We start from the raw sequence: 72089 nt of genomic DNA on the forward strand, positions 1-72089 counted from the left end.
CTTCATCAGGATAGGACTCTATGTGATTCATTAACCTTTGAACTTCAGACTTCTCCTCAGCTGCTCCAATTCCAACACTGTATTTGCTGACCTTAGACTGCCAGCAGTTTGGCTTTGTTCAGGAATTAGGAAAGTCTTTGACAAATTCTCTGTGCTAAAGTTCAAATTTCTTATCTGGTAAATATACCTTCAATCTAGGCATTGCTTTATTTAATGTGTTTACAAAGGATATGTAGCATTTAGAAGACTAAAACCAGACTTTAATTGAACAGGGGAAGGATAAATTTCTTTCAAAATTACATTGTCCTAAATTACTGGCACTCTGATTTTGAAAAGCATTCTTCTCAATTCAGTGATCTTTACTTTTATAAAGACTACTCGGTTACCAATTGCTTTATTTCTCCAAATCTATTGCAAAACATTTATTTCAGCTCTTGTTTTTATGTACCACTAATGTTAAAATCTCATATCCAAACAGTTTTTGCCCACCATGGATAGTGTTGATTGGAGTGATATTCTTGTGATGATAGTATGAGTAGATAAATGTGCAGAGGTAATTCTCAATCGTTGATCAATAACCCTAAACCATTTGATGGAGGGGGGAAAAAGAATGAGACAGCCACAATAGTAGATATAATTGATTAGTGTGCAAAACTAACCGGAACTTGGTTCCGGTTCCGGTGAGCACGAGAGCAGCTGATAAAGAGGGAAGCTCCTCTGAGACCTATTGTCAAATGACATCTTTTGCTTAAATATCCCTCGCTACCAGGATAAACAGGTATCCCCAATTAAACGAGGTCCTGAGGATCCCTACGATATATTTCAAGAGTGATAATTTTAGCTTACCGCTCCTCCAAAACCACCGGCAACTACCACTCAACTGCCGTTACCACTTCCATCTTGTAACGGCTGCTCTCAGAAATCTAACCTAAATCTGAGTGATCAAATAACCGCTTAAATAATTGACCGAGTGGATTCAGGAGACCTGATCTGTGCGGCTGCCACTGCCGCCGCCCCCCTCACCGCTACCAGGACTCAGGCGACCTTAGTGGATTCAGTAGATCCTGATTTGGCGTCTGCCGCCCCATCCTCACTGCTGCCGGGATACGGACGACCGTTGGTCAACCGCCGGCCCGCTGTTTCACCTCTGGTGGCCCGGTGAACTCAGAAGATCCGGTTTGAGGGCTGCTGCAGCCGCCTCCGCTGCCGGTGGGCACTCGACCGCCAAACAGCTGATTCAAACAACCGCCGCCGCCACCGCTGACCCACGCCGCATCCGCATTCTGACAGCCGTCGGACCACCGCCTGGCCCGCTGATTCTTCTCTGGTGGCCCGGTGAACTCAGAAGATCTGGATTTGAGGGCTGCTGCTGCAGCCGCCCCTCCGCTGCCGGTGGGCACACGACCGCCAAACAGCTGATTCAAACAGCCGCTGCCGCCGCCCGCCGCTGACCCACGCCGCATCCGCATTCTGACAGCCGTCAGACCACCCCTGGCCCCACTGATTCTTCTCTGGTGGCCCAGTGGACTCAGGAGATCCGGATTAGTGAGGCTGCTGCTGCCGCCGCCTCAGCTGCCGGTGTACACGACCGGCAAACAGCTATTCAAGCAGCGATTCTAACAGCCGCCACCGCCCACTCTACTTCCTCCTCCATACCCAAAGGTCTTTTAAATCTCCCACCAATCTCCACCATAAACATAGTGGATCACAGCATCCACAATTGCTATCCTGCTTACTCCATTTTCACATCACTTCCTTCTCTGCACCTCCAGTATCCCTACTCCAAATTTATTCCAGTGTAAGTGAAAGAGAGTGAAATAGTAATTGAGAAAGATTGTTTTAGAAAAGATACTTCCTCAATTATCGAATAATTATAAAATTATTCAATAATTAAAATAATTATAAAATTATTCAATAATTAAAATAGAAATAATAAGAAAGATACTTCTTCATTACTTATCACATAATTTATTTAAAATAATAATATTAAATATATCTATCTATCTATCACTATGCCAGCCAAAAAATCCAACTCTGATAAAAACTTAGAAGCAAGAATAATAGCTACAATTGAACTAAACTTGGAAAAAAGAATACTTGCTATTGAACAAAACCTAGAAAAAAGAATACTAGCCATTGAAAAAAACTTAGAAAAAAATCCTATCAGTTATAGAACAAAGCTTCACCAATCTGATAAAACAAATTACAACACAAAAAAATGATTTCTCGACTGATCTAAATCTCTTCCCAACTCATCTACCTTTACATAATACTGATCCTTCAACCCTACCTAAACAACAATTTACTACTGACCAACTAATTAGAGATGGCTTAGAGAGGCCAAAAAATAAATAATGCAATATTATTTGGTCTAGATAACACAAATGAATCCGATATCACCAAAATTCAAAACTTAATTGGAAATTATAATTCATCATCCATCTCCCCAAATGAAATTATTTCAGTCTCCAGAGATGGTCCTGAATATAAAAACAGTGACGGATCAATAGCACCAAGATTCTGCAGAGTCATCTGCATAAACGAGAACAGCAAACGTAAGTTCATATATACCATCAACTCTATTGCTAAATCTAATCCTGCCTACAGTAAACTTAGATCACGCCCTGATCTATCTTTCCTGCAGCGGATACGTTCTCGTGAACTCCGCACTGAGCTTAAACGAAGACAAGATAATGGTGAATCAAACCTATATATTGATTACCGTGCCAATTGCATTAAAATTAAATCCTTCAATCAAAATTCACCACCAAACCCCCATCACCCATAACATCCAACCAGCCATCCAACAACCAATCAAGTACCCATCAGCCAACCATCCATCGAAACTGTCATCCAATCAGCCATCGAACAAACCATTCAACCAGCCATCCGTACAGCTATCCAACAAACTATTCAACCAGCCATCCGTTCATCCATCCAACCAACCTTCCAACCAGCCTTTCAACCATCCATCCAACAAACCTTATCAACAAACAGTCTAGTACCCAACATCCAAGCACTCACTACCCAAAACTTCCATCCACCCATCCAACCTCCACAACCACCACCCGTTATACATATCCTCAACCAACTAACATTCAAAACTAGGTATGCACGCCTCTTACCTCTTTAACACCTCTTTCTACAGATTTTAAATGTAAATTGATGAATGCAAGAAGTATTCTTAACAAATTACCTGAATTTATCCTCCTGCTAAACAGTGGTACATTTGACATTATATTTATTTGCGAAACATGGCTAATCTCTTCCATCCCTGATTCCATCATTTTAAACAAAGAATATCAAGTTCACCGTTCAGATCGTGAAAACCGAAGAGGTGGTGGAGTGGCTATTTTCTATAAAAGTCACTTAATCTAAAAACATACAAGTTGCCCACAAACTTTCTCTTCCTGAAACTATTGTATGTGATCTATCATCTAATACCGCACTTGATTCATTCTATGCTACAGAGCCCCCGACTACGATATTACTCATGCTAATATTTTAACCTCATTACTAACTTGGGCTGCCTCTTGCCCATATCCACTCATCTTCCTGGGTGACCTAAATTTACCTCTCATCAACTGGATAACTAACGAAAGTACAACTGATCCAATCCACACAACAATATACAACGCTGTTACTAACCTAGGTCTTGAACAACTTGTAACCAATAATACAAGACTAAACAACTGCCTTGACCTCATCTTCTGCAACAATAACAATACCATTTATGGACTACAAATAAGAGAACCCTTTTCCAACAGTGATCATTGCATGATTGACTTCCATCTTAATATACGTTGTGACTTTAACCATCATATCAATAGCATTCCCATTTACAACTTCAAAAAAGCCAATTATGACTCTATAAACAATGATCTTTCATTTCTAGACTGGCAAAATCTGTTCTCAACCTGTATAACTGCTGAAGACCACTATAGAGTTTTCTACTCGAAATCAACAGAGTCATCGAACTATATGTACCACTAACTACCATCAAGATTAGGAAAAGCAAACTACCCATATCAATAAAAAGCTTCAATCTAAAAGATCCTCTGGAAAAGAAACAAAAGGGCTATGTAGCTAATTTTAAAAACGCTACAGAACTATATGCAACCAAATAAAACTGAATGCACAAATTACCACACCAAGCAAGAAGAGGATCTTCTGCGCACAAATTCAATCGTGCCTTCTATAATTTTGTCAACAACAAGCTTAAAAACTCTAGACGCATGCCACCTCTAAAAGATCCTGATGGCAATGAATACAATGCTGAAGAATCTAGAGCAAACCTCTTTAATAAATTCTTTGCATCAGTTTTTGTCAACAGTGATGGCACTCATCCAACATTCCAAATTTGTACAATCAATGAGCATGACAACTTAACAATTGTTGATTTTACAGAAGAAAATGTTGGTAAAGCTCTAAGTAAATTGAAGCCATCTCTATCCATTGGACCTGATGGTCTTTGTGCTTACTTTTAAAAACTCTCTAGTAATCTAGCAGAACCCAAAGTATATTCTTTAATATACCCTTAAGACCCAGTTCCCTCCCCAGTCTCTGGTCGCTAGCCACAGTCATCCCAGTTTACAAAAAAGGCGACCCCAGCTTAGTTGATAATTATAGACCTATCTCCCTATGTTGCGTCGCCTGCAAGGTTATGGAATCCATCATCAACCAATCCATTACCTTACACTTAGAAATGCACAACCTTCTCTCAAATAAACAATTTGGCTTCAGGAAAAAATTATCATGCAATCTACAACTTCTCTACTGTAAAACCTATGGACTACTAATCTTGATCTAGGTAAATCAATAGATGCAATATACATAGACTTCTGCAAAGCTTTTGACTCAGTAGTACATGATAAACTTCTCCTAAAATTAAAATCCTATGGCATTTCAGGACCCTTACACCACTGGATATCTGCTTTTTTGTCAAACAGACAACAAATAGTTAAAATTGGTAATGCTCTTTCAAATCCTGTTCCTGTCAAGAGTGGTGTTCCTCAAGGCAGCGTTCTTGGACCTACTCTCTTTATAATATATATAAATGATCTTTGTATTGATATTTCAAGTAACTGTGTTCTCTTTGCTGATGATGTCAAACTTTTCAACACCACTGACAATGCATCCACAATTCAAAAGGACCTTGATCATCTATCTGCCTGGTCTAAAATTTGGCAACTACAAATTTCAACCAGTAAATGCTCAGTCTTGCACATTGGAAGAAAGAACCCAATCACAAAGTACATGCTTGATGGACAATGCCTCGCAGATGACCCCACCCTGTCAAAGACCTTGGAGTTTTTACATCTAACGATTTAAGTTCCAAAGCCCACTGCAACTACATAGCTAAGAAGGCTCTAAGAGTTGTCAACTTAATTTTCGTAGCTTCTTTTCAAAAAACACCATGCTACTGACCAGAGCATATAAAACATTTGTTAGGCCAATTCTTGATTACTGCTCTCCTGTCTGGAACCCTTACCATATATCTGACATCAACACAGTTGAGCGTGTCCAAAGGTATTTTACGAGAAGAATTCTCCATTCCTCTGAAACTAATAAAATACCTTATTCCACCAGACTTGATATCTTGGGTCTAGAAAACTTGGAACTTCGTCGCCTTGACTGGATCTGGGTTTAGCATATAAAATCATCCGTTGTAATGTCCTTCCTGTCAATGACTTTTTTAGTTTCAATAACAATATCACAAGAGCTACAAACAGATTCAAACTCAATGTCAACCGTTCCAGTTTAGATTGCAGAAAACACGATTTCTGTAACAGAATTGTATATACTTGGAATGCATTACCTGACTCTGTGGTTTCTTCTCATAACCCCAAAGGTTTCACTCAAAAACTGTCCACGGTTGACCTCACCACTTTCCTAAGAGGACTCTAAAGGGGCGTGCATAAGAGCACAAACGTGCCTACCGTTCCTGTCCTACTGTTTCTTTCCCTATGTATATACACGTTTTTAGTACCTCATTTCTCCTCATATATACGTTCATATATTTATAACCTTTTATGTAACGCTTGTATATATTGTTATGACAAATAAATAAATAAATAAAATAAAATAAAATAAAAATAAATAAATAAATAAAACTCAGTGGGGGGAAAAGGAACAAGAGCTTTTATTTCTTTACTTCTTAACCTAGGGCTATCTTATATAGCTGGCAAAAACCCAGAACCAAGCTGGCAAAAAATATCTACAGTCTTTCCCCATTCTAGAAGTCATCTAGATTTCTACAATCTAGATAGGGCAGCCTGTCTAAGCAATGAAAATACTTGTCTGAGCTTGCCATTAAAGCTAAGTATATTACAACATCATTTGCAAGCATTGACTGTAACTTTGTTGCTTGTATCCTTACGATTGATATTGATATTGTTTCCTGATTGCTTATTTGTACCCTATGACTATCATTAAGTGTTGTACCTTATGATTCTTGACGTATGTGTCTTTTATGTACACCGAGAGCATATGCACCAAGATAAATTCCTTGTGTGTCCAATCCACTTGGCCAATAAAAATTCTATTCTATTCTATTTTTCGTTCAAAGGAAATGAAGAAACAAAGGAAATGAAGAAACAAAGGTTCTGAAGGAACTGGCAGACGTGATCTCAGAACCACTGAACTATATCTTTCAAAGATCCTGGAGCACAGGGGAGCTGCCAGAGGACTGGAAAAGAGCTGATGTAGTTCCCATCTTCAAAAAAGGAAAAAAAACAGATCCAGGAAACTACAGACCTATCAGTCTGACCTCAATACCGGGGAAGATTCTGGAAAAGATAATCAAGCAACGAATCACCGAAAACTAGAAGCAAACAAAGTAATAACCAAAAGCCAACATGGGTTTGTCAAAAACAGATCATGCCAGACTAATCTTATCGCATTCTTTGACAAAATGACAAAATTAGTAGACCAGAGGAATGCTGTTGATATAATTTACTTGGACTTCAGTAAAGCATTTGATAAAGTAGACCATAACCTACTACTAGATAAAGTAGAAAAATGTGGGTTAGACAGCACCACCACCAGATGGATTCGTAACTGGCTGACCAACCGCACTCAACGTGTAGTCCTCAACGGAACTACATCCACATGGAGGGAAGTATGCAGTGGAGTACCCCAAGGCTCTGTTTTAGGCCCAGTACTCTTCAACATCTTCATCAATGACTTGGACGAGGGGATAGATGGGGAACTCATCAAATTTGCAGATGACACCAAGCTGGCAGGAATAGCCAACACTCCAGAAGATAGGCTCAAGTTACAGAAAGATCTTGACAGACTTGAACATTGGGCGCTATCTAACAAAATGAAATTCAACAGTGAAAAAGTAAGGTTCTACATTTAGGCCAAAAACAAAATGCACCAGTACCGTATATGTGGTACCTTGCTCAATAGTAGTACCTGTGAGAGGGATCTTGGAGTCCTAGTGGATAACCATTTAGATATGAGCCAGCAGTGTGCAGCAGCTGTTAAAAAGCCAACACAGTTCTGGGCTGCATAAACAGAGGATAGAATCAAGATCACGTGAAGTGCTAGTACCACTTTATAATGCCTTGGTAAGGCCACACTTGGAATATTGCATCCAGTTTTGGTCGCCACGATGTAAAAAGATGTTGAGACTCTAGAAAGAGTGCAGAGAAGAGCAACAAAGATGATTAGGGGACTGGAGGATAAAACATATGAAGAACGGTTGCAGGAACTGGGTATGTCTAGTTTAACAAAAAGAAGGACTAGGGGAGACATGATAGCAGTGTTCCAATATCTCAGGGGCTGCCACAGAGAAGTGGGAGTTGGGCTGTTCTCCAGAGCACCTGAGGGTAGAACAAGAAGCAATGGGTGGAAACTGATCAAGGAAAGAAGCAACTTAGAACTAAGGAGAAATTTCCTGACAGTTAGAACAATTAATCAGTGGAACGACTTGCCTGCAGAAGTTGTGAATGCTCCAACACTGGAAATTTTTAAGAAAATGTTGGATAACCATCTGACTGAGATGGTGTAGGGTTTCCTGCCTGGGCAGGGGGTTGGACTAAAAGGCCTCCAAGGTCCCTTCCAACTCTGATGTTATGAAAGCAGAAACTTCTTTTAAAACTTCAGCTCCTAAAGAATTATGGAAAACAATATTTTGTTGAAATTTCAATAGGTGACTCAGCAAAATTAGCATATTTAACAAACCAATTCTATTAACAGTAGGACTACTGTAAACTACATGCTAGGTTAATTACTCCAACAGTAAACATATGGGATAGAATGGTTAAATCCTTCAGTTGATCAGTTCTTCCTTTAAAAGTTGCTCCCACAAAAAAAAAAGGTAATCTTAATTAGTGTCAATTGAGATTTTGAGAGGATTCACGAAGGAGATAATTAGAGAAAAAAAGGATTAAGCTTTGCTCTCTGCGAGTGCAGGGTCTTAATTATACTTACTTTAGAGAAAATGAAAAGAAGAAATGCATGATTAACATACTATCCCACAGCACTTTTATGTTCAGAATCACATAGGATCAAGATGTAGTGTAGATATTTCAAAGGTAGCCGATGAAACTTAAAGCTACTTTTTAAATTAAGGCATAGCAATTTACAGGGTTGTTGTTGACATGTAAGGCAATTTTGTCACTGCACAAAAGATTTGGCATGCGTCGTATTTATTAACTTCCTGGAACTGAAACATTATGCATACTGGAAGATGTTAGCACCATTGATAGTTTCAGATTGCGCAATATATATGGATTTTTTTGAATTGATATACAGCAGTCATTTTGGAACAAGTGAAATCTGACATAAGTGAGCAGAGACAGTTGGTGTTCAGAATGGAGAATTGATTGTTAAAACTTAATTTGGCTCTCCCTGTGTCATAGTGCCTCTCTGCCTGGCACAATCTGCACACCTGCTTGCAAGTAGCCCTGGCAACATAAAATTACTACTAAAATTGGAATACCTGGAAACAATACTTAAGATTGGAAATCAAAAATGCCAAGAACTGTCCCAATATTTTTATTGTATCATCACAGATTTCAATGGTGCTTTCCTTCCATTCATTGCCAAATGGCAGTTCCATCATCTTTGCTTAAATGAAGATGGGATAAGGCAAAAAAACAACAACAAACCAAACAAACCCAAAAACATATTCCTCTCCAGAGCCCCATTCTGGATTATAGGAAGTACCTTAATCAGTCCCTTTACAAAAGGTCATCACAGCCACAGCTCTCCCAATGTCTACATTAATGGCACTGATGATGTCTTTGACAAATCCAGGTCTACAAGTCATTTGAAATCAGTCATAGAACTGAAGAGTCCTCTAGATGCATGGAGTGAGGGGAGGCAGAGAAAGCTGGAGTGAGACAGGGGGAGATACAGAAAGAAGCAGAGAGCCTATGGATTTAGATGAATGTATGTGAAGGGAAAAATGTAAAAAGAAGAAAAAAATCCCCTGCCTTTTTTTGCCTGTTTTCTCCATGGGGATTTCCTTAGAGGCTCAGATTTGTAAAGAAATAAAACCGATCTGGTTCTCAAATACCACATCAACTCAATCAGCTAGCAACTCTGGCAACAGTCAACCGGTCTTGTGGAACACATCACTGTACTGTGGTTTCATCACCAGTATTTTGGTTTTAGCAATAATCCCCGATTAACCTCACTGACTTCAATGGAAAGAAAATTCATCCACAGGATGCTGCAAACTCATGCCTCTTGATGAGTTACCCTGGGAACTTTCTTGCATGTTTTGTGGGTTATCCAACTACTTTACATCCTGATTCTCAGCAATCACACCAAGAATCACATGGCTTTCAAAACATGGTCTGATTCGGCCTACAAATTCTAAGCTTCTAGCTCTGCACAGGAAAATGCTTTAGATCCCGTCAGACAAATCATCCTGTTAAGCCACAATTGCCTCTCTGTGGTCTGAAATAAAGACATCTAATATTGAGATTTGAACCCAGGATGCTCTAAATACAAATCTGTGGGTCCTTCAACGACACAAGTTCTTCCATACTATCCAGCTTCTTGCAGAGTTCACCATCAGGTCCAGTGTCATCTTAGCTATTTCCTTGCTTATTGCTTCTGGGAATTTCCAAGAGAAAGCCTGCCAAAAGAGAAGTATTTTCATGGTTGCCTTTGTCTCCACCCTGAATGACTCCTTCAGTCTGAATAATGTTAAGACTTGCATCACAAGCCAGGTGCAGCCAATTTGATCTGTCTGCTGGACCCAGACCATTGCTCCTACTAACTGCAATCATTAAATACTTGATCACGCAGCAAACAATAATCTACTGAGATAAGCAACCATAAGTGATTGGGTAGAAAGAAGCAACTCATATCAGGTCTACAAAGGATATTGATAGCCTGGACACCATAGTAATAGGAGTAACATCCCATTATGATTGATATTTAGCAAAGGAATCATATATTTGGTGCTCTCTGAGCTTATTTGGTTCAACCATGAGCAACAAATGTTCTCCTTTATCGGAATCGTACCATTGCTGTTTGTTGTTTAATCTAACCCGTGACACAATCAAGACAGGATTTGGGACAGACGTCCAGGTCACTCTCACAGAGGGAGGTGCAATCATGGCAAATATGTGACTTGATGTTGAAATAACAAAAGTAAATCATATTACTACCTTTAGAAAACTAGGATCCCACAAGACCAGAGTTTAAAATGTATCAAGCTGTTCCACTGACCCTAATGTGGTTTATTTTTTTCCTCCTTCTCATAATAGCTCTGAAGTATTATTATTAGCTTTATTTTTAAAGTGAGATGTGAAGCAATACCATTCAATCCAATGTATGTTGACTCAGTTCCACGAAGTTTGATGGGGCTTTCTCATTCCCGATCAGGGTTTTATTTTGCAATTACCATGACCCATTCAGAGAATTCTACAGGACGGGGAAACGAGTGAGGACAACATCCTTCCACTTCTAATCTTCTTACTTCTTCCCCATTATTTCTTCTGCTTTTTTTTTCTTAGCGGCAAAACATCCACTAAGAGTGTGGTGCCAGGAGTTGTCAGACAGTGACCAAAGTATGCTTAGCATCATACTTACTAAATAGTCTGAACCCAAACTTCTTAGGTTCCTCAGATATGGTACTCCTTCTCCTATTTTTTCCAAAATAACCATGAGGTGAGGTGAGGTGACTGAGAGAAAGCGACTGGCCCAACGTCCCTCAACTTACTTTCATGCCTAAAGAGATACTAGAACTCACAGTCTCCTTGTTTCTAGTCTGGGACCTTTAACCACTACATCAAATATAGCTTAATAAGTTTTTGAAAGTGAATGCTAGGGCTGGGTGTAATTTCCGTACTTGGAATAATTGATAATTTTTGGAATAATTTTCACTTGAAATAAATAATGACCCTGTGGGGTCATTAGTGGAAACGTACTAACTGTAACCCACTTTACAAGGACGTGTTGATATACTTTTTATCAGTTGATAGAAAATGTGTAACATAACATTTTGATGCTTCACTCCGGCCAATTTTGAGAGTGACCTCAACTATCACGTCTCCCTCAAATGTCAAACTATCTTGCAGCCATCTTTGACTTGGAATGATTATTTAATTTTGAACAGATTTAACTACAAATTGTTCTTATAATCACTATAAGAACACTGTAAGATTATGGAGTCCAAATGAGCCCCTCTCCCTGGTCATTTAACGCCAAGTAAGATTTTTCATCAGTTAGCTCATCTTCCCATTTCTGTGGAAAAGACGTCCTCATTCAAATGCAAATACAAATACGCTGCTGGGAATGCCTGATTCAACCAGGGCTTCCCTGAAACAGCCTTCTGGAGGCTGGAAACCCAGAATTCCCAGATGATAAGGCTGAAGGCCATGGAGGCTGGAAAGGGGGGCTGCATTCTCAGACAAACAGACAGAGGGTGAGGCTTTTAGCTCTTCCCTCCGTGTAATTTTTCTTGCTAGAAACAAGCGAGGCAACACTTATCCACTTTTGACCCTTGAGTTCCTGCAAGTCCCATTTGTCACAATAAAGAAAGGAGTTACTTTGGGATCTGACTCAACCCGGGGAAGATATTTGCACTGCCTGCTGGGCTATAGGATACCTGGCGCCTCTGGAGCCAGATAAGCAGGCCTCGCCTTGCTCTTCACTCCTAGAGAGCTTTGTGGCACAGCAAATCAACCCGCCGTCCCTTGCTATCAAACCAGCAGTCCTGCAGACTTTCGTTGCACGGATACCGCGTGTCCCCTTGCTATAGAAAAACGTGCAGCTTCCAGACGAGAGGCGGGTGGGGGGGGGGAAAGCACGTCCACCTTTCCCCCCACCCCCGCTTGGTGTACCTGAAAAACTGCCCGCGTCTCCCGGGAAAAAGGGCGGCTGCTTAAAAAAAATTTTCTTCCTCCCTTGGAGAAGGGGGATGTGGGGAGTGGGGGCAGGCCTTCTTCGTTTACCGTCCCGAGGGGTGCGGGGTTCATTATGGCAGGGGAGACACCTCGGCCCAAGCAGCAGCACATGCAACCTGCTTCTTCGCGGCAGCAGGCTGATGCCCGTGCTGAAGTTAAGGCTTGCGGGGCCGAGGACAAAGTCGTCGTCGTCGTCGCCGCCGCCGCGGGCAGATGGAGTCCCAGAGGGAAACCCACGCGGCGGCTCCCTCCTTTCCCTCTTTGCCTGCCTCCGGACCACGCACATTGCACAGGCGGCGACCCGGGTAGCGGGCGTGGCGGGGGGAAGAGAGCGAGAGAGAAAGAACGAGGGATCGCCCCATCACGTTTCGACAGCAGGAGCAGCAGCACCCGCTCCCCCCCACCCCCCTTCCGCCGCCGCTGCCTGCTTGTGTGGCCTGGAGCGGAGAGGCTGGAGCGTTGGCCAACACGTGAGGCTCATGTGATGAGGCGGGGAGGGAGGGAGGGAGAGGCGAGGCTCGTCCCTCCCTCCGGTAGCAGCGAGACGTGCCTGGAGTCACAGGGTAAAAACGCGTCGCTCGCCTCCGCCCCCTCGCTCACATTTAACCCAGCCTTGCAGCCTTCCAATTACTCCTCTCAGCTCGCCGGCGCAAGGGCGCCCCTTTCCAGCCCGACGCTCCAGGTAGCCGGGGAGGACATGAGCAGCCGCCGACGCCGCTAACTTGACTTCGCTCAGGCTCAGCCTTCGCTATCCCTTGCTTGCTGCTCCCGTGCGGCGGCTTCCTTTGAGGCGGGAGGCGAACCCGGGTTGTTTCATTGGCTATTCCGGCCGGCCAGGTGCCAAAGCGAGCTTTCGGAGAAGCCGAAACCCCAATGGAGAGGATCCCCAGCGCTCAGCCTCCTCCCCCCGCTTGTCTGGGCAAACTCGCTGCGCTCGACGGCGGCGACATGTCCGGGTAAGAAGCGCGCGTCGAAAGGCTGGCTGTGACTTTGCTTTCCCCGGCAAAAATCACCCGGTTCGGCTGCCCGGCGTTGGCCCCGAAGACCTTTTCCTTCGGGAGGAAAACGACGCCTGCGCTAGCCGTCTGGTTGGGGAAGGGGGGGTGGAAGGGAAAGTTCGCCTTCTTACCGGCGACTTAAAATATTGTTTTTTGTTGTTTTTTTAAAAAAACATATTTTCTTCTTGTTGTCATCAACAGGTTGGACTTCGCTCACATGTATCAAGTTTACAAGCCGAGAAGAGGCTTAAAAAGAGGGGACGACACTAAGGTAAATACACATTGCACGTTTGGCTTCAGTTTCTTCCCAGCTGTGGTGAATGAGAGTTGCCCCCCCTTTTTTTAGTACAGAATTGGGGTTCTGCTTTTAAAAGAGATTGCCGGTTTAGAAGAAAACCTCCCTCGCTTGTGGAGGAGAATGCATAAATTTGGGGAGCGAGGTTACAGGATTAGAGGTAGTTAGAGGATAAAATTATTGTAGTAGCCTCATACTATGAAAATCTATTTGGTTACAAATGTTGCCTAAAATTAGTTTCCTAGACATATCCCTGGTAAATTCTCTCCCAGAAAAGTATCTTGGTTCAGGAGGTTTTCCTGTTTGCAAAGAAAGTGTTTCTATCTTCTTCCATTTAATTTCAGTTTTTTTTTTATCTAAATCAGTCTTGCTCTAAGTGATGATGTTCCCCTCCCCCCCTCATTTTTCCTTTCAGGAGACTTACAAATTGCCTCACAGGCTGATTGAGAAGAAAAGGCGTGATAGGATTAATGAATGCATTGCCCAGCTGAAAGATCTTTTACCAGAACATCTCAAACTTACAGTAAGTAAAAAGCTGGCCACTGTCCAGACTTGTCTTCCTTTTCAGAGAAGTTAGGCTGAATGGATTTTTGTATGGATAAAAGCGCCATCTAGAGGATTCCTTGGTCACCGCAGATGAAAGTGAAAAGGGCTGTGTCTGGATAGCATTGCAGTTTTGTCCTTCCTATGAGTGCTTGGTCTTGTAATTCTGAAGAACTTGCATGTGAGGTTCAGCGTATACAATACCTTAAATCTGACAGGAGACCACAGTTTATATTGGAATGATTAGGTAGCTTTGATTGCACCCTTTTAATGTTACTGTATTACTTCAAATTCCATGTTCTAATTTATCAGAAAACTCCAGAGCTTTCAAACTTAAACATTTCCTGTTAGGTATATGTAATAAGAGAGGCCTGCAGTCAATGCCTGCACACTTAAAAAAATAAGGAAAATGTTACTTAAATGATCCAGTTTCCATTTGAAAAATGAGTCCTGATTTGGGCTTTGTATCTGCAATATATGCCGATACATTCAAAGTGACAAAGTTATTCTATTTTGTAACTCTTTTTTTAAAAAAAATACTTTCTCTTTAGTTATGTAAAAGTATTGTTTTATTTCTTCCAGGTGTTTTTTAACCTGAAATAGTTATATAAATATAACTAATTCCTGTTACTGTATTTATTCATAGGGTAGATTTAAGTAGCTTTTCATCAGAATAAAAGTGGATTTCATTAGGAACATTATGCTGTGTTTAATTCAGTCCCTGCCCATTTCCTCCCATATTTTTCCAGGACATACTGCTCCTGCATTCTGTTTCCTTCAGCTAACCAACTCGCTCCTTTCCTGTTTTCAGACTTTAGGACACTTAGAAAAAGCGGTGGTTCTTGAACTTACCTTGAAGCATGTCAAAGCATTAACTGGTCTTATTGAACAACAGCAACAGCAGATCATAGCCCTCCAAAAAGGTTTACATGCTGGTGAGTGCTTGTCTTTAACACCTTTCCTAGATGCCTTTCACATTAGAATTCTCTATTAAAAAATAGCGCTGCTCATTACAACAAACTTCTCATGGTAAAGGAACTTTAATTTATCCTTGCCTCATTTTTTTAAAGAAAGAAATATGAAACTTGGCAGCCTTTGCCCTTTCATTTTGAACTTATGTCCTTTTCATTCAGGGTGAATTCTTTATTTAAGTTCTGAACACTTTTTAAAAAAAAGATTGGGCTACTGAGCCATGTATCATCTGTAGATCAAAAGAACTGTTTCTATTATATTCCAGCAGCCTAGACATCTGGATAGTTATTGCAGTTCTAAATTGTCAAGAAGTTCCTCTCTTATTTCTTTAAGTCTGCTTCTTCAAGCTATATTGTGTTATCCTTTAAAGCAGTCCTCTGAATGTATTGGGGTGGTAGTTCCCAGAGTTTTATGTACATTGGAAGTTGCAGTCCAAATTAATTGAGAGAACATCAAGTTGAGTACAATTGCTTTCAAGTTTAAATTATTTTATATTTTGACCCAGTATTTTCCTCTATAACTGAGGAAGCCCTTTGCTTGGATGCTACTACCAGTAGCATAAAAATACTGTCCACATTAGCAGTGATAATCCTCATGTGAGATGTTCTAGATGTAACAACAAGGTAGACAGAGTAGGAATTGTGGAAAGGGGGATAGTCTGAAGAATTGACTTCCTGGACCAAGAGCTGTCGCTCACATTTAGGGTTGCTTACTGCATGGATGACTAGCAATATGTGGATAACCCTTTCTTATGTTATTGTGAATGAGCTCCAGGAATGTGGAGGAAAGGCCATATGGAGGGGTGGATCCATCTAGTGAAATCTAAATATTTAAACATTAAGCAAAATGTGCAATTACACAGGGTTAATAAGAAGCTCTTTTGCGTGTAGTTAAGTTGATTTGTATGTGCTCTCATTGAAGTCTATAGTACTTTGATGTTTTGGTTTCCCATTCACTAAAAAGATCTGACAAGATAGTATCCTATAAAGGATTCTTTTTTTCATACCACTTTATTTTCATCCTGTTCTTATCTGTTAATTGGAGACTTACCCTGATAAAGAACCAGTTTCATTCAGCTGCTTCTCCCCTACTCCAAACCTGGATTTTAACATTCCATTGAAGTGATGATTTTTTTCATGAAGTACAATAAAATGTCGATTTCACCCTTAGACACTCAGATAAATTAACCCATTATAGCCAAGTTTCTTTCTGAAACAGTTACCATGTGCATACTTACCTGGAAGGAAGCTGGGGTGACTTTATGGTTTTTCAGTAAATATACTTTCTTAGGGATGCATGACACTCACATGTTCACTAAACCTTTTTGGTATGACAGGTTAATTTGTGACTGATGTCTTTTCAGATGAGTTGCCCCCACGGAGTCTTGAATCTAGCCAAGAGATATTTCGCTCTGGGTTCCAGATGTGTGCCAAAGAAGTGTTACAATACCTGGCCAAGCACGAAAATGCCAAGGATCTGAAATCATCTCAGTTCATGACCCACCTACACAGAATGGCAGAAGCTCTGCAGAGTGGAATCAGCCGAAAGACTGGAGATGCCACCCCAAAGCTTACAGATCTGAAGGATAAATCTCCATGTCTGACCAAAGCTGCTGAGGCACATGGGAAAAACTGTGTGCCTGTGATTCAGAGGACTTTTGCCCACTCCAGCGGAGAGCAGAGTGGCAGCGACACAGACACAGACAGTGGATATGGGGGCGAGCTAGAAAAAAGTGACTCTAAATCTGATCCACAGTATTTTAAAAAGGACACGGAGCTGAAGTACACTGCCCAAGAGAGAATCACTTCTATTAAACAAGAAAACGAGGATCCACCAGCAAAACGGACCAGGATGGACATGTCAGAGGATGAAGACCATTTTAGTAGTAGTGTGCTTGGCTCTTCCTCCAGCAACAGCTTCTTAGGTCCTCATCCCCACCAACCTCCCCTCTGTTTGCCTTTTTATGTTTTCCCTCCCTCAGCGACAGCCTACCTGCCCATGTTGGAGAAGTGTTGGTATCCGGCCTCTGTGCCTATCTTGTATCCAAGCCTCCCAACGTCCACTGCAGCACTTACAGGGTTAATGAACCCAGAGAAAATGTCTTCTCCTTTGCTATTGCCACAGCGACTCCCTTCTCCTATACCGTCCCATTCCCCCATGGACTCTACAGCTCTTCTTCAAGCTTTGAAGCAGATGTCTCCTTTGGATCTGGAAACCAAAGACTAAACAAGGAGAGCCTCTCTCGTTCTATTTGGTTGAGTTCTGAAATTATTTTGGATTTCTCCCCCCCATTCTAAACAGTGTGTGTGTGGGGGGGCTATGTGCCCAAGTCCTAGGAAAGATTTCAAAGATGCATCCCAGTTAGCAAAAAAGAGGAGAGGTGTGTGTTTTATTGCTACATTAATATAAAGTTCGGATATGCTTTTACCTTTCAGCTATCTGAAAAACCTTAAATCAGCTAGGATTATACTTTGAAGCTGTGAAAGAAAACAAAAAGATTAAACAGATTTAGAGAGTGTGCAGAAAGAAAAATCTGGTGTGTCTGATGAGGACTTTTCAGGTAATGATCTCGAGAAGCAAAAATTCAGAATTGGATACAATGGCTTCAGTAGCCTTCTGGCACCACCAATATCTGAGATCTTAACATCCATATACATAACATTTTTTATAGCATTGCTATGAATCTTTCCCGTAACGGCCATTGGCTAGTAAAGTATAGTAAATAATTCAGGGAGATTTTGAATCTAGTTTCATGCCTATTTCAGCTCAACAAAATCTCCCTCTGCCCCAAATACTGCTTGAAAGTTTTGTTTAGTTTGAGCTGCTAGATAGGTACTACTCTGAGGAGGCCATTTTGAAGAAGAAAAAAAAAACAGACCATAGCCCTTCTTTTCCTTACTGCAGACATTGTTTCTCCTAATTTCTGGACAAAAGCCTCTGGGATATTCTCTAGGAAAGGACATTGGCTACCATAATAATTAGTTACTGGTCCACCTCTGACCAACATAAAGTGTCATTAGGTTGCTGCTTTGATATGGGAATGGCTGTTACTCTGGATCCAAGTCTGTTGTGACGTATTAGTAGAATCCTATTGTCTGCTCAGTTCTCAGTGTTGTATTACCTGAAAATAATCAAATATATTTTCTATTCTAAAGTGGTTTCATATCTGTAGTTGAACATATATAGCTTCATTCTTCCGAATGCTAATATAAACTGGTATTTTAATCAACACCATAAAACACATTATAATTTGACACAACAGAGGCCTTACTTTGGAATATTTTGAGATAACTGGTAGTAGCCCTTAACATGACCATATTATGCAAATCCAGAGCCATTTCAAACATATCCTTTCAGCATCATCTTCCTAGACCTGCAGGGATCTGAGTGTAGCATTTTATATTAGAACCAGAGACAGTTTTCTTGGTTGTAGCAAAAACTGGAGAAGTGGGAGCTGATGAGAGAGAGAGAGTGTGTATGTGTGTACACCATATTTCCCTACCCACACTCATCCATTCAGGGCAGTACAGAAATTCTCTTACAAAACTAAAGATTCTAGTTAGGGCAGAAAAATTTAAGTTCCTTCTGCATAAGTTGAGCGAAACATTTTTGAAAAGACAATTTTCTGCCAAGGTGGGTTATTGAAATTGGATTAGAGATTGTAAGAAGCAGATGAGCAACAATCTCTTGGTAAGGAGGAAGCCACCTCTTCCTTATGTGGTTAAAAAAAGAGCATGGTATGATTTTTAGGATAAAGACCAGATGTGATATTCTGGGGCTCCATTTTGCAGGCTTAAGAACCGCAGCCACTCCCAGGGATGAATTGCAAGTCGTGGATTGTGGTCTTTGCCTCCTGCTTGTCATCTTGGTTGCTGGAGCATGACAGTGCAAGGGAGATGCCTGCCATTTTCCTGGAAGATGGACAGCAGAGCAATCCGGCACAATAGAAAAACTGCCAACCTGTAAATTGACCCTAGATGGAACACATCCTGCAGGAAAGAACAATCCACCATGATTCTGAATATTGAAGTTTTGAAAGATCAGGTGAAATGGCGGTATTAGTAGTTTGTTTTGAGAAAGGCCGTACTGTCTTTTGATTTTCACTTATATTATTGCACCAACTGCTAGAATGCACTATGCTCAGTTACAGGTTGTGTTTGACCATTTATATTTTATTGTTGGTTTGAAGAGAAAAAACCCACAGTTTTTGTACACAGTTGTTGCCTTTCTTTGCAAAAAAAAAAAATCTATTATAAATGTGTACATATGCATATTCTATGTTTCAGAAGTCTATTATTTGTAAAACTACTTGAGTTCAAAGAAAGTGGGAAATATGAATGTATTCCTGTTTTGTTTTGTTTTCTTTTTAGGAGGGGAATATCTTGTTCTTCCTCTCGGGAGAAATAGAGTGTTTATATTTTTGGAACCTTCTTGAAGGTGGGTAGAGTGTAAATATTTTTATCAGAGTAAAAGTTAAGTAGTTGTTTAAAAAAATACTTAATAAAATTATTTTCCTGTGGAACTTGAGTTCTTGTTCCTCTTTTTGTCTGAAGAACCTGTTGATTATAGTAAGAGGGAAGTGTCTAAGGTGGACTTACTTGTAGAGGAATAGAAAAACAATCTAACTTAAGTTTAATCTAACTTAAAGTCCACTTAACTGGACTTTACTGGAACAAGAGGCCAGTTGAAGTGATAAGATGGGCATTGGTGTTCCCATACCATCAAAGGACTACATGTTAGTTTCCCATGTGGCTCCACTTGCACTATTGTAAGAATGTAATCATGTGCCTCTCTGCTCCCTTTTTTTTAATGAAAGACACAGGGTTATAGTGGCCTCATGTTCTATGCATTGTTTTGTTTCTATTTCATGTGGTAACCAATGTTCTTGGGCCAATTACAAAGCTATGTAAAATGGGAAAAGCAATTTAAAAAAAAGATTAACAAGTAATAGAAACTACAAGTATATTCTGGTATAATGAGAGATTATTTTAGATGTCTCCAACATTTCCCTGGAAAAAAAAGATGATCTTAGGATAATGTCAATCAGTGGTGGGTTGCTACCAGTTCTCCCTGGTTTGGAAAAGTGGAAATCTTGATATGAGAGCGAACCAGTTCGCTCCTAACGTCAGCTGGGCCCTCCCGCCTGCCCCCGCACTATGCCTACCTTTATTCCTTTGTTTTTTGCTTGGTAAGGTGCGGCGGAGTGGATTGCCATGCCTCAGCTGTTTTTTTACTCAATGCACTTGCACGAAATGCAAGTTTGGCGCAAAGCGCGTGCGCGATGCAATCCAGTGGTAAAACTAGTTAGAACCCACCACTGATGTCAATGGGTTAATATGGTCACCTGGCCATGTCTTGTTGAAGAGGTAATTTCATAAGCTGAGCCCTCAGGATCCTCACTCTTGTTACCATTTATCTAACTTTAGTTGTTAAAGGATCCCAAAGGATGATCTTCAAGGATGAATGAAATATTTGACCAGCTACATATCAGACACAGTATCATCCCTTCCCTTTAAAAAAAAGCAAAAAAAACCCCAAGGAACACTGTAAAGGGAGCTGCAAACTAAGTCTGGTCAAAACACAAGTGGCATAAGAAATTGCTCGTGAAATTTTGGCACCTGAAAGACAGATTTATTTTATTTATTAATTTTATTTATTTGATTTTTATACCGCCCTTCTCCCGAAGGCAAATAAAAACAGATTGAGCATTTGCTTGGATTACTTTTTTTCACTTATTATATTTCTATTTAAATTATTATTTTTAAATTTCACGTGTATCCATGAATGTTACCTACCTCTTGACTATCTTTTCTGCATTGCTACTGTCCTGTATATCATTTTTGCCTTAAAGGCATGTCCTTGCCTCTAAATGTGAAGGAAAGGCAAAGGCGTTTCAGAAGGAACAAAAGGCAGAGCCCATCCCCCTTGGTGGCAAATAGTGGCGCCACTGAACTATAGCAGGACAAGCTACTGCCTGCAGAGCAATCACATCAGCAGATCTTTCTAGCTTACCTCAATGGCAAGCCAATTTTTCCATTGGCTCACCTCTAAATACTTCACCATTCACTCAAATTGCATTCAGAATTGAAATCCTTACATGGTAACTCCAGACACTTGTCTATGGGGATTCTCAGTCATTCAGGTCATGGTTGTCCCAAAGGTGCTTTTTTTCAAGAGACAACTGGACTTTGGTTTTTCTTTGAAGACGATTCGCATCTCATCCAAGAAGTTTCTTCAGCTCTGACTAGATCAGTGGTTCTCAACCTTTATAGTGCTGCGATCCTTTTAATACAATTTCCCACGATGTGGCGACCCCAACCATAAAATTATTTTTTTTAGGCAGCAATCTCAGTGCACCTCAGCAGCCACAGAAGGGGGGGAAAAGCGGCAAACTGTTTTTTTGAATTTATCGCGCCTGAAGCCGTATTGGCTAGCGATCTGAACTGCTTGTGATTGCCTTGAGGACGGAGGCATTAAAGCAGAGACTCCTCCCCTATTAAGTTTATTGCGCCTGAAGCCAGATTAGGCTAGCGATTGGGAGTGATTGCAGCTGGCTTGAGAGGGAGACATCAGAGCAAAGATTTTTCTCTTTTTTAATTCATTGCGCCTGAAGCCGAATTCGCGATTCTTCGACTCGCAAGTATACTTTCCATATTTCCGATGGTCTTAGGCGACCCCTGGCAAATCGTCATTCGACCCCCAACGGGTTGAGAACCGCTGGACTAGATGGTGGGGAATGAAAGGATTTAATGGAATTAATAAATTAATAAAACCTTCTATTCCCCACCATCTAGTCAGAGCTGAAGAAGCTTCTTGGATGAGAAGAGAAATGTCTTCAAAGAAAAACCAGAAAGTCCAGTTGCCTCTTGGGGGAAAAAACACATTTGGTCCAAACACTTTTATATTTTCTCTTTTTTTTATATTCTATCAATAGAGAATTTGCTGTTGAGTTTCAGGTGCCAGATTAGAGATGTAATTCCACTTTAGACACAAAGCCAGCTGGGTGATCTTGGACCAGTCACTCTTTCTCAATCCTAAGAAGGAGTACCACTTCTGAAACCATGCCAAAAAAAATAAAAGCACAAATCCAGGCAGTTACAATAGCAGGAGTCAATACTGACTTGAAGGCATCAAAAAATAGAATAAAAATCTTGATATGACAAGATTTGGCCTATGAGCTCATATGAGTAAGTGTAACCTAAACTAACTCACTGTTTGAGTCTTGGGCTCCTGGAATTCAGAAGCAAAAAGTCAGCTTTTTGGTCCAAAAACAAAAAAAATCTGATGAAATTGAAGGACCTGCCTGTCCATTGCTGTTACAAGGTAAGCAGCTGCTTTCTATGCAGCTGAAGGTTTCAAATCACACCTGTCCCATTAAAAGGAATCAAAGTTGGAAGTTACCAGGCATACAGATCAACGTGGCAAGTTCCAACCTATCTAAAATAAATTTATAAAATAAATATACTTCATAGCAAACATGCATGATTAAAAAGACATCTCTCTAATACCAATCCAGCATGCTTTCTCGGTCCATCAGGCTGAGCTAAGTAGGATAGAGTTTAATCCATAATTTCATTCCAGTTCAAAAGCAGATAACAATTCCAAATAAAGGGCGATATTTTCAAAGAGGCTGCCACAGTTTGAACTAAGATACCAAGCACACAAAGTTGAGTTATAGGCTCAGCTAGACCTTGAAATGCACAAAACTTTCAGTTTCCATCTGAGTACATCTAGACTTGGTCAGCTCTGAAGATCAGAAAGACTCCTAGGAGACCACTAAATGTCTATGGAGATTCTCAGTCATCCAGGTCAGGATTGTCCCAAAGGTGCTTTTTACAAGAGGCAACCTTAAAGCAAAATGGAGTGCTTATTTCAAAATCCACCTCTGGCGCTTACCCCTCTTTTGTTATTTAAACCTCTAAGCTTCTGAAATCAGAGAGAGAGAGAGATCACAATTTAAATCAGTGTTTTTTTTAACTTGGCAATTTTAAGATTTATAGACTTCAGAGTTTAAAACATATTCAAAAATTGCCAACTTTGAAAAACACATTAAAAAAAAATTGTGTTGTGTTTACCATAATATAGATGGGAGGCATGTGCTGCCTCAGGAATAGCCATTCTGGTTTCAGAGATCATTGCCAGAGGTGGGTTTCAGCAGGTTCTGAAGGTAGCGGAAATTTTGAGTAGTTTGGAGAACCAGTAAATACCACCTCTGACTGGCCTCGTCCCCATCTATTCTCTGCCTCCTGAGTCCCAGTTGATCGGGAAGAAATGGGGATTTTGCAGTAACCTCCTGGAGTGGGGAGGGAATGGAGATTTTACGGTATCCTTCCCCTGCCACGCCCACCAAGCCAAACCATGGCCACCAAGCCACGCCCACAGAACCGGTAGTAAAAAATTTTTGAATCCTACCACTGATCATTGTTATAATTTTTAGAACACGCTTTCATTATTTGGATGTAACGAATGTACTGCTTTCTCTGTAAAGGAAATGGTTCTGTGCAGCTGCACCACGTTCAATTTGTTATGAGGTTCCTATATTACTTTGTTCACCCTAGATAACTCTGAATCGATTTTATAACTTTAGTTTCGAATCCTAGTCTCTCACACACAAGATGTTTATTTTTAAGCCCCCTGTTGCTCTGTTGGCATTGGCGCTTTTCTTTGCAGGCATACATTCATTCACTTTATTAATAACCATTTCTTTTGACTCAAAAGATTCTGAAATACAATACTAGTATTTGATATTCTGGAGAGCGAGAAGTTTCCTGAGGATGGGGTCTAGCATGAGCCTGAAAGCTTGGAAAAATAAACCTTTGGCCCTAGTGAACAACCTAGACTGGATCCCACCAGCATTTCCATTGCTGGTTCTAGCAAAATACCAGCCACTATGATGTAGCAATAAAACTGTTGGAATAAGTTTTATTCAGATTTAAGTTCCCACCAATACAGATCTCACTGGTATATCTGGGACAGCTGTTCTCTTCCTCAGCCCAACTTACTGAATCGTGATGGTGGGTACAGAAATCAAGAGAGCGCCTTGTGTCTCAGAAAATAGACGGGATATAATTGTAACAAATAATTCAGAAAACTGTAATGACATACCCAGTTCTGGTAATCCCTGTAACTTGTTACTGGAAGAGGAGTTTCTAATAACATACTTAGCTTCTTTTGAAATTTGAATGGGAAATAACTTGTAATTTACTACAGGTGATGCTGGAAGCACTGTGCATGTAAAATTGCTTTTCTAGGAAGGAAAAGTCAAAGACAATGCTGACAATATATGCCATTGCATGCGTCTAATTAACTCTTAGCAATGTTGCCAGCATATTAACTCTTCCAATATTGAAAACCACAAGCAATCCTTAGGACTCAACTATGCATAATGCTGTTCCATTTAATGTTATCTAGCCGTAAGCTTTCTTTAACAAAATATATCCTTGTGCTACTAATACAAGAGAATATTTGTAATTCAAGGTTGAACAGTGATATGTGGGGTCCTTGGTGCTTGGCTGTTTTCTTGCAGGTGTTTCATTACCCAATCAGGTAATACCATTAGTGTAGTCTGCAAGAAAACAGCCAAGAACCCATATATCACTGTACTTTACTTAGTTACCCTCTCTCTCTCTCTCTCTCTCTCTCTCTCTATATATATATATATATATATATATATATATATATATATATATGTATATGTATATGTATATGTATATGTATATATATATATATATATATATGTATATATTCTGAGGTTTTCGCGGGTGTTTGTATGTAGGTCTTTGGTTATTCGGGTTTTCTCCTGCATGAAATTGGAAGTGTCTTGGCGACGTTTCGACAAAGTCTCATTCGTCATCTTCAGGCTTCAGCTTCGTGCTTCTGGGAGCAATGTGTGATTGCAGCTGTTTCTTCCTCTGGAACCTTCTTATTTCTCTGGAATCCTCTGGAATGGATTCCAGAGAAATAAGATTACCAAACTAATCCAAAAAGAACCCCCCACTAAAACCCAAGACAGAGAACAAGAAAACAGCACAGCCCTCCTCCCATATATAAAAGGCACCACAGACAGAATCAGCAAGATCCTCCACAAACATAACATCAAGACAGCATTCTGCACAAACCAAAAAATATCCACCATCCTAAGAAACCCCAAAGACAAAATTGAGTTAGAAAATCAAGGAGTATATGAAATCCCATGCACCGCCTGCCCCACCACATACATCGGACAAACCAACAGAAGAATAAGTGCACGCATTGAAGAACACAAGAACTCAGTCAAAAAAGAGGAACCAACTTCTTCCCTGGTCCAACACCTTAAAGCCACAGGACACGATATTGACTTTAAAAAGACCAGAACTATCGCCAAAACTGAACACTTTAACAACAGAATAATCAGAGAAGCCATCGAGATAGAAAAACGCCCACACAGCATGAACAAACGAGATGATACCTCCCGCCTACCAGCCATTTGAAAACCCGCCCTTATTGACAAATGAGTCCCTAACACGAGGAATGACACCAGACCCACACTCACGAGGTCCACACAGGATGTCACCACCACACATCCACCCAGAAAGCAGACCCAAACCCACACTGATCATGAAGCACGACCAAGGACCAGAAGCCAGACCGCAGCTGCAACATTAGCCATTTCAAACCCCTCCAATCCATACATGCAGCAGACTGACACCCACTATGAAGATGTAGCACGACCACGACCACGAAGCCAAACAACAGCAATGCAGCTCACCAGCTCAAATCCCCCTGCAACTCAGACTAATCTGAGCACAACCAAGCCCCCACCCAAACAGGACACACCCCCAGCCAATCAGAGCACAAAAACCCCCCCCATCCAATCAGAGCACAGCCAAGCTCCCACCCAATCAGTTCAAACCCCCACTAGCAGTTAAAAAGGAAGAAACAGCTGCAATCACACATTGCTCCCAGAAGCACGAAGCTGAAGCCTGAAGATGACGAATGAGACTTCGTCGAAACGTCGCCAAGACACTTCCAATTTTACGCGGGAGAAAACCCGAATAACCAAAGACCTACATACAAACACCCGCGAAAACCTCAGAAAACATATATATATATATATAATTTTATTTTGTCACAACAGTATAAGTAAACATCAACATTCTGTTCAACATCTATATGAAGCCGCTGGGTGAGATCATCAGTGGCTTTGGGGTGAGATACCAGCTGTACGCTGACGATACTCAGCTGTACTTTTCCACCCCAGGCCAACCCAACGAAGTTGTTGAAGTGCTGTCCCGGTGTTTGGAAGCCGTACGGGTCTGGATGGGGAGGAACAGGCTCAAGCTTAATCCCTCCAAGACGGAGTGGCTGTGGATGCCGGCACCCCGATTCAGTCAGCTGCAGCCACAGCTGACTGTTGGAGGCGAGTTATTGGCCCCAAAGGATAGGGTGCGCAACTTGGGTGTTCTCCTGGATGAACAGCTGTCATTTGAAGATCATTTGACGGCCGTCTCCAGGAGGGCCTTTCACCAGGTTCACCTGGTTCGTCAGTTGCACCCCTTCCTTGATCGGGATGCCTTGTGCACAGTAATTCATGCGCTCGTTACCTCCCGCTTGGATTATTGTAATGCTCTCTACATGGGGCTTCCCTTGAGGTGCACCCGGAGGCTTCAGTTAGTCCAGAATGCAGCTGCGCGGGTGATAGAGGGAGCTTCACGTAGCTCCCACGTAACACCACTCCTGCGCAGACTGCACTGGCTACCTGTGGTCTTCCGGGTGCACTTTAAGGTTTTGGTTACTACCTTTAAAGCGCTCCATGGCTTAGGGCCTGGATACTTACGGGACCGCCTGCTGTTACCTTATGCCTCCCACCGACCCGTACGCTCACACAGAGAGGGACTTCTCAGGGTGCCGTCCGCCAAGCAATGTCGGCTGGCGGCCCCCAGGGGTAGATCCTTCTCTGTGGGGGCTCCTACCCTCTGGAACGAGCTTCCCCCGGGCTTACGCCAAATACCTGACCTTCGGACCTTCTGCCGCGAATTGAAAACACATTTATTTATTCGTGCGGGGCTGGCTTAAATTTTATTGGTTTTAAATTTTTATTATTAATTTTTAGTGGGTTTTAGTTTTTATGTTCTAAAGTTTTAGGCCAATTATGTAATAAGTTTTTTAATTCGTATTTTAATTGTATATTACATTGTTTGTTTTACCTTGGCTGTACACCGCCCTGAGTCCTTCGGGAGAAGGGCGGTATAAAAATTGAAATAATAATAATAATAATAATAATAATAATAATAATAATAATAATAATAATAATAATAATAATAATAATAATACAACACATCATAAAAGAAAAACATATATATAAGTAAAAGTATGCAATAACTATATTAATTTGATATAATGAAAGGGAACAATAGGACAGGAACGGTAGGCACTTTTGTGCTGTTATGCACGCCCCTTATAGTCCTCTTAGGAATGGGGTGAGGTCAATAGCAGACAGTTTTTGGTTGAAGTTTTTGGGATTATGAGTAGAGACTATAGAGTCAGGTAGTGAGTTCCAAGTGTTAACAATTCTGTTACAGAAGTCATATTTTCTGCAATCAAGTTTGAAGCGGTTGACATTAAGTTTGAATCTATTGTTTGCTCTTGTATTATTGCGATTGAAGCTGAAGTAGTCTTTTACAGGAAGGATATTGCAATAGATGATTCTGTGTGTTAAACACAGGTCATGTCGGAGTCGGCGGAGTTCTAAATTTTCTAATCCCAGGATTTCAAGTCTGGTGATATAAGGTATTTTGTTATTTTCAAAGGAGCGGAGAACTCTTCTTGTAAAATATTTCTGGATGCGTTCGATTGTATTAATGTCAGAGATGTGATATAGGTTCCAGACAGGTGAGCTGTATTCAAGAATAGGTCTGGCAAATGTTTTGTATGCTCTGGTTAGTAGTGTAGAGTTTTTGGAAAAGAAGCTGCGTAAAATTAGGTTTACAACTCTTAGAGCCTTTTTTGCTATGTAGTTGCAGTGGGCTTTGGCACTTAGGTCATGTTGTTAGTTGTGAAGTCGTGTCCGACCCATCACAACCCCCATGGACAACTTTCCTCCAGGCCTTCCTGTCTTCTACCATCCTCTGGAGTCCATTTAAGCTCAGGCCTACTGTTTCAGTGACTCCATCCAACCACTTTGTTCTCTGCCGTCCTGTTCTTCGTTTGCCCTCAATCTTTCCCAGCATTAGGTTTTTCTCCAGTGAGTCCTTCCTTCTCATTAGGTGGCCAAAGTATTTCAGTTTCATCTTCAGGATCTGGCCTTCTAAAGAGCAGTCAGGGTTGATCTCCTCTAGGACTGACCGGTTTGATCACCTTGCAGTCCAAGGAGTCTTCTCCAGCACTATAGTTCAAAGGTCTCAATTCTTTGGTGCTCAGCCTTTCTTATGGTCCAACATTCACAGCCATACATTGCAACTGGGAAAACCACAGCCTTGACTATATAAACTTTTGTTGGCAGGGTGATGTCTCTGCTTTTTAGTATGCTGACCTTCTAAATACATGGAGCAAAAATAGCATAGATAGTGTTGGCATTGCTATACTTTAAACTTAGGGTTTAGACACAACCATGATATATACATCATTCCATAGTATTCAATTTCTGGGTTGTGGCACATTTTGACCATATGTCCCAAAGCAACCAAAGCCCAGCCCAACATGTTTATGTTGTTCTGGCCGAACTAGGATCCTAGACACTACCTTGCAAGCCAACATACCATTGGCTGCATCTTATCAACAAGGATTTATATCTAATGTACTGACCCACACCAGGTGCATTGAAAGAATCTGAAAAGATCATACTAGTTGTGTTTCACACAGAAAGTAATGCATAAACAGAAAAGGTTAGACCAAGCAGATGATTGTACGCATCTGGTAGAAGGTTTAGTAAAGACTGAAAAACGAATGGAGACATTTTAAGATGTTCTAAAATTAGTAGAAAAGTGGTGACTAACTCGTGATCTCCTGCAACATCCATGGAATGTTTGTTTTGTTTAAAGAAGTAAAAATGGCTGTATATGAAAGTGTATTTCTGATATATAAAAGTGGGAGGAGAGTATTTTAGGAGAAATATAAAAGTAAGCTGAATACACCAGGAATGGGGTACTTAACTGTGTATGGTAAAACAAGAGGAGACAAAGTCAAGCATTGAGCGGGCGATCAATGCATGTGGATTGAATACAAAAGTGAGTGGCCTGTGTGAAATGTGCTGAGGTTGTCTGCTCATGTACAAAGAATAAATGATCCCTGAAATGCTAAACCATTACATGAAGGAAGAATGATAGGATTGAAAGGGAAGTTGAGAATAATGATTGGATGGAATTGATGAGATCACCAAAAAGGAAGAGTGAGAAGTTTATAGAGCTAAAGTCAATATTTGAAATAGTGGAAACAAGGATGGTTTGCCAGGATAGAAAAGTTCACTGTCCATAGTCAACGAAACTGAAGTAAATTAGATTTAGCTGTGTTTCCTTTTCCTTTTTTGCCTCGTCTCTTTGCGTTACTATTTTTTATCTCTTCTTGGTTCTTACCCTGAAAAAGAATACAGGTAGTCTTTGACTTACAGCCACAAATGAGACCAAAATTTGTGTTGCTAAGTGAGACAGTTGTTAAGTGAGTTTTGCCCCATTTTCCGACCTTTCTTGCCATAGTTGTTAAGTGAATCACTGCAGTTGTTAAATTAGTAACATGGTTGTTAAGTGAACCTGGCTTCCCCATGGACTTTGCTTGTCAGAAGTGTCGTGTCCCACTCCTCCGCTGACGGCCGGGTCAGGGAAATCCGAATCAGGCTTGCCTCTGCAGCTCTGCCCAAAGTCCTAGCAAAGTCCTCAGAGCAGGCAGGAGACCAGTAAGTGACTTCAGCAAGATAAGTTCGACTTTGCCTGACTCAGAGACTGCCAGAAAGCAGATCCTTTATATAGGCCATGGGGTGTGGCTCCATGACTCAGCACTCATTAAGGCCTGCCCCTCCCTTCCTTCTGTTGCCTCCGCCTATCCAATCTTCTGATGCGAGGGTCACTCCAATCAGCTGTTGGTAATAAACCCTCCTCAGGCTCACATGCTGTGGAGGAGGGGGAGGGGTCTAGCTGCTCCGTTTGCCTGGGCATGGAGCCAGGACTGGGGCCGGGAGGCATACATTCCTCCGTGTTCGGGAGCAGATAAGAAGGCCCCGGCTGCTCTGAGGGCGGGCAAGACACAACAAGAAGTTTGCAAAATGTGATCACATGACCCTGGGACACTGCAACTGTCATAAATAGGAGTCAGTTGTCAAGCATCTGAATTCTGATCATATGACGATGGGGATGCTATAATGTGTAAGTGTAAGTGTAAAAAGTGTAAGTGTAAGTGTAAAAAAAGTGTAAGTGTAAGTGTAAAAAACAGTCATAAATAACTATTTTCAGTACCATTGTAACTTTGGTCACTAAATGAACTGTTGTCAGTCAAGGACTACCTGTGTAGTATGGTGGGTAGATATACATGAAGAGATTTCCGGATAATTCATCTTTAGAGACTTGGAAAGGAACAGAGAGGAGCAAAAGGAAACCAAGCCAATACAGACTAACAGGCATATAGTAAGGATCCCTTAAAATAATCCTTTAATTTTCTTTTTAAAAAGGCCTTGTAGCCAGGTATCCCATGAATAAAATAAAGCTTAGTTATATTTGAGACACACACAAAGTGAGTCTGGAGATCTCTGATAGGTAACATGGGAAAGTTTTAATTCAGAATCCAATTCCCCCAAGGGGTGTGTGTGTTGTGTGTGTGTGTGTGTGTGTGTGTGTGTGTGTGTGTTTTAATTTGCCCCATAAAAAAAGATCTTCTTTACTTATCCCCAGAAGGCAGTTGTGTTTAGGTACAAGGCTGTTTGCACGGTGCTCTGATTTCCTCCCTTGGAAAATCCTACAGAAGTGCCCTCTTGTTATATAACCAGCTCGGCAGATACAAATGTCTATCCTAACTTGCCGTCCCATTCCTGTCTATCCTCTTCCTTTTGCCATGAAGCAGTTTTCACCCAAAATGATCCTCGGCATGCCAGTATACTCTGTCCTGGCTGAAAAACAAGGATCAGATTAGAGGGAGGGAGGGAGGGAGGGAGGCAGGGGGGGGGAGCATCAAAGCGCCTCTGTGCGGCTGGAGTTATCAGCTTATGAGGGGGTTGCTCTGCACACCGCCTTCGCACTTGGACTGTTCAGACAGGGTGTGTTGAGTTCCCCTCTCCTGGCTTGTTTTCATGGTCTCACCCAGCTCTGACCTGCCTCAAATGTTGACACAATGTCACGTTTCCGACTCCAGTCTTTCATGTGCAGCCGGAGGCTAAATACGGCTGCTGGTTCCTGGAAACAGACGTGCCTGGCAGCCTGTCAGTAGAAACCCAATCTCTATGCGGGCTTGGCACAGCACGCTGAATAACAGGGCCATAGCTCTTTCAGCAGGCTTTCAGCCATAAATAGGGCTCCCGGAGCAAGCTTCTGGGAATGTAGCAACATGATGAATGCTTTGTTTCCACAGAACATGAGGCTCTACAGAAAGCAAACGTGGGAATGCACCGGAGATGACAGCAGGAAGGAGTATAATCCGTGGTGGGAATGTTTAATGCAGCTTCCCTGAACGTGGTGCCCTCCCTACAAGTGGGAATGCTGGTCATGGTTGTCCTAACTGTTCCTACATACTAATGGTCAATTAGAGTCACTGGAAAGACATTCTATTCTCGACTGGGGTGGAATTATAATGCCTCTGTGAATCTGTTAGAACTGCGGGGGATCACGAAACAATGGAAACCTCCACCCAAGGACTCTGTGCCAGCTGAAGCTGGTTCCAGAATCTCTCACTCCCACAGCATCAGCAGTGGTCACGAGCTGAGCTAATTTATTTTCAGCCAGGCTACAATGTGTTTGGAACTGCAATTAAAGTGACTTCCTTTTTGTTCCTGTAAAGGTTTCAGAGCTCCTGGGTCATCCCGCCTCCCCCCCCCCCCCCCCGTGCACCCACCCGCCCCATGATCAGTTCCCCACTGATGATCACCACGTCCAACCGGGAGAAAGGATCGGAGCAATGTACACATGATGAAATAAAGCTTGAAATGGGAGGGGGGGAGGGAGGGGCAAGGCACCGAGTGCATGAAGTTTGCTCTCCCCGATGAATCATCTGGAAGAGGACCGAGCAGCTTGTGGTGTTTTCAGTGTTTTGAGGGGTGATGGCAAGAATTAAGATATCCGCAGGAGTGGAAGTGGTCGTGGTCAGAGACCGACCCAGTTGAACTTCCTGTGCTAAAATCTGCATATTGCAGTGTTTGGGCTAAGGATTAGATTACCCTGTTTTTTTTTCCTTTGTAACCTTAAGACCTGTCTCAGCTGGCAAGAAAAAGGGGAACCCCAAGATGTCTTTCAGGGGACCAGAAATTTCCCTGGAGATTCTCCCACGTCCATTGTAGCATTCTTCCCTTCGGGGAGCAATATTGGTTGGGTCTCAGCTTTGAGGTTGCTTCTCCTTTTTTGCACACAACACAGACACACAAACTCACACCTTTCTAGACCTTCGGTGATTTTTCTCTGCCTTTCTGGCTCATGGTTTTCAAATGAACCCCATCCTAATTGCTACCAGTGCCGCACCCTTCTTTCAGGCTTCTTCATTCGCAGCATGTGGGAAAGAGAAGGAAGCTGCGAGAAACATGCTCTTCTACTGACACAAACTTGGGTTTCCCTATTTGCTTTTCTGAACAGCTCGGGAACTCTACTGGAACGGGCACAGGTAGTTTCCATGCAAGCTCACAAAGTCAATGTTTGTCCAGAAAAATCAGAAAATATTGGCATTAGATTACTACGTCTGTAGGGTTCTTTTGCTGCCAGTGCAGGATTAAAGGCAGGCAGTGTGGAGGCTGGACATTTTGTGCTTACCCCTGTAACCTTAAGCATTTTCTCAGAAACGGGATGTATTTCTGTCCCGAAAAATTCAGCAGTAATTGAGAGGCTCTCATAATTTTAGCCTTTCATCATCTGCTTGGGAAGCTCCCATGGGCAGATGCTGTTTTCCTGGAGGAGAAAACTAGTCATGTGCTCCAGAAGCTTCTTATCTTAATCTCTGACCAAGGTCCTAAATTAATCCCCTGCAGGGGTAGACAATCTTTTGGTTAGCCAAGCACTGACTTTAAGAAGGAGCATGCTGGGAGGAACATGTTGCAAAATAACTTGGGACCATGGCCTGGATGTGGATTTTCTTTTTGTCTTCTTTGGGGAGACAGACAATAGAGTATTGGGGTTTTTCACCTAAGCTAAATTTATTCTAGAGTTTTTCAGTGTTTGTTTTGGCCAAAATTCTGATTATAAGCCCTCTAGAAGTTGCCCCCGAATGGTTTAGAGCTTGCCTCGGTGTTGCTCCCAACGGGAAGCTGGGGGAGGTTGATTTATGCATTAGGTATTAGGAACATGCTTACCGTATATAAAGTGTGTTTGCAGAAGGCTCTCAAAGTATACACACAGAGAGACATATCTGTTTTTCCACCCGTCCTCACACACATTGTGGCAGAAGAGCTGGCTCTTTATCTGCAAAGCGTGCAGTGACAAGTGCCGAGTGTTTTTGCAGGGCTTTGAAAGATTCCTTGAACTGTGTCCTAGTACAAAACAGGCTTTGAAAGGAGAACGATGTTGTCACGGAGTGTTTCAGGCCAGCAGCCCTAATATGAACCAGAAAATTGTGACTTTAGCTGCGCTTTATTTGGGGGGGAAAAAAAGAAAGACTAGAAATCTCATGGCAAGTCAGCTTCTCCTCTCACAGATAACTGAAGTGGTATGAGAGGTCTTTATGTATTCTCGGGAGACGTGCACTTGAGGAGAGGGAATATGAAGGCTGCACCAACACTATTTCTTTAAACCCTACCAATGTCGTCTTATCTGGCTCTGCCTACTACAGGCAGAAGGTTATTTCCAGCAAAGGCTGTTTTGCCAGTTAAATAAATTTCTACCTTTCAGGCTACGTAATTGACATCATCAGTGTCAAGAAAGGGGGACTCTAGGAAGTAAGAGATTGGTTTTGGGTAACCCTTAGCTATGTGACAAAAGGTTCGTGCCAACCTCACCAAAAGACCAAGAGTGTGAGGCCCAGAAAGAAGAGCAACAATCCTGCAGCATTTCTGCATGTTCCTAATGAAAATGACTTCAGTCAGGAGCTTATTCTCTTACCCAATGGTGAAATCCAAATTTTTTTACTACCGGTTCTGTGGGCGTGGCTTGGTGGGCTTGGTTGGCTTGGTGGGCGTGGCTTGGTGGGCGTGGCAGGGGAAGGTTACTGCAAAATCTCCATTTCCACCCTACTCCAGGGGAAGGATATTGCAAAATCCTCATTCCCACTCCACTCTGGGGCCAGCCAGAGGTTGTAGTTGCTGGTTCTCCGGACTACTCAAAATTTCCGCTACCGGTTCTCCAGAACCTGTCAGAACCTGCTGGATTTCACCCCTGATGTTACTGGGTAGAAATCTTCATCATGCATATGTCTGGCGACACCCAGGGGAAGGGCCTTCTCTGTGGGGGCTCCCACCCTCTGGAACGAACTCCCTCCAGGACTTCGTCAACTTCCGGACCTCCGAACCTTTCGTCGCGAGCTTAAAACACACTTATTCATCTGTGCGGGACTGGATTAGATTTTAAATTTACTGGTTTTAAATGGGTTTTTATTATTTATACTGTTTTTTAATAATTCGGCTATAGAATAAGTTTTTTAATTGTCATTTTAGTTTGTATTTATATGTATTTTTAATTGCCTGTGAACCGCCCTGAGTCCCTAGGGAGATAGGGCGGTATATAAATATGAAAAAATAAATAAATAAATAAATAAGGAATATCACTGATCACTCAATAAAGCAAAAACAGACGTGAAATGGGGACATTCTGAACATATTTACCAGATCAAGAAGGTTGACGTTTGTTGTTGTTGTTGTTGCTTTTGTTGCTATTGTATGTGAAAAGCTCTGCATCATCTGCTGAGCAACTGGCACGGATGGATTTTCTGCATGATTCAGATGAGCCATATGACTGCTCCATGATATGATGCTGAGGTCTGGATAACTCCATACGGGAAGGATGTTATTTTTGTTATTTTTATGGTGGCTTCAACAGAGCGACCACGGGTTTGATACCAGTCAGTTTCCTGCAGGAATCAAAAAATAGAGATTGGTAATCTATACTGTGTAATAAAACAGGAAATCCTGCCATGATTTCAGCATCAAATATGATGATCTGATCTAAGAACTAGGACCCGTGTTGCAGCCTGGAGAATAGTAGAATGGTTGGCTCTTGTGAAGTGGAAAGGAGGGTTTTATGAGAAGAATCTTGGTAGCAATGTCTTACTGGCATAAGAAAAACTCCAGATAAAGCCTCAAATCTCTAAAGGCTGCATGAGGAAGTAGAGGAATGCGCCTGATTTAGCTTCAGAAGGTGAAACAGTCCATTCCTAGGAAGGGTCACATTCAAGTCAGAAGATTTCCAAGTAATTAAAGCAAATTGGGGTGAGTGAGTCATTTCGTTGCAGGAATTAAAAGCTAAGCAGGAGACGCCCTCTGCAACTAAGTTCAGAATAAATCCTTGAGGCATCTGCATAGTAACTTGATTAAAGGCCCTTTTCCTTTAAGATCAGGATGTAAGGGCAGAGTGGGGACTTGCTAAACAATCACATTCCTCATAAAAGTCAGGAGAACCTGAAATTTCCTCAGGGGGCTTTGAGTTACACTTTGAGTTACAGGGACAGCTGCAGAGGGCAGGGACTCATTTAATTTCTTGCCTTTCTTTGGAAGGCTAAGTGTTGCAGTGGGCCCAGTGATGAGGATGCAAATGTGTCATCACATGGGTGGGGCTGGGATTTCCCTTTTGTTTTTGGTTTTCTCCCTAAATTTGCTGTTAAGTCTATTTTAGGTTTACACTAAAACTTTCCATCCTCCCCTCCCCACCCCCGCCCCCAAACAGAAAGCAATACAGCCAGAAAGAATTCCGGGGACTATAAAAAAATAGAAGTTTGGGGGCCATCAGTTGTCCACCTCTGCATCATCCCTGGGATATTTCTGACAACACAGATCTACAGTTTCTGCCTGGCCCACTGCTTCCCAAGTGAAAGAGCAGATGAGATGAAATTCCTCCCAATTGCAAATGCAACTGATTGCAATGCAATCCATATTTGATGTTCAATATTTGTTGTCTATGGCAGGGGTCTCCAACCTTGGCAACTTTAAGCCTGGCGGCTGGGGAATTCTGGGAGTTGAAGTCCGCCAGGCTTAAAGTTGCCAAGGTTGGAGACCCCTGGTCTATGGAGATTCTCAGTCATCCAGGTCATGGTTGTCCCAAAGGAGTTTTTTTTTTTCAAAAAACAACTGGACTTTTTTGTTTTTCCATGAAGACATTTCGCTTCTCATCCAAAAATCTTATTCAGTTCTGAATGAACTGAATTCATTATTTATTACATTTTTACGCTGTCTGACTCCCACCAAGCTTTCATTCAAAACTACTATTTTCCAATTGCTCTACAGAGTGGATGGTCTCCAGTACTTTGCACCATTCTAACAGCAGTCCCTGTTCTGATTGGCTGAAGTGCCTGGTTTTCCACACCCCCTTCCCCTCCAGCAAGGGGTTGGCCAAGCTACTATTATTTATTTATTATTATTTATTAAATTTTTATACCGCCCTTCTCCCGAAGGACTCAGGGTGGTGTACAGCCAGAAATAAAATACAGAATATGTACAGTTAAAAACGAATTAAAATATAGCAAAATTACGAAAACGGCTGATAATTAAAATTTAAATTTAAAATATTTAAAATATTAATAAAACCCCAATTTAAAATCAAACTATTATGCCAGTCCCGCTTGAATAAATAAGTATGTTTTTAGCTCACGACGGAAGGTCCGAAGATCAGGCACTTGACATAGGCCGGGGGGAGTTCATTCCAGAGTGTCGATGCTCCCACAGAGAAGGCCCTACTCCTGGGGGCTGCCAGCCGACATTGTTTGGCGGACGGCACCCTGAGGAGACCCTCTCTGTGAGAGCGTACGGGTCGGTGGGAGACATAGGGTAACAGCAGGCGGTCTCGTAAGTACCCGGGTCCTAAGCCATGGAGCGCTCCAGTGGTAAGTAGATATTATTTTAAAAAACTTCGAATTAATCCAATAATGGCTTTCTTCAACTATGTTTTTCATTTGACCCATTCATGTTCCAACTGGGGTTTCTGCCGAGGCTGTACCCCTTGCTTTTCCATATCATGCCTATAGCACCTCAAAGATGCCTTTCTCCTAAAAAAAAATGTAATATAAGCACATCACTGCTATGTTTCTATGAATGGAATTATCATTTCTTCTTTGCTACCATGGGCTTACAAGAGGAAAATGGAGAGAAAGGACAATCTGTTCCACTGTTTGCTTTGATTATTGAAACATCAGAGCAACAAGGGGAAAAACAAACTCAAAGGGTGTCCCTTAATGCCAATAAAGGCAGACCAAGTAAAAGTACAGTTTGTTCAACAACTCTTCAAAGTTACAAGGGCACTAGACAAATGTTACTTACGACTGGTTCTCAGAATTCCAGCTGTACAGGCATCCCTGCCAGGCATGGCTAGATTGGCCCATACAGGGTTGGAAGGGCTAGGAACAAGGAAATTACAAATCAGATCTTGAAATGGCTATGGTCTTGACTGACCCCGGTTCGGACCGGTTCTTGGGAACTGGTAGTAAAACTGGGGGTAGGCTCCACCTACCAACCTCGACATCATCAGGAAGCTTCTGCGTATCAGGAAGCTTCTGCACATGCACGATCCCGCTGCGAACCGGTACTAAAGGTAGTAGAACCCACCCCTGCTCTGGCCCCATTGTTTATGTTTTATTTTATTTTATTTTATTTCGATTTTTATACCGCCCTTCTCCCGAAGGACTCAGGGTGGTGTACAGCCAGAAATAAAATACAGAATATGTACAGTTAAAAACGAATTAAAATATAGCAAAATTACGAAAACGGCTGATAATTAAAATTTAAATTTAAAATATTTAAAATATTAATAAAACCCCAATTTAAAATCAAACTATTATGCCAGTCCCGCTTGAATAAATAAGTATGTTTTTAGCTCACGACGGAAGGTCCGAAGATCAGGCACTTGACGTAGGCCAGGGGGGAGTTCATTCCAGAGTGTCGATGCTCCCACAGAGAAGGCCCTACTCCTGGGGGCCGCCAGCCGACATTGTTTGGCGGACGGCACCCTGAGGAGACCCTCTCTGTGAGAGCGTACGGGTCGGTGGGAGACATAGGGTAACAGCAGGCGGTCTCGTAAGTACCCGGGTCCTAAGCCATGGAGCGCTCCAGTGGTAAGTAGATATTATTTTAAAAAACTTCGAATTAATCCAATAATGGCTTTCTTCAACTATGTTTTTCATTTGACCCATTCATGTTCCAACTGGGGTTTCTGCCGAGGCTGTACCCCTTGCTTTTCCATATCATGCCTATAGCACCTCAAAGATGCCTTTCTCCTAAAAAAAAATGTAATATAAGCACATCACTGCTATGTTTCTATGAATGGAATTATCATTTCTTCTTTGCTACCATGGGCTTACAAGAGGAAAATGGAGAGAAAGGACAATCTGTTCCACTGTTTGCTTTGATTATTGAAACATCAGAGCAACAAGGGGAAAAACAAACTCAAAGGGTGTCCCTTAATGCCAATAAAGGCAGACCAAGTAAAAGTACAGTTTGTTCAACAACTCTTCAAAGTTACAAGGGCACTAGACAAATGTTACTTACGACTGGTTCTCAGAATTCCAGCTGTACAGGCATCCCTGCCAGGCATGGCTAGATTGGCCCATACAGGGTTGGAAGGGCTAGGAACAAGGAAATTACAAATCAGATCTTGAAATGGCTATGGTCTTGACTGACCCCGGTTCGGACCGGTTCTTGGGAACTGGTAGTAAAACTGGGGGTAGGCTCCACCTACCAACCTCGACATCATCAGGAAGCTTCTGCGTATCAGGAAGCTTCTGCACATGCACGATCCCGCTGCGAACCGGTACTAAAGGTAGTAGAACCCACCCCTGCTCTGGCCCCATTGTTTATGTTTTATTTTATTTTATTTTATTTCGATTTTTATACCGCCCTTCTCCCGAAGGACTTGTTAAGCTCCTGCAATGCAGACTGGAATTTCTGAAGGTGGCTCAAACAACTCAGAACAACCACATGAGACAAGCATTAGTATGGAATTGCCCAGAATGAAGATTAGTGGATTTTAAGTGCAAGCTAAACATTAAGGTAGAGTATCCTTAGGGAGGGGTGACTAGTTTTTGAATGTACCGCATTCTTACTCAGGCATCCGTATAACAAAAAAGGAGAAAGGAGAATTGAATGGCTGCATGTTTCTCAGTGGCCTCTGGGCATAGCCTTTTGGTTAGTAAGCAACCAATAAGTAATTTCTCAATTATTGAGACATATAAGAAATTGCTGCAAGGTCTTGAAGATATACCCCTTTTTCTATCTCAGCTTAGGATATTATTCAAATCAGTGAGATTCTCAAAAAGCACAAGAGGAAACAGGAATGGTCTTTGGAGAAGAAAAGGTTTAGCTTTGAGTTCTGGAAAGTAATTTTGGGTGACTCACTTCTATTGAGATCTGATGTGAGGCAATACAATTTGGTCTTGGTTAGATGAGATCTATATTTTAGAAGATCTTTAGTAAAGTATTTTAGATGCTTTACTAAATAAACATTATTAAGGAAACTATAGCTTAGTGTCATATGTGAAGCCATGATAACTTTCTCCAAAGGAAATGAAGCCTGAATAAATCTTTATTTATTTTTTATTTTTATTTATTTATTTTGTCGAGTACATATTAGATAATATATATATAAGTATAAGCATGAATTGAATACATAAAATGAATACAATCAAAGGGAACATTAGGACAGGGACGGTAGGCATGCTGGTGTGCTTATGCATGCCCCTTACAGACCTCTTAGGAACTGGGTGAGGTCAACAGTAGACAGTCTTAGTATAAAATTTTGGGGGTTTGGGGATGAGACCACAGAGCCTGGTAGTGATTCCAGGCATTAGCAACTCTGTTGCTCATATTTTCTGCAATCGAGTTTGGAGCAGTTCACTTTAAGTTTGTATCTATTGTGTGCTCATGTAGTTGAAGCTGAAGTAGTCACTGACTACTTTAAGAACATTGCTATTAAGAACAAGTCTTGTTCTTGTTACTTTGATATTGATCAGATAATTGGGGTGGGTTGTTAAGATAGTCTGATCTTTCTTCTTTAGATCATAAAATGCTTCAGACTTTTTTGTTTTTGTTTTTGTTTACATTTATACCCCGCCCTTCTCCGAAGACTCAGGGCGGCTTACAATGTATAAGGCAATGTATAAGACTGGATGTCAGTAGCTGTCATTTCATTTCTCTGAAGACAGATACTGTAGAAACGAGATCCAATATAAATGACTAAAGAACCTGAGTCTTCGGAGAAGGGCAGTATAAAAATGTGAATAATAAATAAATAAATCTTCCTGTAGAAAAAACCCAGTTTTATTGTATTTTTATTCCTGGTTTTTCTATTGCTCTTATTATATTTGAAGGATAATTCTATGTCTACTTTTCTATTACCATATTGTACTAGTTCTGCTGTGGTGATTTGTGGACCATTATTTCTTAGCGCATTATGTGAATTTGCTGTGGTGTGTTGAACAAATCTTGGTTGAATAAATCATGACTCACCACAATTGGTATCCTGCTGCGCCGGTTGGAGGGATTGGGAGTGGGAGGCACCGTTTATCGGTGGTTCTCCTCCTATCTCTCCGACCGGTCGCAGTCGGTGTTGACAGGGGGGCAGAGGTCGGCCCCAAGGCACCTCACTTGTGGGGTACCGCAGGGGTCGATCCTCTCGCCCCTACTGTTTAACATCTACATGAAGCCGCTGGGTGAGATCATCAGTGGTTTCGGTGTGAAGTACCAGCTGTATGCGGATGACACCCAGCTGTACTTTTCTACACGGGACCACCCCAACGAAGCTATCGAAGTGCTGTCCCGGTGTCTGGAGGCCGTACGGGTCTGGATGGGGAGAAACAGGCTCAAGCTCAATCCCGCCAAGACAGAGTGGCTGTGGATGCCGGCATCCCGGTACAGTCAGCTAAATCCGCGGCTGACCATCGGTGGCGAGTCAGTGGCCCCGATGGAGAGGGTTCGCAACTTAGGCGTCCTCCTGGATGAACGGCTGTCTCTAGAAGATCATTTGACGGCCGTCTCCAGGAGAGCGTTCTACCAGGTTCGCCTGGTACGCCAGTTGCGCCCCTTTCTGGACCGGGATGCCCTATGCACGGTCACCCACGCACTCGTGACGTCTCGCCTGGATTACTGCAATGCTCTCTACATGGGGCTCCCCTTGAAGGGCATCCGGAGGCTACAGTTAGTCCAGAATGCGGCTGCGCGGGTGATAGATGGAGCCCCTCGTGGCTCCCGCATGACACCCATCCTGCGCAGACTGCACTGGCTACCTGTGGCCTTCCGGGTGCGCTTCAAGGTTTTGGTGACCACCTTTAAAGCGCTCCATGGCATTGGGCCGGGTTATTTACGGGACCGCCTACTGCTACCGAATACCTCTCACCGACCCGTGCGCTCTCATAGAGAGGGTCTCCTCAGGGTGCCGTCAGCGAGGCAATGTCGTCTGGCGACGCCCAGGGGAAGGGCCTTCTCTGTGGGGGCTCCCACCCTCTGGAACGAACTACCCCCCGGACTTCGTCAGCTTTCGGACCTTCGGACCTTCCGCCGCGGGCTTAAAACATACCTATTTAATTGTGCAGGACTGAGCTAGATTTTAAATTTATGGGTTTTAATTGGGTTTTGTTTTTATATTTTAATAACGGGCTTATAGAATAAGTTTTTTAATTGTTTTTATATTGTATTTATGTGTTTATATGTTTTTTAAGTGCCTGTAAACCGCCCTGAGTCCTTCGGGAGATAGGGCGGTATATAAATATGATTAATAAATAAAAATAAATAAATAAAATAAATTTATAAACCCAACCTTCATCTGAAGTATTCCTCAAGGTTTCCTAAAAGGGCCTTAATAGTTCAATGAATTTGCAAACAAGGCTGTTTTACTTACTTCTTATAAGATCTATAAACTTCCAAGAATGTAATCTTAGAATTTATACTTGGCGCTGCGGCCTTGTTATTCATAGGGCATTCCTTAAACTTTATATGTATAGTACAATTAGAGCTTACTGTAATTTATATAGCATTTGAGCTGAGGCACCACCCTGGAAAGCACAATGTCATGTCATTTAGGGTCTTTTTACACTGCTACCATTTCTACTTCCTAATCCATCCAAGATAGTTCAGAGCCAGCCTGTGATAATCTTCACATTGACTAACCACTTAGAATAAACAGAGATTACCATGATCCAGTAAAGGCTCTTACCAGTTGACCAATAGTGAATGCAAAGAATGGCATTCAATCAAGTCCTTTTCAGTCATGGGTTCAAGAATAATAAAAATTCCTCTATTTAGTCAAGTGGAAAAGAAGAACAAATAGTTGACACATCCATTTTATTATAAGAGAGGCCTTTTTCCTCAAAAGCAGGTAAACCAAATTAGTCTGGGAATAATTCTCTTATATGATTATGAGAATCCATAACAGACTAAGAACTGAAAACAAAACTGCTGTGTTGCTGTCCTGCATTCTTTCTATTTTTTTTTTTTAAAAGACAGCATGAGTCTACAAAGGTAGAGTTTAACTAACTTGTTTAGAATTCTCTTTCTCAGAATTGATCAGACAAAATATATCAATCAATCCATTTATAGAGCTCCCCATCTCACGAATGTGACTACTGATGACATACAATAAAACTGAATATAAAAATAAACATTAAAAATACTTCATAATATAAATATTATTAATATTTAAAAAGAGATCACATTTGATATTACACATAGCATAGTTATTTCACAGCAGGGGTGGGGAGTGAGGGAACCAGAGCTTCTTAGGAGGCAGAGGAACATCTCCCTTCACTCAACTAGCAATAGTACCCACCTTCATAGCACCCTGACCCGGGCACCTAGCCAGAAGGGACATGAATCTAAAGAGCTGGTGACCATATGGACTCTGTCCACTTTCTCAAACCTCCCCCCCCCCGCCCAACAATTTCAAATCATTGCAGGGCAGGATTCTGTCCTTTCTTCAGCGTTTCCTTAGCATTTGCAACAAGGGCTGCATTAAACTGTAAATAAATTAGAGTCACTTCATGCAACAGATGCTCAGCAAATTCTTCCACACAGCCTTTTAAGAGGATTTCTGAATCACTCTACCCAAGAGATATCACCTAAACAAGGCCACCAGATGGCTATCTGCCTATTGCAATAAGGTCAGAGAAGCATTGTTACTTTGCCATCCTGACTGCCACTAGTGGCACGCTAGATGTCTCTTTTCCTATTTCATCTCCTTCAATATGAATTATGGAGAATAATGGGTTTCAGAAAAGGAGAGAGGTTGCCTAGCTGTGGTCTAATCTAAACCTCAGCGGTCCTCTTATTCCAAGCAATGACCAAGCACTCAAATGGATCATAGAGCAGACCAGGAGAAACAATCTCCAGGTTCCTCTGAAACGCATCAAGGCTAATCGGTTGCTGAGAGCAGACTGATTTAATCCACTGTCTTCCAGAGAATGCTATGGCTATTCGGGGCATGAACTGATCATGTTCTAGAATCACATTGCCACCACTCTGACAAGAGAACCCCACAAAGTTCTTGTCAAGCATATCAACTTTTTCCTTTAATCTTTACATAATAGGGATAGAAATGCATGCAGTTTTTGGAAATAATGCCTTTTCCAGTCTAGATGATCAGAATTCAACTAATGCATATAGTACACTTCTCCTTCTTTGATTTCCTCCAGTGTACTTTCAAACGAGTATGAAATGTAGCCAATTTCTTTATGGCCTAATTGCTCCACCATTCCAAATTTATTGTATCTCTATTGGCAGTTGGATTGCTTTCTGCTACAATGACAATTAACCTATCTTAAAATGTAACTGCTACCAAATTCCCCAAAGACTTAATCGAGAGCTCCAGTTAAAACTTAGCTGGCTGCCTCTTATTTCAGCTACATCTTGAAACCCACAAGCTGATCCCAGCAAATAATTGGAAATCCTTAACCTGAATAGGGAAGTTTTATGGTTTTTTTTTTTCCTTCTAGCTAAAATGAATCATGGCTGAATCCTCCCATTGTTTAATTGCCTTTCATCGATGGTAACTAACATATAACATGATGGAGCCCCAGCAGAATCACCCCAAACATTCCAATAGTGAAACTTCTGCTAGGAATTCTTGTAAGTCTGAAGAAGTGAAAAAGGCAAATAGAGCAATGTGTCTTACAATGTGAAAAGTCAGAGCATTGAGTCATCCCTTGTCTTTCCATGCTCCCTACTGTTAGCACAGTTCACAGAGACCCTTAACTCAGAAAGCTAACATAGAAGTGCTATGGTATTTGCTGCTTTACATAATATTTTAGAAAGTAATTATGGTTTTATTAAATGTGAAAAATGGTAGAAAATCCAGACATCGTTCTCTGAGAAACTTTTAAAACAAAGATAGATTTATTTCCTGTGGCTAACATTTATATTCCATTTTATTACTTAGTAAACAATGCTTTGTTTGAGATTTCTTGCCAGTTCACAGCTGCATGTGACAAATCAAGTGCCTGTTGTTTAAAATACGATACATCTTACATGGTCAACTGTGAAAACTCCCTATCTCACATGCAATCTTGTCTGTCCTTTTTATGAACGTAGTCTTAAAACAGAACTTCCTTGATATTTTAAGTATACAGTTTTTCCTTCACCACTAACCATGGAGAGAAAAGAGGGTGTATTGGATTGAAAACTCGGCTTAATGAACCACAGTGGTGCAGTAGTTAGAGTGCAGTACTGCAGGCTACTTCTGCTGACTGCCGGCTGCCTGCAATTTGGCAGTTCAAATCTCGTCAGGCTCAAGGTTGACTCAGCCTTCCATCCTTCTGAGGTGGGTAAAATGAAGACCCAGATTGTTGGGAGCAATATGCTGACTCTGTAAACTGGTTAGAGAGGGCTGTAAAGCACTATAAAGCAATATATACCGTATTTTTTGTAGTATAAGATGTACCAGAATATAAGATGCACCTACCTTTTTGGGTGAGGAAAACAAAAAAAAAAAGAAATCTGCCTCTGCCTCCCAGCAATTTTCCCTCGTTACAGCAAACAGCCTGTTTTACTTTCATTTTTGTTTTCAGCATAGCTTGATTAGCACAAATAAAAAAATCTGCTCCCAGCAAATTACCTCCTTGTAGCAAGCAGCAGAGGCCCACGCAGCAATAGGCAATGTCAATCCCTGCAGCCTAAAACAGCGGAGAGTCAGGAGGCTGATCCAAAGGACAATCAACTGTGCTGAAGCTGAAATGGGCTGTTTCTTCTCGCTGCAAGGAGATAAATTGCTGGGAGGCAGAGGCCAAAGTGTGGGGGCCAGTGGGGTGGGAGGGGCTACATTTGGTGTATAAGATGCACCCAAATTTTCACCCCCTTTTAGGGGGGAAAAAGGTGCGTCTTATACTTTGAAAAATACGGTAAGTTTAAGCTAGTGCTATTAATCAGCACATGATTAAAACTTGACTGTTACTTATGTTATTATTTAAATTGCCGATGAGTTCATGTTGATTATGGTAGTTACTATTGGTATGTGATGGTGAACCTATGGCATGTGTGCCACAGGTGGCACACGCAGCCATCTCTGTGGGCATGCGAACTGTTGCCTGGGTCAGTTCCACCGCACATGCGCCTCCTGTCAGCCAGCTGATTTTCGGTTCTCTGCAGCGCATGCCACGGCCCATTTTTTGTCTCAGGAGACTTCAGGGAGGCCTGCTAGGCCCCAAACAGGGCATGGGGAGTTGTGCATGCATGTGCAGGGATGCAGGGTGCATGGGGGACATTGGATTATGTGTGTTTCGGCACCTGAGGAAAAAAAGTTTTGCCATCACTGCTATAGGTACTTTGACTAAGAAAGCTGTAATGGTCATGTGTTTTTGAGAAGTTTTTGAAAATTTAATCTTATTTCTGAAAGTAAAGTTTCATATGAGTTGAGTTTGATTATTGGTGATATATGACCATCTCCATGGAGTTTTTTTTCTTAACAGAATAATAAAGTTGGAAAGGACCTTGGAAGCCTTCTCCTCAAGCAGGAATCCTATAACATTTCAGAAATATGGTTGTCCAATCTTTTATTTATTTATTTATTTATTTATATTTATTTATTTGTTTGTTTATTTATTTATTTTGTCACAACAGTATACATAAGCATAAGCATGAAAGTAACTATATAATATATATATATATATATATATATATATATATATATATATATATATATATATATATATATATATATATATATATATAAGCATAAATATGTAATAATTATATTAATTGGATATAATGAAAGGAAACAATAGGACAGAAATGGTAGGCATGTTTGTACTCTTATGCAAGCCCCTTACAGACCTCTTAGGAATGGGGTGAGGTCAATAGTAGCCATTTTTTGGTTAAAGCTTTGGGGATTTTGAGAAGAGACCACAGAGTCAGGTAGTGTGTTCCAAGCATTAACAACTCTGTTACAGAAGTCATATTTTCTGCAATCAAGATTGAAGCGGTTAACATTAAGTTTAAATCTATTGTTTGCTATTGTATTGTATTGTATTGTATTGTATTGTATTGTATTGTATTGTTTGTATTGTTTGCTCTTGCAAGTTGTTCCATTGATTAATTGTTCTAACTGTCTGAAAATTTCTCCTTAGTTCTAGGTTGCTTCTCTCTTTGCTTAGTTTCTACCCATTACTTCTTGTCCTGCCCTCAGGTGCTTTGGAGAATAGTTTGACTCCCTCTTTTTTGTGGCAGCCCCTGAGATATTGGGACACTGCTATCATGTCACCCCTAGTCTTTAATTAAACTAGACATAACCAATTCCAGCAACTGTTTTTTATATGTTTTAGCCTCCAGTCCCCTAATCATCTTTGTTGTTCTTCTGTGCACTCTTTCTAGAATCTCAACATCTTTTTTACATCGTAGCAACCAAAACTGGATGCAGTATTCCAAATGTGGTCTTAAATGTGGTAGACTTTAGGAGAAACCCTTCCATACTTCCACCTCTCACAATACTAGACAACACAGTATCAACAGTAGAAACCTTTAAATTTCTAGGTTCTATCATATCGCAAGATCTAAAATGGACAGCTAACATCAAAAACATCATCAAAAAAGGACAACAAAGAATGTTCTTTCTGCGCCAACTCAGTAAGCTCAAACTGCCCAAGGAGCTGCTGATTCAGTTCTACAGAGGAATTATTGAGTCTGTCATCTGCACCTCTATAACTGTCTGGTTCAGTTCTGCAACCCAACAAGAAAAACACAGACTTCAGAGGATAATTAGAACTGCAGAAAAAATAATTGCTACCAACTTGCCTTCCATTGAGGACCTGTATACTGCACGAATCAAGAAGAGGGCCGTGAAAATATTTGCAGATCCCTCACATCCTGGACATAAACTGTTTCAACTCCTACCCTCAAAACGACGCTATAGAGTACTGCACACCAGAACAACTAGACACAAGAACAGTTTTTTCCTGAAGGCCATCACTCTGCTAAACAAATAATTCCCTCAACACTGTCAAACTATTTACTAAATCTGTATTACTATTAATCTTCTCATCGTTCCCATCACCAATCTTCTTCCATTTATGACTGTATGACTGTAACTTTGTTGCTGGCAATCCTTATGATTTATATTGATATATTGACCATCAATTGTGTTGTAAATGTTGTACCTTGATGAACATATCTTTTCTTTTATGCACACTGAAAGCATATGCACCAAGACAAATTCCTTGTGTATCCAATCACGCTTGGCCAATAAAAAATTCTATTCTATTCTATTCTATTCTATTCTATTCTATTCTATTCTATTCTATTCTATTCTATTCTATTCTATTCTAAAGGTAAAGGTAAAGGTTCCCCTCACACATATGTGCTAGTCGTTCCTGACTCTAGGGGGTGGTGCTTATCTCCGTTTCAAAGCCGAAGAGCCAGCACTGTCCGAAGACCTCTCCGTGGTCATGTGGCCAGCATGACTCAATGCCAAAGGTGCACGGAATGCTGTTACCTTCCCACCAAAGGTGGACTCAGGAGATCCTGATTAGAGAGGCTGCTGCTGCCGCCGCCCCCTCAGCTGCCGGTGTACACACGACCGGCAAACAGCTATTCAAGCAGCGATTCTAACAGCCGCCGCCACCGCCCACTCTACTTCCTCCTCCATACCCAAAGGTCTTTTTAAATCTCCCACCAATCTCCACCATAAACATAGTGGATCACAGCATCCACAATTGCTATCCCTGCTTACTCCATTTTCACATCACTTCCTTCTCTGCACCTCCAGTATCCCTACTCCAAATTTATTCCAGTGTAAGTGAAAGAGAGTGAAATAGTAATTGAGAAAGATTGTTTTAGAAAAGATACTTCCTCAATTATCGAATAATTATAAAAATTATTCAATAATTAAAATAATTATAAAAATTATTCAATAATTAAAATAGAAATAATAAGAAAGATACTTCTTCATTACTTATCACATAATTTATTTAAAATAATAATATTAAATATATCTATCTATCTATCACTATGCCAGCCAAAAAATCCAACTCTGATAAAAACTTAGAAGCAAGAATAATAGCTACAATTGAACTAAACTTGGAAAAAAGAATACTTGCTATTGAACAAAACCTAGAAAAAAGAATACTAGCCATTGAACAAAACTTAGAAAAAAATCCTATCAGTTATAGAACAAAGCTTCACCAATCTGATAAAACAAATTACAACACAAAAAAATGATTTCTCGACTGATCTAAATCTCTTCCCAACTCATCTACCTTTACATAATACTGATCCTTCAACCCTACCTAAACAACAATTTACTACTGACCAACTAATTAGAGATGCCTTAGAGAGGCCAAAAATAAATAATGCAATATTATTTGGTCTAGATAACACAAATGAATCCGATATCACCAAAATTCAAAACTTAATTGGAAATTATAATTCATCATCCATCTCCCCAAATGAAATTATTTCAGTCTCCAGAGATGGTCCTGAATATAAAAACAGTGACGGATCAATAGCACCAAGATTCTGCAGAGTCATCTGCATAAACGAGAACAGCAAACGAAGTTCATATATACCATCAACTCTATTGCTAAATCTAATCCTGCCTACAGTAAACTTAGATCACGCCTGATCTATCTTTCCTGCAGCGGATACGCTCGTGAACTCCGCACTGAGCTTAAACGAAGACAAGATAATGGTGAATCAAACCTATATATTGATTACCGTGCCAATTGCATTAAAATTAAATCCTTCAATCAAAATTCACCACCAAACCCCCATCACCCATAACATCCAACCAGCCATCCAACAACCAATCAAGTACCCATCAGCCAACCATCCATCGAAACTGTCATCCAATCAGCCATCGAACAAACCATTCAACCAGCCATCCGTACAGCTATCCAACAAACTATTCAACCAGCCATCCGTTCATCCATCCAACCAACCTTCCAACCAGCCTTTCAACCATCCATCCAACAAACCTTATCAACAAACAGTCTAGTACCCAACATCCAAGCACTCACTACCCAAAACTTCCATCCACCCATCCAACCTCCAATACAACCACCAGCTATACATATTCCTCAACCAACTAACATTCAAAACTAGGTATGCACGCCTCTTACCTCTTTAACACCTCTTTCTACAGATTTTAAATGTAAATTGATGAATGCAAGAAGTATTCTTAACAAATTACCTGAATTTATCCTCCTGCTAAACAGTGGTACATTTGATATTATATTTATTTGCGAAACATGGCTAATCTCTTCCATCCCTGATTCCATCATTTTAAACAATGAATATCAAGTTCACCGTTCAGATCGTGAAAACCGAAGAGGTGGTGGAGTGGCTATTTTCTATAAAAAGTCACTTAATCTAAAAAACATACAAGTTGCCCACAAACTTTCTCTTCCTGAAACTATTGTATGTGATCTATCATCTAATACCGCACTTGATTCATTCTATGCTACAGAGCCCCCGACTACGATATTACTCATGCTAATATTTTAACCTCATTACTAACTTGGGCTGCCTCTTGCCCATATCCACTCATCTTCCTGGGTGACCTAAATTTACCTCTCATCAACTGGATAACTAACGAAAGTACAACTGATCCAATCCACACAACAATATACAACGCTGTTACTAACCTAGGTCTTGAACAACTTGTAACCAATAATACAAGACTAAACAACTGCCTTGACCTCATCTTCTGCAACAATAACAATACCATTTATGGACTACAAATAAGAGAACCCTTTTCCAACAGTGATCATTGCATGATTGACTTCCATCTTAATATACGTTGTGACTTAAACCATCATATCAATAGCATTCCCATTTACAACTTCAAAAAAGCCAATTATGACTCTATAAACAATGATCTTTCATTTCTAGACTGGCAAAATCTGTTCTCAACCTGTATAACTGCTGAAGACCACTATAGAGTTTTTCTACTCGAAATCAACAGAGTCATCGAACTATATGTACCACTAACTACCATCAAGATTAGGAAAAGCAAACTACCCATATCAATAAAAAAGCTTCAATCTAAAAGATCCTCTGGAAAAGAAACAAAAGGGCTATGTAGCTAATTTTAAAAACGCTACAGAACTATATGCAACCAAATAAAACTGAATGCACAAATTACCACACCAAGCAAGAAGAGGATCTTCTGCACAAATTCCAGTCGTGCCTTCTATAATTTTGTCAACAACAAGCTTAAAAACTCTAGACGATGCCACCTCTAAAAGATCCTGATGGCAATGAATACAATGATGAAGAATCTAGAGCAAACCTCTTTAATAAATTCTTTGCATCAGTTTTTGTCAACAGTGATGGCACTCATCCAACATTCCAAATTTGTACAATCAATGAGCATGACAACTTAACAATTGTTGATTTTACAGAAGAAAATGTTGGTAAAGCTCTAAGTAAATTGAAGCCATCTCTATCCATTGGACCTGATGGTCTTTGTGCTTACTTTTTAAAAACTCTCTAGTAATCTAGCAGAACCCTAAGTATAATCTTTAATATAGCCTTTAGAACCAGTTCCCTTCCCAGTCTCTGGTCGCTAGCCACAGTCATTCCAGTTTTCAAAAAAGGCGACCCCAGCTTAGTTGATAATTATAGACCTATCTCCCTATGTTGCGTCGCCTGCAAGGTTATGGAATCCATCATCAACCAATCCATTACCTTACACTTAGAAATGCACAACCTTCTCTCAAATAAACAATTTGGCTTCAGGAAAAATTATCATGCAATCTACAACTTCTACTGTAAAACCTATGGACTACTAATCTTGATCTAGGTAAATCAATAGATGCAATATACATAGACTTCTGCAAAGCTTTTGACTCAGTAGTACATGATAAACTTCTCCTAAAATTAAAATCCTATGGCATTTCAGGACCCTTACACCACTGGATATCTGCTTTTTTGTCAAACAGACAACAAATAGTTAAAATTGGTAATGCTCTTTCAAATCCTGTTCCTGTCAAGAGTGGTGTTCCTCAAGGCAGCGTTCTTGGACCTACTCTCTTTATAATATACATAAATGATCTTTGTATTGATATCTCAAGTAACTGTGTTCTCTTTGCTGATGATGTCAAACTTTTCAACACCACTGACAATGCATCCACAATTCAAAAGGACCTTGATCATCTATCTGCCTGGTCTAAAATTTGGCAACTACAAATTTCAACCAGTAAATGCTCAGTCTTGCACATTGGAAGAAAGAACCCAATCACAAAGTACATGCTTGATGGACATTGCCTCGCAGATGACCCCACCCTGTCAAAGACCTTGGAGCTTTTACATCTAACGATTTAAGTTCCAAAGCCCACTGCAACTACATAGCTAAGAAGGCTCTAAGAGTTGTCAACTTAATTTTACGTAGCTTCTTTTCAAAAAACACCATGCTACTGACCAGAGCATATAAAACATTTGTTAGGCCAATTCTTGATTACTGCTCTCCTGTCTGGAACCCTTACCATATATCTGACATCAACACAGTTGAGCGTGTCCAAAGGTATTTTACGAGAAGAATTCTCCATTCCTCTGAAACTAATAAAATACCTTATTCCACCAGACTTGATATCTTGGGTCTAGAAAACTTGGAACTTGTCGCCTTCGACTGGATCTGGGTTTAGCATATAAAATCATCCGTTGTAATGTCCTTCCTGTCAATGACTTTTTTAGTTTCAATAACAATATCACAAGAGCTACAAACAGATTCAAACTCAATGTCAACCGTTCCAGTTTAGATTGCAGAAAACACGATTTCTGTAACAGAATTGTATATACTTGGAATGCATTACCTGACTCTGTGGTTTCTTCTCATAACCCCAAAGGTTTCACTCAAAAACTGTCCACGGTTGACCTCACCACTTTCCTAAGAGGACTCTAAAGGGGCGTGCATAAGAGCACAAACGTGCCTACCGTTCCTGTCCTACTGTTTCTTTCCCTATGTATATACACGTTTTTAGTACCTCATTTCTCCTCATATATACGTTCATATATTTATAACCTTTTATGTAACGCTTGTATATATTGTTATGACAAATAAATAAATAAAATAAATAAAATAAATAAATAAATAAAGTGGTATTAACACTTCATGTGAGCTTGATTCTCTCCCTTTGTTTATGCAATTTAGAATCGTGTTGGCTTTTCTGGCAGCTGCAGCAAACTGCTGGCTCATATTTAAGTCATTGTCCACTACGTCTCCAAGATCCCGCTCACAGTTATTACAATTACTATAGTATAGGTGGTACTATAGGTACTGCTTCATTCAAAGAAGGAAGAAAGGTGTTTTCTCTGGCCGCATACGCTGCAGGTACCACCTATGTATACCTGTATAATAATAATAATAATAATAATAATAATAATAATAATAATAATAATGATGATGATGATGATGATGATGATGATGATGATGATGTTTTAATTTGTATACCGCCCTTCTCCCGAAGGACTCAGGACGGTGAACAGGCAAATAAAATACAAACAGAAACATACACCATAATTAAAACAACCCTTAAAAAACTGATTCAAATTAGCCAAAAAATTTAAAATAACCTTACACCCCATAAAAATTACAGAATTTAAAACCCACAATTAAAATTTAAAATTTAGAATTTAAAATCAAGCCAGTCCAGCCAAACGGAATAAATAAGTTTTAAGTTCACGGCGAAAGGTCCCGAGGTCAGGTAGTTGTCGAAGCCCGGGGGGAAGCTCGTTCCACAGGAGCCCCACAGAGAAGGCCCTCCCCCTGGGGCCCGCCAGTCGACATTGTTTGGCTGACGGCACCCTGAGGAGTCCCTCTCTGTGGGAACGCACCGGACGCTGGGAGATAGAGGCCGGCAGTAGACGGTCCCGTAAGTAGCCCGGTCCTAAGCCATGGAGCGCTTTAAAGATGGTAACCAATACCTTGAAGCGCACCCGGAAAAAAACAGGTAGCCAGTGCAGTCTGCGCAGGATAGGTGTTATATGGGAGCTTCGAACCGCTCCCTCAATAACCCGCACAGCTGCATTCTGGACTAACTGAAGTCTCCGGGTGCTCTTCAAGGGGAGCCCCATGTAGAGAGCATTTGGTTTTTCTTGCCTAAATGTAGAACCTTATTTTTTTCACCATTGAATTTCATTTTCTTAGATAGGTCCAATGTTCAAATCTGTCAAAATCCTTCTGTATCTTAAACCTATCTTCTCGAGTATTGACTATTCCTGCCAGTTTGGTGTCGTCTGAAAATTTGATGAGTTTCCCATCTATCTCCTCATCCAAATCATTGATGAAGATGTTGAAGACTCCTAGGTCTAAAATAGAGCCTTGTAGTACTCCACATTTTCCATATAGATGCAGTTCTTTTGAGGACTACATGTTCAGTGCGGTTGGTCAGCCAGTAATGAATCCATCTGGTGGTGATGCTGTCTAACCCACATTTCTCTATCTTATCAAGTAGTAGATTATGGTCTACTTTATCAAATGCCTTACTGAAGTCCAAGTACATTATATCCACAGCATTCCTCTCGTCCATTAATTTTGTCAGTTCTTGGTAGGAATTCAGAAATGTTTTGCCACTGCTTTCTTCTGTGATTACTTTCATTTTTATTCCTGTCTGAATCAACTGCCCTGGATTTTCTTGGTGGGTTTTCACCCAAGTAATAATGAGGTCCGACACGGCTTAGCTTTCCAAAGATTGGCTAACGTCAGCGAGATGCTATGACCTTGGGTCTTATGTTGACAACTAATCCTTAAGAGACAACCCTATATTACTTTTTTAAAAAATATTTTAAAAAACATTACCATTAAAAGATAAGAACTAATGCAACCCAAAGAATAAATGAATAAAAAGAAAAAATAGAAGATGCAAAAAGGAAAAGAAATGTAGAAAGTGCAATAAAGAAAGAAAAAGTACTGTATAGTATAGCATAGCATAGAATATAGTATAGGAAACGAGAAGAAATATATAAGGAAATTACTTCCCACTTCATCACAAGTATAAACATTTTAGTAACTTATCACCTCCTTTTAAAATACAATAAAAGATCTCTTCTCTATATATACAATTTCCTATCTGTAAACATATCCTTAAAGCCACATTATTTGGTCCTGATCAGCAAAAGTCCATTAAGAGCTAACAGAGATTACAATCTATCTATTCTAACTTGATCAAATAGACCAACTTTATATTCCTTCCGTTTACTTCTAACAATCTTCATTTTTATTCCCTTCAAATACTTTCCTACAATTTGATTTCTTTTCATTTTTTTTTTGTTTCTTCTCACAAAATCCTTTAAAAACTTTAACAAAACACTTTTGTAAATCCAATATAGGGAACTTATCCAGGTCACTCTTTTGGTTTATGATTCATATATCCCTTTTAAATTATTAAGACCATCAGCCAGTTTTAATTGTACTTCCATTGTAGCCTCTTTTCCCATTTCATTCACATAGCCTGTCATTTTAAAGACCCCTTTCAAATCATTCTCATTTCTGTGCAGTAAAACATGTTTCTCTTTGATATTATCTTTTAAACATAGACTATCTATAGTGACAGAAATTTTTTAAATTAATTTCTGACTCCATTGTTCACAAATCTCCTTCAATACATCTGATTGAATGTATTTTGCTCCATTCTATATTAGTAGGTAAAAATTAAGTGTTATTCTCCTTTAATTGTAATTTTAATTCCTTCTGGTTCCTTTTGTTTCCAATCTTCAAAGTCCCATCCTATCATTTTTTAAAAAAATAATAATTCAAAACTATAATATTTTACCACAGGAAAGGTTCATATACTTAATCTCAAAATCTTATTTCAAATTCATTTGGACCCTAATCCATTTGTAAATTCCCAAAATCCAAGATTTTAATTATCTTTTTGCTATTTATTCCAAAAGAATTAAAAAAAAAAAATCGATGGAGCTATATTTAAACTTATTTTGCTAGGGTTTGAAGGTATTTCACTTGGTGTTCTAAACCTTGCCATTATGAAAGTTCCTAATAGCTAAAAGCAGTTAAGAGGCAATTTCTGAAAGTGATTAAGAAATGAGACTTGGAGAGCCTTATGTCTATATAGACTACACCATGGTTGTGAGCCTAGTTTGAATCCCTTGATTCCAGTTCCTCTACTTATGAGTTGACTGCAAAAACTTCAATTCCTGCAGTCTGCAGGAAGCATCTGTCTAGAGTACATGTGAACAATTTCATGGATTCTCCTTTTTCCAGAGAAACTTTGCCAGTAAGAATCCATTGCAATATTATGCAATATAATATAATGCCCCATCCTTCAAGAATATTTAGCCATAAAAATCTCATTAGAAGCCCAACGGCAATACTATATAATTTTGTACAGATGTATAAAACTTCCTTAAAGTACCTTTTTTATATAATAACAACAACAGAAATCGATAATAAAAATATATGAACCCTAAATTTTCAAACTTAGATAAGCACCTAGTCCTCTTGATGGATGAAAAAAAGTCAGAAAGTAGAAAGTATGGTTCTCTTCAAGGAGGAAGCAATGTGATTTTTGTGACAGCATTGGTTACTTGAAAAAAAAGGAGAAGGGAATGAAGGAAGTCCTATATACAAACAAGAAAAAACAAAACAAAACCAGAGGTGATGTGTAGTTTAGAGGATATCCTTGTGTTTCTTGCTTCCTGGCTGCAGCTCAGTGTAAGGAGTTTTTATTGCGTAATAGTTTTCAGGAAAAGCCAACCCTTTGCTTGAACTGATGAGATTATTCCTTCCCTTAAGAAAACTGCTTGCTGGAGCAGGATCCACAGGCAATGGTATTGTATGTATCAACATGCCCACTCACTCAGTTTGCCTGCAGGGCCTCTTTAATGCAGCATTTGGCTGGACCAAGATGACTCAGAAAGTTCTTGAAACAAGGAGGGGGGGGAGGGAGAGAGAGGAAGGGAATAGGAGAGGGAGAGGGAGACAGAGGAAGAGAGAGAGGGACGAAGGGAGAGAGAAAGAGGGATTGGGAGAGGGGGAGAGAGAGAGGGGGAGGGAGGGGGAGGGAGACAGAGAGGGAGGGAGGGAGGGAGGGAGAGGGAAAGAGCAAATAATGACCCCATTCTACATTTTGCTTGGAAACTGAAGCAGTCTCTGATTTGGTCATGGAAAATTGTTTCTGTGTGGCTGTTCAAATGGAAACTTACCGGAATGACCAATTCAGAGATTTCCCTGGAATTCCTACCGCTTTGAAAAGTCACTTTTAAGTTGCTGAGTTCAAGAGACTTTTTTTAAAACCCCTTTGCTGTCTGCAACAGTCGCATGATTACTCCTTTTCATCCCAAGTAGAGTTAATTACTCAATCTGCTTTGCATTCCAGAGTCCTCTTATCTTGGTGATCCAAATATGATACTTCAAAAAAAAAAAAAAAAAAAAATAGAACCATTCCTTTTATTATCTCCATCAAATCTTATGTTAAGATCATCTTTGAGTTAAAAGAGCAAAAGGAAAGGGATTAACAACTAAATTTTGATCCATCTAAGAAATCACAGTATGTATCATAGATGCCCAATGGACGTACATATGATGCCAAGCCCACATTCCAAAAATATACAGGTTTTACAAGGTTTTATGTTACAAGCATAAGTGCTAAAGACGAAAATATTTTAGTTTATTAACAATTTATACTTACATTGTGATCTAATCTTATTTAAGCTATAGTTTCCTGACTTTTAAGAAATATTAAAATAGCTTTAATTTTTTTAATCCTATTGTTTATGCATTATATACTGTTTTAAAAACTTGCAATAGTTTTAATTGTAAATGTGCTTTAAGTTCCTTTATAGATCAAATGATAACTAAAGCATTTTACTCATTTAATCAATTTTGTACTCAAAAATGACTAGACAAAAAACAATCTGCATTTATTTTTCGTTCCATTTCCGTATATATTGCCTGTAACACTTCGTATATATTGCCTGTAACACTTCAATTGTTTCTTTTTTCCTGAGATCTTGGTACAGTTCCACAAATGAATTTCAGAACTTCATATTACGTTCTTCATTTATAGTACCCAAAGGCAAACTACAGGACATGTTAAATATTTATCAAGTCGAACTGGTGTGCCACCTGACTCCCAATGACTCTGGGCAGCTCACAACAATCAACACAAGGAAATCGCAGTAAAACTAATTAAAAAGAGAGTAAAAAAGGATGAAAGATGGCAAAATAATATATGTATCATGTAGCTTCCATTCATTTTTTTAAAAAAGCCATTGACCAAGAATAGCGGGGTTTTATTCTAACTGAGTGTTGGTTTTCTTTTTTAATATGCACGGCCCCTGGAGGAAAAAAATTACGCTCACATTGACTGTTTTTAATTTGCACACTGTATAGTAACATTTAAAAAAACAAAAAAAACGAACTATGCAGGAAGGAGCTGCAAGCTTAATATTTCATACAGTACTAGCATATTGTGTGTGTGTGTGTGTGTGTGTGTGTGTGTGTGTGTGTGTGTGTGTGTGTGCATGCATGTGCAGATATGTATGTATACCAGAGGTGGTATTCAGCAGGTTCTGACCAGTTCTGGAGAACTGGTAGCAGAAATTTTGAGTAGTTCGAAGAACCGGAATCAGGAGGAAATATGGATTTTGCAGTAACCTTCCCCTGGAGTGGGGAAGGAATGGAGATTTTACAGTATCCTTTCCCTGCTATGCCACCAAGCCATGCCCACAGAATCAGTAGTAAAAAAATTTGAATCCCACCACTGATGTATACAATGTGCTGGTACTGTGTGTGTATATACAGTATTCTATCAGGGAGGGCAATAAGGGTCTGTGGAGTTGGTAATTACCAATAAAAGAAAATATTTCTACCTCAGGGTGGTCCTTGGTGCTCTCTGAGCTGAGTTGCTTTCTTGCAGATGATTCATTACCCAAACTAGGTAGCATCATCAGTGCCAGAGTGATGGTGAGTGACTAGCACTGATGATGTTACTTAGTTTGGTAATGAAATGTCTGCAAGACTGAGCTCAGAGAGGATCAAGGACCCTTCAGTTGGTAACTAGTTTTGCTCCTGAGTTATTTTGAATTTTGCTCTCTCCCTTTTGGCTATAGCACCTCTGGATTTTAGGGAAGGAAAGTATCGTTGCTTTCATGCACTTATTTCATTTATTATGAAGAGCTCGGGGAAATAATAATACTCTTGAAGGAGATTTCTGTTTTAGACCAAGTTGTATTCCTCGAAAGATCAAGCTGCATGGATGCCTCATAGACTCTGTGCTGACAAATGAAGTCAATACAGCAGCTGTGATAGCCAGAACAGTTGTATAATAGCTTATCCTGGTTTTCCAGTTGTATCCCTGTCTGGTAAAGTGTACCTTGCATGAGACTGGATGTCTGTAATATGCTGCCTATTGAAACAGCCTAGCAACTTTACCTGTGCAAGCTGTGGCTATTGTTGGTGAAGCCACTGGATTATGTGAGAATTCTATTACATTGGTTCTTGGTGCTTTTCCAAGCCCAAATAAAACAATGGGTGTTAATCTTCACAGCATGAATAGGGAAGACAATCCAGTTTAAGGGACAGATTGCCTCACCGAAATCCCAGCCGGTCAGATAAAAGAAAGGATGAGACTTTAGGGGTGGGTGGGGGAAGCTTCTTGCATCATCAGTTTATTCATGCAAGAGGAAGTGGAAAAATGATGACTTGCTGTTTTGCCATGCTTAAAGCATTTTTCTCTGGAATCGGGGGTGTCAAACTCATGATGACATATCTGGCCTGTGGTTTGATACCCCTGTGATAGAAGGAGAGGGAGCCATCCTTCTTGTTTTCTTTGCTTCCCTGTGAGAATGGGATAAACCTATGATTTCCACCTTTGAATACATCACACCCAATCAGGAAAACATATGGCCAAAGCTACCTTTGCAAAGTGGCCAAAGCTACTCTTGCAAAGTGCTCCTTCTAAATGCATCATAAGGAAGCATGGAGATAGGCTGTTTGCCCTTATACTGATTAGAGCAGGGGTCTCCAACCTTGGCAACTTTAAGACTTGTGGACTCCAACTCTGGGAGCTGAAGTCCACAAGTCTTAAAGTTGCTAAGGTTGGAGACCCCTGGATTACAGATCTTTCAGGCTGATCATTCTCTCAACCGCTTGCTTCAATTATCTTGAGTGTTTTGTGTTAACCATTACTTTCCTTTTCCAATTGGGGGAAACGAGGGGGAGAAGAGGTATATCTAGTGTTAGTGGGGAGAGAGTCTGAAGCAGTGGTGGGATTCAAATAATTTAACAACTGGTTCTCTGCCCTAATGACCAGCTGGGAAGGCATGGCTTGGTGGTCATGTGACCATGTGGGCGTGCCCAACTCAACATCACTCATGTTGATGGGCGCTTCACCTTAGCTGTTAAATGTAATAAGAGTTAACCAGAGAAGCAGTTTCTGTAAGCAGGGCAATAAAGTTTAGGCTAGAAACAACACCAGAATGTTTCCTTCCTGCCTTCCTTATGGGATTAGCCCTGTAAAGTGGGAAAACACAAAATAAGATTTCTTCCAACAACCGGTTCTCCGAACTGCTTAGAAAGTTAACAAACGGTTCTCCCAAATAGGTGCGAACTGGTCTGAAGGAAGAATGGCCCAGGTAATAACACTGCTTTGCGAACTGCATTGGCTCCTGGTCTGCTTCTGGGTACAATTTAAGGTGTTTAAAGCCCTTTGTGGCATGGGTCCAGGCTGGGACTGTGAGACTGTAAACCACCCTGAGTCCTTCGGGAGATAGGGCGGTATAAAAATTTGATTAAATAAATAAATAAATAAATAAATCCCACTGGGATTGGCCTACCCCACCCTTGCTGGCAGAGGAGGCATGATGAGGTGCACTGACAGCCTAATTATTCCAGCTGGCATGGACCAGGATTGGGGCCTTCTCTGCTGTTGAACCTGCCCTTTGGAACATCATGGAGTGAGGTTGGCTCCAGTGGTGGGTTTCAAAAATTTTTTACTACCAGTTCTGTGGGTGCGGGTTGGTGGGTGTGGCATGGTTTGGTGGGCGTGGCTTGGTGGATGTGGCAGGGGAAGGATACTGTAAAATCTCCATTCCCACCCCACTCCAGGGGAAGGTTACTGAAAAATCCCCATTTCCTCCCAACCAGCTGGGTCTCGGGAGGCAGAGAATAGATGGGGGTGGGGCCGGTCAGAATTTTTACTACCGGTTCTCTGAACTACTCAAATTTTCCGCTACTGGTTCTCCAGAACTGGTCAAAACTTGCTGAAACCCACCTCTGGGTGGCTCCAACCCTTCTGACCTTCCGTAAGAGCTTCAAGATGTGGCTCTTCTTGGGGAATATCACAGTGGATGTGGTTGATAGATTAACATCAAATCTCACCTCCCCCCCATCCTGCTTCTGCCCTCCCCGTCTTTTAATTGCGCTGCAGTGTTCAACTTTTTGTACTGAGTCATTTATGTTTTTAGTTTTTTTTTATGATTGTAAGCCACCCAGAGTTACCTTGAGGTAAGATGGGTGGCCAATAAATTTTACAAACAAACAAAGAAATAGAGCTTAATTACAGCTTTGCAAAGTAGGCAGATCCAGGAGGTCTATTGCTAATGTTGTCCATCCTTGTTTATAGCTTTAACTGGTTGGGTTCATATTACCTGAAGGAACATCTTCACCCATATCTTCTTTTTTTTTAATTTATATCCCACCCTTCTCCAAAGACTCAGGGCGTCTTACATTGTGTTAAGCAATAGTTTTCATCCATTTGTATATTATATACAAAGTCAGCTTTTATTGCCCCCAACAATCTGGGTCCTCATTTTACCTACCTTATAAAGGATGGAAGGCTGAGTCAACCTTGGGCCTGGTGGGACTTGAACTTGCAGTAGTTGCAAGCAGCTGTGTTAATAGACTACTTAGACTGTTGAGCCACCAGAGGCCCTGCTTGTACTTTCAGTTCAATAATAGAGGGCCTTCTCGTTTGCCTATTTTTGAGGACTATTAATTAAAATACAAGGGAAGAGCTTTTTCTGATATGACCTGTCTCTAGAATGGGTTTCTACATGTGATTGTTTTAGGCCTATCACTTACAAGCTTTTAGACAGATGTATTCTCTTTTCCTTTAATCCTTTGATTTCCCATAAATGATAAATAGTTTAATTTTTGGCATTTATAATTTTAATTAAAATAATAAACATTCATAAATACAGGTAGTCCTTGACTTACAACTGTTTGTTTAGTGACCGTTCAAAACAGTGGTGGGTTGCTACCAGTTCACCATGGATCAGGTGACCCAGTCGCGGCAGTGACGGGAGGCTCCGCCCATCCGCCCGGACGCTTCTCTGCATGCGCAGAAGTGTTGCGCATGCGCACAAGTGTGCATGCAGCCACGAGCAAAACGGTAGCAACAGGTTTTGAAACCCGCCCCTGGTTCAAAGTTACAATGGCACTGAAAAATGTGACTTAATGACAGTTTTTCACACTTGCCGTTGCAACATCCCCATGGTCACATGATCAAAATTCAGATGCTTGGCAACTGACTCATATTTGCAACAGTTGCAATGATCTGTGGTCATGTGATCAACTTTTGCAACCTTCTAACAAGCAAATCCATGAGGAAGCCGGATTCATTTAACAACTGTGTTATTCATTTAACAACTGCAGTGATTCATTTAACAACTGTGGCAAGAAAGGTCGTAAAATGGGGCAAAACTCACTTAACAACTGTCTCACTTAGCAACACAAATTTTGATCTTGCCGAACAACAGAAATTGTTTTTACTAGTCTTATTAAGTTTTCTTGTGACCTATCTAGAGTTGTTTAGAGTCAGTTGGTGCGCAAACGGAATAAAATTAAAAAACAACAACCAATAAGACCCCCATATCCTATTACAAATGCTTGCTCTTACATGATTCAGGAGTTCGATTCATAGAACTGCTTTGGGAGGCTTCTGCTATTAAAGATTAACTATTTAACAAACAAAGGTGATGGCTCCACTTCCACGGATCAGATAGTGATGGAGTTCACACATTATACATTTCCATGTGATATGTGACTCCTATCTGGGGAATGGGAAAGGATTTGAAGAATGATGGGCAGAAAGGATTGGAGAAAGGGTGATGCAAGAGTAGAGATTGAGGAGGAAGGAATTATAGATATACATGACGGGGGAAGTCAGTATAGAAAATCAGTACTAAGCAGATAGAAAGATCAGTGTCCGGAAAGCTGATTGAGATAAATCCCAAAAATGGATGAAATGACAGATGGTGAGGTATAGGTCACTTGGTAAACAGAAGATTTGGGCATAAGGGAGGAAATAGTAGAGATGTAGGAAATATGAGTCAAAGAGAAGAAAAAGCAAAGTTCAAAGACATTCTGAGATGTCTGAGGAGACCAGTGCTAAAGCTGCCCTGGATTAACCCCATACACGGATGAGGTATTAGAAATGCCGAGTTCTGCTGGCGGGAAGAGCTAGGTGGGCCAAAGATTAATGGGAAAGGACAATATCACGGTTTTATTCGAATTATCCAGCCAATCCTTTGGCTGCAGCTTGCAGGAAATGTCACAGATTCTGGCTAAGTTCCTAGTTAGCACTTTTTCTTTCTGCTATCCGATAGCCTGCAGTGCAGCTGCACTATGTTGACGCTGGCTAGGGAAAAGAACTGTCTTCTCCATCCTATAGCTAGCACTGTGGTGTTTTCCCCCTCCTGGGCTTTAATAGATATGAGATGGGCTGAAATTCAATAAGTGAACCCTCTCTGGTAGGGAGGTCTCCTGGGGGAAGAGTTGTGGCGAGTGCATTTACATTGCTCATGAAGCTATTAAAAGGCACAGGAGTTTTGCAAGGGGAAGAAACGTGAATATCTCTCTGGCACAGCATGTCTAGCTCTGCATATGCAACTTCTGCCTATGTTAAATGTCACAGTAATTGCAGCTTTTCTTGATGGAAGTTACCGCTGATAATCGTGCCAGCTGTGGCTTATCCATCCTGCACTTACGTAAATCATTACACAAGCACTTTGCACGCATGGTTTCTCACTGGTGTAAGTGGAAAGGGCTCACGTATAAGGTTTAATTTTTAGAGCAACCCTCACTAACACTTACTAATGGCTATAAATAGCAATAGCAATAGCACTTAGACTTATATACTGCTTCACAGTGCTTTACAGCCCTCTCTAAGTAGTTTACAGAGTCAGCCTGTAAACAATCTGGGTCCTCATTTTACTCATCTCCAAAAGATGGAAGGCTGAGTCAACCTTGAGCCTGGTTCGAACTGCCAAATTGCAGTTAGCTGGCAGTCAGCAGAAAAGAAGCTGCTGAAATGAAGCTATTCTTAAAGGTAGAGAGCAAAGGATATGTTTTTTCCTAATCGATGGGCAAGCACAATGCAGAAATGGAAGGCATTCTACAATACTTGAGCAAAATCACATGGAATAGTCTAGATGAGTTTGGGCAAGATGCCAGGCAAGACTAAAATGGGATTGGGTTTTGTGTTGTATTGCACTGTAGCGTATAAACTTACAGTTGTCCTTACTGTGTGGTCATGAATGACTTAAGGGGGTTGCAACATTTGCAGCTCTTTTGGGTCCCTGGAAAGTAGGGGCAGGGGTGGGTTGCTGGGGGCTGGCAGGGGTTCAGGAGAACCTCTAGCTAAGATTCTGTGGATGCCGGCATCCCGGTACAGTCAGCTGAGTCCGCGGCTGACTGTCGGGAGCGAGTCATTGGCCCTGATGGAGAGGGTGCGCAATTTGGGCGTTCTCCTGGATGCACGGCTGTCTTTTGAAGACCATTTGACGGCCGTCTCCAGGAGGGCTTTCCACCAGGTTCGCCTGGTGCGCCAGTTGCGCCCCTTTCTAGACCGGGATGCCTTGTGCACAGTCACTCACGCCCTTGTGACGTCTCGTCTGGACTACTGCAATGCTCTCTACATGGGGCTCCCCTTGAAGGGCATCCGGATGCTGCAGTTTGTCCAGAATGCAGCTGCGCGGGTGATAGAGGGAGCCCCTCGTGGCTCCCGAGTGACACCTATCCTGCGCAGGCTGCACTGGCTACCTGTGGCCTTCCGGGTGCGCTTCAAGGTGTTGGTGAACGTCTTTAAAGCGCTCTATGGCATAGGGCCGGGTTACTTACGGGACCGCCTGCTGCTACCGAATACCTCTCACCGACCCGTGCGCTCTCACAGAGAGGGACTCCTCAGGGTGCCGTCGGCGCGACAGTGTCGTCTAGCAACACCCAGGGGAAGGGCCTTCTCTGTGGGGGCTCCCGCCCTCTGGAACGAACTCCCCCCAGGACTTCGTCAACTTCCGGACCTCCGAACCTTTCGCCGTGAGCTCAAATCTTACTTATTTATCTGCGCTGGACTGGGTTAGTTTTTTAAGTTATGGGTTTTTAATGGGTTTTATCTCCAAATTTTAACTGTGGCCAATTTAAATAAGTTTTTTACTAGTATTTTAATTGTATTTATAATGTATTGTGTATTTTTTACTTGGCTGTGAACCGCCCTGAGTCCTTCGGGAGAAGGGCGGTATACAAATTTAAATAATAAATAAATAAATAAATAAATTCTTTGCAGTTTGGAGAACCCCCACTCCTGGCTGGCCCTGCCCACCACACCTGCCCCTCCCAGGAGTCCCCATGTGGCCCATTTTGGATGCAGATAAGTGCAGAATGTGTGTGGAGGCTCAGGGAGGGCGAAAAACTGGCCTACCGGAAGTTTCGGAAGGCTGGAAACGAGCCTGTTTCCAGCCTCCAGAGGGTCTCTGAGCCTGGGAGGCCGTTTCTGTCCTCCCAGAGGCTTGAGGAAAGCCTCTGGGGCCCGGGGAGGGCAAAAATGCCCTCCCCTGCCATAGTGCAAGAGGCCAACTAGCCACACTCACCATAGCCACGCCCATCAGCAACCAGGCAGAGAACCTCTTGCTAAAATTTTTGAAGCCACACGTGAGTCTTTAAGCAGAGCAGTAGGCAGAAGGGGGCTATGGGCAAGATTTTCACTGTGTGAAAGCGAAGTGGCCATGCCTGCCTTAGTGTCTCCACCCCAAGAAAGCAACTCATGTTGGCCTCAGGTCATTGGATGTATTGGGTAGACAGGTCTTATATACCACCATTCCTGATATAAACAAGTATGCATTGTGCAATAAATGGTGCTGTTCTGTTCCCATAATGCCAATGCACAAAGACTATTTCCATTAAAGTACAGGATCTTTTCCTCTTCTTCTATCATCTCATTTTGTAGAACTCCATATGCAATTTTTACATAGGACTCCTCTGAAGCTGACATTGCATCAGATTCCCCAAGTGAATGTTGCATGAACATGTCACACGTAAAGTAATAATGTTCTTTTGTTGGGGATAAATGTGATGTGTTTAGTTAACATGATAACGATTTAGAATGGTGTGCAGCTGTGGCAAAAGAAAGCAAAGATAGCACCAGTAGTAGTAGGGATTTTGGGTGCAATCCCAAAGCATTTGGAGCACCACTTGAACACCGTAGGCATCGAACTAAATCACCATCAGTCAAGTTGCAACAGGCTTACAAAATCTTGAATGTTCTCAAGTAACATCTGCCTATTCCAGGTCCTTGGACCCGACTAGTGGATAAAAATGCCAAATTCAGTCTAAACATCTGGCTGACTGTGCAACCAACAACAATAATATTAACCAGGTTTAGCTACACGCCATGTTATTTTAGCCAGTGATTCGATTCAGAGTGTCAGAATTCAAAAGATCTTCCCAGAGGTTTAGTAATATGTAACATTCTCATGATCTTCCAGTTTCTGGAAGCTGACCATGTTCCTGAAACACATTCCTGTGATTCAGTGCCTGTCCCTAATTTCCTCCACCCACTGAGAGGCGAGAGAGAATTTCTTGGTAACAATTACTCATAATACCTATGATTCTTTCTGTGAACTCCTAGACAATGTTTGCTTAAAAGACGTAAACCAATTTAAGAAGAAAGCAAAATCGGATTAATGGAGATATGAAAGAATGCTGAAAGCTTTTGAAACTTACTATGTGACAATGATACAAGTTATTACTATTCTCCAAAAAGAGGAAAGGATAAGAAAAGCAAGAATAAAACGCGTGGATGTAGAAATTGATCACACGGGGCTTTTGTTTAAGTCGAATGTTTTGATTTGTTACTTTATTTGAATTACATTTGGTGAATCATAGCACAAAGAAAGGATAGCTATCTTGATATGTTTCACTTAGAACAGTGTGATGGCGAACCTTTTCAGCATCGGGTGCCCAAACCGCATGCCGGAGTGCTGGAAACCCGAAGACCAGCTCCCCAGTGTGCATGCGTGCACTAGCCACCTGGTCTTTGGGTTTCCGGTGCGCGCATGCACTCGTGAAGACCAGCTGGCCAGCATGCATGTGCATGCTAGAAACTGGAAGAGCAGCTGGCGACAGCGCACTGGTCCACAGAGAGGGCTCTGCATACCACCTCGTGCCATAGGTTCGCCATCACAGATTTAGAGTGTGTTCCTATGAATCAGTCGTGAGTGGCTACCGGTTCGCCCCAGGTCGGGCGAACCGGTAGGGTGGTGGCGGGAGGCCCGCCCCCCCCCCCCAGACATCTCTGTGCATGCGCAGAAGCTTCTGTGTATGCACGGAAGTGTCACACGTGCCCCCATGAGCGAATCAGTAGCGACAGGATTTGAATCCCACCACTGCTATGAATGTTTAAGTGTGAATATTTTCATAGTACTTGATAAGGTTTCTGATACAGAGGTATCAGAACAACAACAACAACAATCTCAGTCTTCCTCAACATGCTATCCTCTAGATACGATGCAACCACAATTCCCAGAAGGTCTACCATGATGGTTGGGAACACTAAAAATGGAAATCCCACACATTAGAGAATACTAAGGTATGGAGAACTGCTTTATGCTTTTAACAGATACCACTGACCACACGTAGTCCTTGACTTATGACCACAATTAAGCCCAACATTTCCACTGTTAAGCAAGGCAATTGTTAAGTGAGTTTTGCTCCATTTTATGGCCTTTTTGTGCCACAGTTGTTAAGTGAATCACTGCAGTTGTTAAGTGAATCATGCAGTTGTTAACCAAATCTGTCATTCTCCATTGACTTTGCTTGTCAGAATCTGGCTGGTAAGGTTACCAATGGTGATTGTGGGACAGTGCAACTGTCATAAATACATGCCAGTTGCCAAGCACATAAATTTTGATTATATGACCATGCGGATACTGCAACAACCTGAAAACTAGTCATAAGTCACTATTTTCAGTGCCATTGTATCTTTGAACAGTCACTAAACAAATGATTGTAAGTCAAGGATTACCTGTGTAGATTTCCATAGACAGGTGTTTTTTTTAATAGACTGCAGTTTTCTATAAATTGATCTTCAGAGCTGCTGTGTTCTATGATGTTTAAATTGGCTTTCTACATTGTGATTCTAGGCAGATATCAAACAATTAGCAGCCCTAGAACAAGGTAAACCTTGCTTTCTAAAGAAACATAGGTTTTGAAAATATGTATTCAGATGTAAAGTTTATACAGTATGTTTATATAGATCAACTATCTGATATACTTTTGAAAGATAGTACAGATCTGAGGCTGTAGTTGAAGCCTTAATGGTATCATCCATTATGGATATGGGAGAAAGAGGGAGGGATGGAGGGAGGGAGGAAGAAAGAAAGAAAGAAAGAAAGAAAGAAAGAAAGAAAGAAAGAAAGAAAGAAAACCATTACACTCAAAGTCTAAAGACTCTGCGCTGTCCCTATATTATAGTCCTTCTGATTTCAGATGGTAATGTCATGATGTCTGTTCCTTTTCTTTTACTGAATAACCGTTACTGCCAATAAAGGGAAAAATGCTGAGGACCAGGGTATCCATGGCAACACCAGGCTCTGCAACATGTGGGTAAAGCCGGACCTCCCACTCTAAACACCTTGTGCATCATCCAGCTGCTATGTAAGACAGATAAGTCGAAGAAATCTCATCATATAATACTTCATGTCCCTTTCCATCCATTTCAGTCAGGATAAGGTCACATCACCTGCATGAAGCAGGAAAAAGCACACACCCATTATGTAATTCCAGATTATCCCTCCCAATGATGTAAGAGCTAATTCAAGCTCTCTCTATATACCTGAAGGAGTTCATTCAGGCCCACTTTAAAAGTTCCTGCTGTTGTTGAAAGGCACACCTAGCAGTAATTATGCCTTAACAGAAGTTTGTTAATTTTCTCAGCATATTATATAAGGAGAAAAAAAAACTGGGTTACCTTCTAAAGAAAAAAAAAATTCACAGCATGAGGTGGAAAGAGAGGATGTGAGTGTTGTTTAAAAATTGTTATGTTAGAGTTGATTTGACATGATAATGTATCGTATCCCTTCTCTGTAAGAAAAGATTTTGCGTAGTCAGAAAGAGGGAGCGAGGGAGAACCTGTGACTAAAAGTGATGAAAGATATTAGAAATTGTAGTTCAGCAACAACAGGATTATAAACCTCTTGCAGTCCAAAAGAAACGGTCAAGTTCGGTTACTGAAAAGCTGCTTCAAAACCTGGACTCTGGCCGTCAGGGTTTATGAGTCCTTCCCAGAGCCAGCTTAAGACCTTATTCTTTCTAAGGCACAGGAAGTATGGTACAACTCCTTGAGACTGGCCAAAGTTTTTGAATGCCTCCAAGTTCCAACCACTTTACCCAATAAAAATGCAACTATATCAGTGAAATGACTCACCTCCAGAAGTTGTGGGTGCTCCAATACTGGAGGTTTTAAGAAGGGATTAGACAAGTCGTTGTCTGAAATGGTATAGGGCCATGATGGCAAACCTATGGCAAGTGTGCCAGAAGTGGCACTCGGAGCCATTTCTCCAAGCACACGAGCCATTGCCTGTTGCTCTTCCGCATTCTGGCGCACCGGACAGCTGACCTTCATGTGCGCGGGAGCGCTGGAAACCGGAAGAGCAGCCGCCCGGTGCATATGCCAGTGGTTTCTGGTTTCCTGCCATACTGCCATATGCCAGTATGCATGCACACCAGAAACCGAAAGACCAGGTGGCCAGTGCACATGCGCATGCCGGAAACCAGAAGATCATCTCCCTGGCACGCGCATGCACACCAGGCAGCTGGTCTTCATGCCAGAAATGTGCGCCAGAAACTGAAAGACCAGGTGGCTGATGCTAATGCCGGAAACTGGAGATGCAGCAACCTAGTGTGTGCATGTGCACTGGGTGGCTGCTCTTCTGGTTTCCGGCACATGTGCACACGCGCGCTCCCGTTTCAGCACTCAGTGCCAAAAAGGTTCGCCTGGTATAGGGGATAGAAGTCTTCAAGATCCCTTCCTACTCTGTTATTCTGTTGACCAAGATTTTACTGCCTTTCTTCCCACCACAGTCCCTATTATTATTATTATTATTTTATTATTTATTAAATTTTTATACTGCCCTTCTCCCGAAGGACTCAGGGCAATGTACAGCCAGAGTAAAATACAAAATATATACAATTAAAATGAATTAAAATATAAAATTACTAAATGGCTCAGAATTAAAATGAATTAAAAAATTTAAAATACTAATAAAACCCAAATTAAAATCAATCCATTTATGCCAGTCCCGCTTGAATGAATAAATATGTTTTTAGCTCACGACAGAAGGTCCGAAGATCAGGCACTTGACGTAGGCCAGGGGGGAGTTCATTCCAGAGCGTCGATGCTCCCACAGAGAAGGCCCTACTCCTGGGGGCCGCCAGCCGACATTGTTTGGCGGACGGCACCCTGAGGAGACCCTCTCTATGAGAGCGTACGGGTCGGTGGGAGGCATAGGGTAGCAGCAGGCGGTCTCGTAAGTACCCGGGTCCTAAGCCATGGAGCGCTTTAAAGGTGGTAACCAGAATCTTGAAGCGCACCCGAAAGACCACAGGAAGCCAGTGCAGACTACGGAGCAGTGGTGTTACGTGGGAGCCACGAGCGGCTCCCATTACTACTCGCGCAGCTGCATTCTGGACTAACTGCAGCCTCCGGGTGCACCTCAAGGGCAGCCCCATGTAGAGAGCATTGCAGTAATCCAGCCGAGACGTAACCAGAGCGTGAGTGACTGTGCATAAGGCATCCCGGTCAAGGAAGGGACGCAACTGGTGAACCAAGCGGACTTGTAAAAGGTGAAACCAGGGATGGTATTCACTTACTTTCCCTACCGGTTTGTAAATGTGAATGTGTGCGTGTGCCCTTTACTCATGTTTGCACCTTCTGTGCATGCACCCGGCCTCAAAAATGTGCCTAAATAGGACAGCATAGAGATGGGCCAGGTGGACGTGGGCGTGGGCGTGGGCATGCCCACCCGTGATTTATGCTACCGGTTCGCCTGAACCAGTCTGAACCAGCTGAATACCATCTCTGGCTGAAACTCTGCAGAGATTCTCGGTCATCCAGGTCATGGTTGTCCCAAAAGTGCATGACCTGGATGACTGAGATTCTCTATAGACTTTTAGCTATACAATTTGGGATGAACACCCTTGGAATGGTGTGGGAGTAAGAATGGATTTCCAGAGACAAAAAATAAAAAAAATTAAAATTTCAGACTGCAGGAACCAGGAGCACTACTCAGGTGATCCTGAGGACACAGATAAACCTCCAAGTGCTTCAACGAACCTCTAAAACAAGGGTGTCAAACTCATGTCGTTACATTGTCATGATGCTAAACTGGGGGTGGGCGTGGCCCGTGGGCCGTGAGTTTGACACCCCTGCTCTAAAAGGATGCAAATGACCAGCTGTCTGCAAGGAATATAAATCCTTCCATTCCTCACTGTTCTATCGGAGCTGAAGAAGCTTCTTGGATGAGAAGTGAAAGTCTTCAAAGAAAAAAACAAGAAAGTCCAGTTGCCTCCTGAAAAAAAAAATCACCTTTGGAATTCCTATTAGCTGCTTGCCAGGGGTCTGACTTAAACAAAACTCTTCATGGCATGTGGGGAGGGGAGAGATTTGATATTAGCACTATCTGGGCACAGTTTGCCAGAGCTGTTTTTTGGGAATTATTGCTTGGACTTCTCAGTCTAGCCTACAGCCTTGGCAGTCCGCTATATGTGTGCTAATTAGGTCCATCCTTGCTTAGCTTCTGAGACCCGACCGTCACAGCCAAATTCTGTGTGTGCGCAAGAGAGAATAAGAGGCGATATTATTATTATTATTATTTTCCTCCAGGGCCCCGTGAGAAGACTGTGCTCTTTCAGTAAGGCTTGGCAGATGAGGCATAATCTTCTGGAGCTGGCCAGGGGATATTCAGCTGACTTC

At 41.3% G+C, this 72089-nt stretch overlaps 1 protein-coding gene across 1 annotated transcript; it reads left to right on the plus strand.

Moving 5' to 3' along the window:
• The first annotated feature begins 13008 nt into the window (after positions 1-13008).
• BHLHE40 (basic helix-loop-helix family member e40) lies at positions 13009-19704 on the plus strand. The gene is made up of 5 exons (XM_058167059.1): positions 13009-13330; positions 13574-13643; positions 14083-14190; positions 15022-15145; positions 16546-19704. Exons 1-5 carry the CDS (start codon positions 13248-13250, stop codon positions 17406-17408), a joined length of 1248 nt encoding a protein of 415 aa, XP_058023042.1. The 5' UTR covers positions 13009-13247; the 3' UTR covers positions 17409-19704.
• Positions 19705-72089: the final 52385 nt, after the last annotated feature.

This window comes from Ahaetulla prasina, chromosome 2, assembly GCF_028640845.1.
Source record: "Ahaetulla prasina isolate Xishuangbanna chromosome 2, ASM2864084v1, whole genome shotgun sequence".
NCBI classification, from domain to species: Eukaryota; Metazoa; Chordata; class Lepidosauria; order Squamata; family Colubridae; genus Ahaetulla; species Ahaetulla prasina.

Bases quoted from the DNA above. Each gene is read 5' to 3' on its own strand.
- BHLHE40 (XM_058167059.1), top strand. From the start codon at position 13,248: ATGGAGAGGATCCCCAGCGCTCAGCCTCCTCCCCCCGCTTGTCTGGGC. The intron at 13,644-14,082 runs GTAAATACACAT...TTTTCCTTTCAG, and splicing joins AAAGAGGGGACGACACTAAG to GAGACTTACAAATTGCCTCA. The intron at 14,191-15,021 runs GTAAGTAAAAAG...TCCTGTTTTCAG, and splicing joins CAGAACATCTCAAACTTACA to ACTTTAGGACACTTAGAAAA.